Here is a 72,089-nt window from a genome sequence, read left to right on the forward strand (position 1 = left end):
AGGAAAAAAAAAAAAAGCCTATCTGTAGGGCAAAGATTATTTTCAGTCAAAGAAATGTAATCGTGCTACATTCATCAATGTGACTAATCTAAAGCATTATAAGACTTAAAGAAGTCTTCTATTTTAGTTACGGTGAGCATTTTGTTTCTTACCACAACTTTTGTAGCCTGGGCTGGTTCCCACTGTACAAGTATGACTCCACCACACAGCATAAAAACTGAAATCCACTGTAATTTGCTGAGTGTCCGGTTTAACATTAAAACAGTACATAAAGCAGTGCAGGGAATCTTTAATTGATAAGTCACCTAGAAACAAAACAATGAATTAATGAACTCATAACAGTCTCTGACACAAATATTTGATATTAACAGAATTATGGAGAAAAAATATAATGTGATAAAGGGTTAATAAAAATCTTTTCACTGTAAAAACTTTGTTTTTTTAAGATTCTACACTTCTCATTGTCATTTACCTCCACTTACCTGGTATACTGCTGCATCCAGATTGCTAAGAGCTAGGAAAGCCATATTGTTCTGAACAGCATACACTAATGATGGCACACTTAACTTCATCAGTTCCTTGGGGCTCCCCAAGACATTTTCTCTTAAAGATGCCTTGAATCTACCAGGACTACCAGTTTCTCTTTGGAAACAAAAGGGTGAGAAAGGGGTGAGAAAGAAAATTAAAGAGCATCTTTTTTTTTTTTTTAAGATTTTATTTTTAAATAATCTCTACACCCAACATGGGGCTCAAACTCACAACCCTGAGATCGAGTTGCATGCTCTACCAACTGAGCCAGCCAGGCACCCCAGCAGTGTCCTTTTGATAAGATTCCTTCACACACAGAATAGCCATATTATGTTAGGTCCATTGCTGTAATCTAGCAAATTTATTTTTTTATAATTTTCAACTAATTTTAGATTAAAAGAAACATACCAACAACTGTATAAAAGGAAAACAATTACAAGTTCGATTTGGGAAAATATGACAGTTAGGTTTACCATCATCAACCTCTACCTCTGGTCAAAGCTCCAGGAGTTTTTAAGCATATTAAATAATGATATAACAGGAAACCAGAATTGCTGATATTACCTATAAAAATGTAATCCATCCCACTTTAACTGCCATTATATCCAGTTCACCCTCATTATTTTAATCAGGTTGCGTATCTATTTTTAAAGGTGTTTTTTTTTTTAATTACAATAGATTTAAATTATAAACAAGAGAAAGGGTTTCATAGTTATGGAAGTTACTTGAGATAGGGATTGAGCAATTCAGGTCAATATTCTTTGTAAATTAGTTCCGTGCTTATGAAATAGACAATAAATCGAAGCATATTCTCATAAAGCTGAAGTACGTATCTATAAATTTGCAGGAAATAATTTACTAATACCAACAAAAGTAAACTATATTTGTAATGTACATGGATGCATATTGATTATACATGCTCTTAACTATTCTTATTTTTTCCTCAGGAGGAACTAGCTAATCTGGTTTATTTCCCCTCTTGAAAATTTCCTGAAAATAAAAAAAAAAAGTTTTATAATAAGCATCAACAGCAAAAAAGGGTCTTTATCAAAGGGTCCTAACTGCAATTCACAATATCCTTAAGAGACAGGACCGTAATATTTCTGTGAGAAGATATATCTGTTTCCACTCAAAGTTAATGACAGTCACAGTGAGCCTCTACTATGTTTGATTAACATAATCAACAGTCGTTAACTGAATTTTGTCATATTTAAATACTGCAAAAATAATTATATGTGTTCTGAAGGGGAGCAAAAAGTCCACAATGTCAAACTCATTACCTATGCCTATCCACTGTAGAACACTCCAGCCCCCAAGAAAATGCTTAAGTATGACAGGAAATTTGGCCTAGGTCATGGAAACAAAAGACATCCTTCTTAGTTATAGGTCTTCCTCTGTTGCCAAATTCAACATGCTCTACACCACAGTGGTAAATCTATATGCTGAAAAGGAATGCACACAACCTGGTAGGAGACTACAAACTCTTTCCAGAAGAAGGAAAGGATACCAAAAGATCACTACTGAAAAATTCTAGGTAGTAGTTTCTCAGGTATCTGAAGATTGGCCCTTTAAACATTTGACAGTCTTTTTAAAATGTTTAATGCAAATCTAAGATGTCCTATATACTTCCTCAACACCTTAAACTGCATTTTTTCAGAGAATGTTTTCCCTCAATTATAGAATTGAAGAACAAAATTAAAGAGAAACAAAATAAGAAGGAAGAACCACAGGAGTACAACTCCAAAGAGCTATCTTAACAGGATGATGTATTAGAAAACATACCTGAACATTTTCTTTAGTGTCCTATTTCCCACTAGGAAACACAAGACAGCAGAGATATAAGTCTTATAGACTATGAAATACAGGACACTGCTTTCACTGTACTGTTACTTTTAATGCCTTCTAAAATACTGACATATATTGCTATTATCTGCAGAGTGGTTCCCTAAAGAACTCCTAAGAGATACCTGTTTGTACCCATTTCCCACATTCCACTGCCATGTCCATTGATCTACACTGGATTCCCCAAGCTCTAGTAGGATGGCTATTATCCCTTCCCTAATCCCTTGCTCTGGGCAATGCCATTTTACCTCCACCCCTTAGAGATACACTAAGCCTTCAATGATATCAAGTGAATTACTGTCTATCCAGAAAAGAGGTGGTCTATCACTGACTCTTTGCCCTAGTGGAATATGGACTAGGTAAGTATCTCATTACTATTCCTAATAACCACCATGCCTGCACCAATAATCAAAATTGCTATGGTGCCCCGACACTTTTCTCCTTATCTCTTCTATTGCACTTTCAGCTTTCACATAAAAAGAAGAGCCTATGAGGCATCACTGGCCAATCTGAGTACTCCTTTCTTTCATTGCGACAAACCAGTAAATACAGAGAGTATCAGGATTGACCTTCAGGTCTTTGGCTCTCCTGGCTATATCCTTTGTGTTGGATGCTTAGGAGCTACTTATTCACTGCCAGGAAGGCTTCTAATGCAGATATTAGAGAAGCCAAGCTATATCAGAATGTTAACTACTGGAGAGTTCAAGTTTCACTGTAGTGCTTATAATTATAGCAATATTATATAATTATAATAAGATATTTTGAAGTTACAAAAAATAGAAAATGCTAAAATAACTTATAAAACAAAAGCTCAAAAATAGAAAATATCAAAGTAGAATAAAGGGGCGCCTGGGTGGCTCAGTCGGGTAAGCGTCTGCCTTCGGCTCAGGTCATGATCCCAGGGTCCTGGGATCGAGCCCCGTATCGCATCGGGCTCCCTGCTCAGCGGAGAGTCTGCTTCTCCCTCTCCCTCTGCTCCTCCCCTCCTGCTCTCTCTCTGTGTCTCTCTCTCTCTAATAAATAAATAAAATCCTAAAAAAGAAAGAATATGTGGGAATCTTAGCGCACAGAAAGTTTTAAAGCAAGTAAATGATTTCAGTATTAATCAAATTAAATCCTGCTTAATTTAACACATGTATTAAAAAGCTTGTATTTAGCTTTACTAAATGCTAAGGTTTAAAAAAATTACAATATCTTCTAGAAAACACTAGTAGTTATCTACTGTTCTACTATTAAAAATAATCAATTCTAAATATACTGCAGCCTTGAGTATACTATAAAAAGGAACACATAAAAACCGAAGGTGATTTTTTCTTCCATTTTCCTGCTCTGTTGTTTTCTTAGAAATCAAATCCTTTACTAAGTACCTTTTGTTAAAAGCAAATGTATTGGGGCGCCTGGGTGGCTCAGTCGGTTAAGCAACTGCCTTCCACTCAGGTCATGATCCCAGGGTCCTGAGATCAAGCTCCCTGCTCGGCAGGAGGCCTGCTTCTCCCTCTCTCTGCAGCTCCCCCTGCTTGTACTCTCTCAATCTCTCTCGAAAAAATAAAATCGAAAAAAAAAAAAAAACCCAAATGTACTAAATTCAGTTCTATAAATGACATTGCTAGATAAGAAAAAGAACATGTATAATCAAAAAGCACATACAAATTTTTTATAGTCTCCCATTAAATTTCTTATTTGAATAATCTGTTTTGATTTTTATCACTGTTATAGAATCTATGTGCAACCTTTTGTTACCTGAAGAAATTCTGAAGCTCCACATTGATTGCAGAGATTCCACTGCTGCCTCCCCCCCTAAAATTTCCTATCAACGGGCTGAAACCAATTCTTTCTGACCTATGTTTGGTCAAAAAGTAGGCCTCATTCTTCTAGCTCCTGATCTGACAAGAACTACTAGGAGGCATAAATTCCTTGGCTAGTTACCAAGGCACTGTGCAAAATGGAACACAGAAGTTACTCATGAGCTTAAAGTTAAATCTGGTTTATAAATTTCTTATCATCTGCAAAGTTACATATGATTACCTCACAATAAAGACTTTGAGGGCTAGATATAAAAACCAATAATGAGGTTGAGGACAAAAATACTCCTCATACAAGGTACATGACTTTTACTTCCTTCCTATGACCCTAAACCCATTACAACATGGGTACAAAGAGGTAGTCAAAAATGGAAACCCAATGTTACAGAATTTATTAGAAGAACAGTATTTCTGGGGGCGCCTGGGTGGCTCAGTCATTAAGCGTCTGCCTTAGGCTCAGGTCATGATCCCAGCGTCCTGGGATCAAGCCCCACATGGGGCTCCCTGCTCGGCGGGGAGCCTGCTTCTCCCTCTCCCACTCCCCCTGCTTGTGTTCCCTCTCTCGCTGTGTCTCTCTCTGTCAAATAAATAAAATCTTTTTAAAAAAATAAAAGTTTAAAAAAAAAACAACAGTATTTCTGGTCTTCTGGAAGAGTGACTGACAAACAGGAAAGTTTGAAAGGAAACAAAGAAAAGGAAGTTTGAAAGGTTAAGTAAATGTTTGGATCTAATGTTACATGTAGTAATAAGTTATGAAAAAATATAAACCAAGTTTTAGCAATAAAAAGAAAATGTAAACCCAGCAGGAGAAACAGAATAGGACTGGATAATCTATAAGTATTTGACAGCTACATTATTCTAAGTAACACTAGAAAATAATTAAAATAATAATTTTTCTGGAGTAAATTATTTTCTTCAATCTTATATAATGTATTTGTTTTATTACTATACACACCCAAAATACAGTACATTTACACATCCTGCTAGGTTTACTTAGTCTTTATAGACTGGTGAATAGCAAACAATAAAAGGCTGACTTTGTTCTAAGACAATGTGAAAGCTTTGCACTTCCATTTCTTCATCCCACAAGTGACAGATTTAAATAAAAACTGTCAGTTTTAATAGCTATGATAGCATTTAGTAAAGCATAAGGCTAACCAGTAATTTTCCTGTGAACTGTATTAACTAGTTTGAAAAACCAAAATATTTTAAATGTTAACTGTTTTATGTTTCAATCAGATTATAACTTAGAAATTAGTAATTTATAACTCAAAGATTTTTAAAAATCAACTTAATCACATATAGAACTTTTGCAACATCAAACTGCAAATCTGTCCCCTCTCCCAAAAAATAGGATTTAGTAATTTCCTCTTCAATTTAAAAGTGATCTGATGTAATCATACATATGCACAATAGTGTATATAAAAAGATGCCTTTGTTTAGAACCCAAATGCCCATCAACAGAGCCTAGTATATATAGTACATCCATATAATAGAACGCCATGCAGCTCTTAAAAAGAATGAGACAGATTTCTAAGTACTGACATGGAAAAATCTCTAAGATAAAACATTTAAGCCGGCGGTGGGGGGAAGTAAAGTGGAGCACAGCATATACCATGTATACATGCATAGCACACATAATTAAAACTCACCAATTAGAACATGTAAACTTTAAATCTTATCAAAGCAGCCATCCATTAATTCTTCCCTGCACTCCTTTTCTTGCAGCTCTAGCTCATTGAAATAAGTATAATTTCACATTCTGAAAATTACCGTAAATTATAAGTAAAATCAACAAGGATGGGAAAACCTAAAATTAATTACAAACAAAACCTGCCAGTTTTTTAAATGAATAACAAAATTACTCTAAAGGGGAAAAGGAGAACTAACCCAAGTATTCTAAGAAACAGTCTTTTTACTATATGCTCTATAACTAAAGGCAAAAAGAACTACGTACAAATACTGAATTTTAGTTAGTAGGTTTTTCACAGCTGTATGTTAGAAACTCTGAATCTACTTATGTACTCGAAGACTGAGCAAATAAATAAATATCTTAAGGATAATGGAAGCTAGACTTAACACCATTAGAGAAGGGAGCAAATATGGAAAGGGAAGTTTAAAATAAACTGTGGTTATTATTATTAGATCAGAATCATAGGTATCAAACAATACATAACTCATGTTATACACCCATATACATACAGAAGTACAGAAATAGATAGGTGTATATGTACACATGTACATAGATTTCCTGCCTCTGCTGAAAGGGCCAAGAAGAAATGATACCCCAGAAGCAATAGGCACACCTAGTATCTAATCATGGTTTCTAAATACCACTCTCAAAAAAAAAAAAAAAAAAAGGACCAAGGCTTCTTGGAGAAATGTATGATTTCAGGGTTGGGGCAGGTAAAGTATAAGATAAGACTTAAACATCTTCCTATGCTAAATAAACTGCTCAAAGATTGATGAAAATATGTAAAAAAGGAAGGAAGGAAGGAAGGAAACAGGGAAGAAGCTTGAAGAAGATCCCACTGCCCTAATCTGGGATAATTTTAGCATCAGAATGAATAATGATAATGGATTCCAGCCCATACAATGAATCCATGAATCTATGCTGTATGTGAGAGAGACAGAGAAAGAAAGGGAAAGCTTCTTAGAGTAGAAGGCCACCTAATAAAGGTACAAGGAGTGATGGAATTAAGAAGTTACCATTTGGCAACATCAATGGGTAATAAACTTAGTAAGTGAAAGTGATAGGAGAAACAGTATTTACTTAGCCACGAAATATCTCTCCATAAGATATTAATTACAAAGAGAAAATTGGTAAATTTATATGGAGAAAGCTAGCAGGCACTATCTTAATCCAATCAAAATTAAATTACCAGTGATGGGGCACACATTTTGACAGTGATTAACATTGTATTCTACAGTGTAGTTTCTTGCTTTCTAAAGAAGTTAGATATCTGCTCATTAGGTTTCAAAAATTCATTTTCACAATAGTGCCAAAAAGAAGCATTATTCTTTGGTTTTCCTAAGGCGGTTTTAACTTACAACATTATATATTATAGCAGAAGTATTTTCCACATTTAATGCCCAGTTTTCTTGGAGACCACACCAAGGTATGCATTTCTCTGCCTTCTGCTCACTTACCACAATCTGAAAGACGTGTTTTTACTTTTTTTCTGAAGAAATGTAAATGAAATCCATGGTTGTTGTTGCCCCGATATATATTGCTCTCCTCACCAAAGCAAGTCTATGTTTCCTTTAAAAAGTTAAATATCCTAAACACATCACACAGAAAAGTTTCAAGTGAATTTCACTTATAATTTATTTTTTACTATATTTAAAATAGGGCAAAGAAAAGATTTGAGATTAAAATTAAGCTGCTGCCTTCCAGTGTCAGCAAGCCAGCCATACCCTTCAGACTACAAAGGTTTTTACCATACTAACAATACCCATGCTTCAGGGAATGCAACCCCACTACTCCTACCCCAGGAAAGGAAAAAAGGAAGAGAAAGAACCAAAGAGAATGGGGTCTCTGCCATCTGACCTGGATTGCCAACATGACTTCTATCCAAGTAGGATTCTCTAGGTACAGAAACTCCCCACCACCTTAAATCCTGAGACACTGCCCATTCATTTAAAACATGAGTCTGGAACCTTGCTGATCCATTTGGTCAGGTCAAATTTATTAGACAGAGAATATATTAATTAGGCCCTTTCCAGTCTCAAAGTTCTGACACAAGAGATGAGTGACTAGACTTGAGATCTCCAAAGCTCACCAGGAACCATCCCCAGAGCTACAACTGCCTCTGCTTAAATTCTTAGGACCTAAATATTCTAACTTACCTAATTTGGGCACTTGAAGTTATGCTTACCTTCGTCTGCTTAATTTAACTCTTACAAAATTCTAGGACACTGCTTCAGACCAGACTGACTCTTGGTTTTTTTAAATAAGCTTTCCGTTTGTCTAAACATATTGCACCTATTATTGTATGTTCCTCTTTATGTAGGTTCTGTGGTTTCTGGTTATAGTGTCCAGAAAATAGGAATCTTTAAGATATATGGCGTTAAAGGACATTGAAAATGAGAATACTTTTATAAGATTACTCTCTTCTGACAATCTCTTCTAATCCCATGAGATTAAATACTTTATGTGATAAGGACATCCATATTTATTTCTCCAGCCCAGACCTCTCTTCTGTGTTCCAGACGCATCAACGCAACTGCCTTTTCTCCATAGCCCACTTGGATGTCTCAGAGGCACTAAAAATTTTATATTGTACCTACCCAAAATTAAATTATTGATATCCCCTTCCCTAAAATCTTTTATTCCTGTCTCAGAAAAAAATAACTCTATTTACCCAGTTTTTTAATATTAAGAAACATAGATATGATTCTTAACACCTCCCTTCCCTCACCTACTGTAGTTGATCCTCATTACTTGTGGGTTCTGTATGTGCGAATCTGCCTATTTGCTAAAGTGTATTTGCAACCCCAAAATCAATACTCTCCGCACTTTTACAATCATAGGCAGACATGCATAGAGAGGCCAAAAATTTGAGTTGCCTCATACACACATTCCCAGTTGAGGTCAAAAAAGACAATGCTCTGCCTTCTTGTTTCAGCTCTTATACTGTAAGCAAATGTAGTCTATTTAGTGCCACATTTTCCACATTTTGGGGCTTTCTAAAGTGGTGGTTTTGCTGTTTAAAATGGCCCCCAAGCATACTGTCCAAATCCAAGACGGCTGTAATATGCCTTAAGGAGAAAATACATGTTAGATAAGATTTCTTTAGGCATGAGTTATAGTGCTATTGGCTGTGAGTTCAATGCTAATGAATCAACATATATTAAATAAGGTGTCTTTAAACAGAAACACACATAAAACAAGGTTATCTATTGATCAGTTGATGAAAATATTGTGACCAGAGGCTCACAGGAACCTAACACTGTTTTTCCTCTAGGAGCACTAGATCAATATTCACTAATTCAGTGTCCATGGTGACCTCATAGAACATAACTACTGTGAAAAATACGAATCGACTGTGTACCCACCCCCATCACCAAGTCCTACAGATTCTCCTTCCAGAACATAACTCAGATCCATTAGCTTCTCTTCATCCTGTGTTGTTATAGTAGGCCATTATGTCTAGCCTCTAATAAGCTTCCTTACTTCCAACTCTTGGCACCCTCTAATCCATTCTCCTCAAAGATCAATGTGACTCTTAAAGCAAAATGGATTGCCATGGTTAGTCCCTGAATTAAACCATTCAATTATTTCCAAATGCACTTAAATCCAAAATTCTTCACAGGCCCATGGACTTATTCTTGAAACCTTGCAGACCTCTCCTGCTTCATCTTAGCACCACTCCCTTCTCACAACACTGCACACACACTGATTTCTGCTGTTGTTACTTAAGAGTCAAGAATTTTTCTGCTTCAGGGACTTCAAACACACTGTTCTCTCTGCCTCTCTATGCTCTTTTCCTACACAACTTCTACTCAGTCTTCAGGTCTAGGTTTAAATGTAACTATTTCAGAGAGAGAGCCTTCCAACCCAAATGGAGACCCTCTATTATACTTATTTACAGCATCCTCTACTTATCCTTCTTAACACCGCAAATTTATTACTCATTTGCCTAATATCTGGTTCTCCACTAGACTATCAGCTCCATTGGGACAGAACTATGCCTTTGTAGTTTGCAACTATACTTCTCACATCTGAAACAGTGTTGAGCACATAACTGGGGTTTGGTAAATGAATGAATAAATGAATGATCCTGACTGTCCCATTACATCAATATATTGAAATAGACATAAGCATGACTATGTTTAAAATGTTTGGAGGAAGGGAAACAGATTATTTGGATGTGGCAGTGATGTGTTTCTCTGTAAGTGAACCTTAATTATGAGCAAGACATTAAGAATTTCAAGAACTGGGACACCTAGGTGGCTCAGTCGTTAATTGCCTGACTTCGGCTCAGGTCATGATCTCAGGGTCCTGGGATCGAGGCCTGCATCGGGCTTCCTGCTCCGCGGGAAGCCTGCTTCTCCCTCTCCCACTCCCCCTGCTTGTGTTCCCTCTCTCGCTGTGTCTCTCGCTGTCAAATAAATAAAATCTTTAAAAAAAAAAAAAAAGAATTTCAAGAACTTTCCTGAGTCTCTGCCCCCATCTCTACATAGTATAAAATATGTACTTCTTTAACAATCAGCCAAGACCAAACATATTACCGAGCAAAGAGCATTACTGTAGAGACCATACTAAATAAACAAACAGCAAACTGGTCTATGAGGTTAGGCTCTGCACAGTTCAGATAAAATTAAAGTTCTGAAATAATATTTATGTCAACTCTATAAAATTATTGCACTTTATCATAAGGTAAAGAGTGGGAAGAAGCGAAGAGGCCTGTACTTCCTTTAATAATTTTTTTTCCATTTAAATAGTTCCAGGTTTTTTTCCTTTTCCTGTCCTCCAAAATTTCCAAATCAGAATTTGGTTAACACGTTGTCTAATTTTTACATTAACTTTATTTTCACAGTATGGGAGAAATTTTATTTTGTCATCAGGATCTAATTTTTTCTTTTTCTTCTCTGAAGAGAAGATTTTTAAGGAATAAACTTTTAGTTACTTCTAATGTAATTCTTTCACATTCTCCCAATGTCCTGAAATTGTTATCCTCTCTGAAATGATAAAGTATTGCTTCTACTTTGAAAACAAAATCTAATCTCTTACCACAAATACTTTCTGATATTTTAAGTTTCTCCATCACAGTAAAATAAAGCAGTAATATCCAACTTGTGTTTCTGACATACTACATAACATCCTATTTGCCTTTGACCCACTTTTTTTAAGTTACCAGTTTTAATAGGTATACAAAGAAATGAGAGCATGGAGAGTATCTAGAAAATCTTTTACTTCTTTGCAAACCTCACATAACTAAATCAAAAAGACAAATATAAAGTTACTGGGTCTTTCATTTGTGTAACTCTGAACTGTTCATTTCTAGTAGCCCAGAGTCTGGCCATGTATTTTATTCATCTTTTCCATATTCCAAACTGGAAACAGTTACTAACAGCTTATTAATATAAGCTAGTTGTCCCTTCAAGATCTAGAACCAACTTTCAACATTTTCACTGGGTATCTTTCCCAAATAGCCGTGTTTAGTTTCATTATCAAGTGTCTCATCACATATTGCTAAAGAAGCAACTGCAATGTCCTTTCATTTCATTTTGTAAGTATCAATCTGTGACTTCCTAGGTTGAAATAATTCTCCTCTTTCTTTCACTTTTTTACCATTCTAAGAAATGAGCATTCTAAGTAAATTCTTTGTTCCAAGAAATAAAATATTTTCTTGTTATGAAGCACAGGTATTTATTTTCTACCAATGTGTTTTGAATAAGCCCATGAAAATTTACCAACACATTCTCCATAACAATTATATTCACTTTAAAATTCAATAATTTCAAATGTATCTAGTTTCATGTTTTGTAAATTTTTTGCCAGTGCTTTTTCCACTTAGAAACTCTGTGTGCTTTAAATGATTCTTCTCGACCCCCAAATTCTTGTTAGCCATATAACGTCAAATGCCAACTACCAAAACTACGTATGTCACAATTCTTTACTTTTCTTGGTTGTCTCTGGTCTTGTGTGCTCTGCAGGTACAGGTTCGTAACAGAGCCTCTCCTGCAAGCCTTTACATTATGCTGGTGAGAGACACGGCAACTAATTATTGATGATGATGATGTCGATCAAGTACAGTTTTTGGTTTTCCACACGGTTGTTATTTCAGCACCATTATTTGACTTGTCTGGCGAATTCTTAGAAATTTTTGTGCTTTTATTTTTATGTAATTTCCAAAAAGGTTTCCACAAAATAAACTACAACTGACCATACCCATAACATGGAATAACTGAAGAAAAAGAAATACTACACACCAAGCTTTGCAGGGATGGAAAAGCATCAAAGTAAAACAAAGTCTATACAGGTGCGCTGGCAGAACACAGCTCAATGGCTGAGTTACACCAAAGGCTTCACTGCTTTTTTTTTGCACATTGGTTTTTAAAAATTCCTAACAGTTACCAAACAACTGAATCATGATTTGACCTTACAGTTCAAAATGGCTGATGTCATGCCTGACAGTCCTATTTCATTCTTGAGTCACAATTTTTTCTCCCCATGGAATTCGGAGGAAAAAAGAAGAGATGGGTTCCCTTATCCCTCTTCTTCCAATATCTCTCTGTTTGTCATAAAAGAAGCCAAGCCTTAAGATTTTATTAAACTCTTAGGTTGTTATGTAGAAGTTGTTGTAGAGTTTTCAACAGAGATTTTTGCCTTTGGAACATTGTCTTTTAAAGGTACAACAAGACCTCTCATTTATCTGACGTTATCCAGAATGAAGAATCCCTTAAGCAAAGCCAAATCTCCATAAAAAGGAATCTTGTTAAGAAACTGTGAAAGGTCTGAAATTTTACCCTACTTGCAACCTAACAAGTTAAGCTGCCACAGTATCTCAGCCCAAAAGATAATTTTTTTTTAAGATTTTATTTATTTGAGAACGTGCGAGCACCAGCAGGGGAGAGGGACAGTCTGAGAGGGAGAAGCAAACTCCCCGCTGAGAGATCCTGACCTGAGCAGAAGGCAGATGCTTAACTGACTGAGCCACCCAAGCGTGTGAAACTCAAATATATTAAAGCTTGCCACCATGTGGCCTCAAGTTATTTTTGTTCTTTTCTCCCTCCCCAAACCACTTTTAGAGTATTTTTTCACGTGATTATTTGTCATCATGCGTGTATTTACTGGTTTATTTTCCCTCTCTTCCTCTAAGCCTAAGCTCCAAGCTAGGAGAAACCTTATCTATTTCATTCATACCTGTATATTCAAAACCTTTTAAAAAACCATAAATCAATAAATATTTGTTAAATGAAATTTAAAAGTGTTTGTATGAACTTTGTTTCTACCTAAAAGCTTACCCACACGCCACTCCTCACTGGTGCCCCACTCTCACTAACTCTCATTTTGAAACCTGTATGAGTTCTCACCTGCCATATGACCCAAAAGGGTCCGCATCTCATCAATTTTTCCCCAATGCAATTTCCTACCGGATTTTATTTAATTCTCACAACCCTATATTATTTTCTGCAATTAAAAAATAAAGAAACTAAAGCTTAGAGAGGTTAAGAGATGTGTACAAAGTCATAATCTCACTGCATCAAGTTTTAAAATTATGTCTGTGTCACTCCAAAGCCCCTATTCCTAAACCTCTCTTACACTGTACCCTCAGCTAGAATGATTCTCATACAATGTTACCAGTTCAAAGCCCAGTGCCACCACATATTTATAAAGGTGTAACACTGAGGCACCTCAGATGCTGTACAGGTAAAGCAGGAGTAGAGTACTTATCTAAACAATGCATACAGAGTAAATTAGATGATTTATATGAAAAGCACTCAGCACAGTGCCTAGCACTTAACACACAAAAACACTCAAGAAACATTATTATTATCATAGATGCCTCTACAACAGAAGTCAGTCCTTCTTTTCCATGAGGGTTAAATGGTAAATAGTTTAGGCTTCATGAGTCACACAGTCTCTGCTGCAACAAAGAGAGGCAGCAAACAGGGTTTGGCCCCCAGGTCATAATTTGCCAACCCCTGGTTTAGAGCAGGGTTCTTCAACCTCAGCACTACTGATACGTGGGGCTGGATGATTCTCTGTTGCGGAGGGCTGTTCTGTCCGTTGTAGAAAGTTCAGCAGCATCCTCAGCCTCCACCCAGCAGATGCCAGTAGCATCAGCCAAGTGGACACAACCAAAAAAGATCTCCTGTGGAGCAAAACTGCCCCAAGTTGAGAAACACAGCTCTAGAACAATCAAACATATGAAGACATAGCTTGAATTTTCTAATAAAGAAAATATCTTAACTGCGTGGAAAATTAACAATTTAACACACTAAAAAACATTTATACTCACTTAGCTAAAATTCCCACACTTAGCAATAACTTTATAACTTCTGTAATACACACGGCTGTGGTTGAAAAGTAGAGTTCTCTGTCTGATGTCCTTGTGTATCTTAAAGCTATGGTATAAGCTGCGGCCACCAGGGTCATCACTGCCAAGCAGTATAACTTGAATAATAAACTGACATTTTCTGGAAAATATGTACAACAAAGATATTACTTAGTAGACAGCATTACGTTTATAGAAGTTAATCAATGTTATACCTCAAAATGCTTCCCAATTTCAACCACAAAATACTTCTTAAAACCCATGACATTTCAAAATTTCAAAACAAAACTTTCCAAATACATGAACACACACGTATACACACACAAAACACAGCTGATTTTAAATGTCAACCAGTTAAGCAAAGATTTTGTTCCTGAAGAATGCCTCAACTGCAAGATTATGTGGCAGACTGACACTAGTTCGGGATATAATAAATTATGTATTTAATATATCTTTATAATATAATGTTAGTATCATACATTTATAGGGGGCATATAAGACTTATGGCAAAGGCACAACCAATATTTACTGACAATAAGCCTAAATCTGTAAATTATTGCAACTATTTCAGATGATTTGAGTTCTGTAATTTTGAAGTTTTGCTCATCATTAATCTTGCTGTCCCCATCCTATGTTAGTTATCAAAACAGTTCTATTTTTTCCCCCTTATTTCCTGTGTGGCTACAAAAAGACTCTTAAGGTTGGGCTTACTTGAAATGGGAGAATGCCTAAGAGCATGATACGCAACCACAGACAATGCCCCTGGGCAGGGCTTTATGATAAACATGGGCTCCCCAACCAGGAAAATAACTTGGCACCCAGCAGAAAGATATCCTGTAAGTATTTTTTTTAACATTTATTCAGAGGTGAAGCCAAATGCTCTGTGGGAGAAGGGTGGAGAAGGAATCCGGGTGTCGCTCAACCTGTCCTAGCTACAGCTCTGAGGTCCAAAAATTTCAGCTCTGTTCTAACTTACATACCCCACTCAGCAAAACAAAGTGCTTCGGGGTTAATCAGAATCACTCTCATGAAATGGCAATTAGTCATCAAATATTATTACTCTAATGTGCCATCCCTGGGGGGAAAGCGGTGGATCTCGCCCTCCACCCAAAATATCAGAGTGTTCCTTCTAACCACATACAATATTCTCCAGGGAAGGAACTCTGTTAACGACTGCTTTCTCCATCTCGTTACGGTTTCTGCGCTGTTTTAATGCCCCAGTGATGTTTTCTGTGGCTGTTACAGGGACCAGCCGCTACTTGGGCTCCGCGCCCGGAGCATGCCCTTAAGCCTCTTGAGCATCCGTAGGGCAGAAGGCGCCGAAGAGACCGTAGCCGCGACGACCCCGGCCGGAATGGAGCACAGTCCTGCCTCCCGCCGGGTGATGCGGGTCCAGCCCGGGACCTGCGCTCCGGCCCCTCTCCGGGTCCACCGCAGCCCCGTACTGTCTGAATTTGGTTCCCACCCACTCACTGCAAGCTCGTCGGGGCAGGCGCGGTCTGGGGCTGCCAAGCGGCTCCGAGCGGAGTCCGCCAGGGGAAGACAGCCACAGGAGGCTGACTGCCCCGCGCCGCCCAGACAGGCGGCGGCACAGGCTCACGCCACAGAGCGGCTCCAAACAAACTCCTGATGCCCGACGCCTCGGCCTGGCCCCAGAGCCCCGCGGGCGCGGGCAAGAGCTGACGCTCGCGCGCCACCGCCCCCCGTGGACTCCCCAGTCCCGGCGGCCCCCGGCCTCACCTCTTGGGGCAGCCATGGTTCCCCGACAGCCCCGCGCGGAACTGACGCACGCCCCCTCCGCGCGCCGTCCTCGGGACACCCGAGACCGCCTCCTTGTGGTCATAGAGACGAAAATCACTCGGCCTAGAGCGCCTCGCCCGCCGACCGTCCGCCGACTTCCTGCCCAGCCTGGCACCAAGATTAGGCTCAGCAATCCAAGCTACCCCCGAAAATGGGAAGACCCGGATGGAGGAGAGGCCTTTACGGCCGAGTCCTTGCTGACAAGTGCGTAAAACTCGAGTCGAAGGCGTCATTCTGTAAACTACATCTCCCGGTCGGCTAAGGAAGCCGGGTCAAGGGAGCAGAGCGTTGCCTTCTGGGAATTGTAGTCCTCACCAAGGTGATTTGGTAGCAAATAGGACTTGAGTTAAGACTTCGTGATTTATGCCTGTCAGAGCTGTTGTAGAAACCCCCAGAACCCGCAGAGTAACAGAAACTACTTTCGGCAACTTTTGTAATTCCCACTTTGCTCATTACCTTGCATTGTTACCTCTTACTTAAACTTAATACGATTTATGTATTTTTCAGAAGTCTTGTGGCTGTGTCCTTATTGTCAGCATTGTCATTGATTATATTTACTTGGCCAGACATTCTAACTACATGATCTTCTCACAACAAAAGGGCTTCAAAAATATTAGACGTGTCAACAGCCATTTACTTCAATCGCTGTAATCTTCACTTTCACTAGAGGATATTAGTAAGCATAAGCGATGCTAGAAATAATTCATTGGCAAAATGAAAGCCTTTCCAGATAACGTGGATTGGTTAAAATATAAAGGTATCTCATCCCTTACAGGAACAGGGATACAAGAATCTGAGATACCCAGAAGCCTACACCTCCCGTAGCACCATCTTTCCCTAAATGACTTTTTAGAGGTTTGAGTGATTGTTATATGCCATTGTCTTATCACTAGATATATATATGTGTAGATAAATCTAGTCTACTAACATTATTGGAAAAATTTGCATGCCTTATTAGCATCACATTACTATTAGAAGAAGCTTTGTAGAGTCGGACATTTGATTAATCTCATTTTGGAACACTGTTGGACCTTCCCTCTACGGGGTTGTATGTGTGCTCACTGGTGCTTCTCACCTCTTCCTGTAATTGGTACAGTTCCTTATTGCATATGTTCCTATATATACACTTAAACAAAAAATTCACACATGTACTTGAAATTAATTTTAATAATGGAAAACATTCCATCATACATTCCTTCTTTTGTTTTACAACCACAGCTTTGTGCAGTTTATCTCTTCCCATTTTGGAGTATCATTATGGTCTCAACCTAATTAAATATAATTTTTCTCCTTTTGATGCTCAAGTTATCCCAATATGACCCTTGTAAACCTACTCCTTTCTTTACATCTGCACAAGATTTTTGAAGCATTCTTTATTTCTGGCAACAAGACGTTCCAGCCAATCTTGATATTTCCCTGTCCTAGGTCATGGAATCAACTACACTTCAAGGAACTATGGTTCTTTCTGGTAGAGAATAGTATCTCACACACACACACACACACACACACACACAGATTATAATTAGGGTGGTAGGTAAAATGCTGTTGGGCTGTTTTTTTGTGACATTTCTGGTTCACATAACATATGCTACTGAACCCTACTTTTCTTAATAAATTTTAATTGCCCCAAAGCATTGGCATGAACTTTGACTAGATTTTGATGCCTCTTGTCCTAACCTGTTCAGCCCAAGACCACTAGGGACAAACCTGTATTTAGAGAGAGTCAGATATATTGACCCATTCCAGTGAGGGAAATCTCACACCAGAGAAATTGTGTGGGATGTCTCTGGAAACAAAGAAAGAGTTATAAAATCTGGGAGATGGATAGACTTGGGTGAAATTTAAAGGAAGCAGTGTTTTGATTCGAATCAGGGCTGTTTATAAAGAAGTCAACATCAGATCTGGACTGAAGAATAGTCCAGGATCCTGTTTCTTGAAAACAACAAAGTTACCGGATGTGGACTGCTCTATTCAGGAGCCCCTGAAATGGAAGGCTTTGCTTCTAGGTTGGAAATTGAGGCTGCTTCTTTGTGTCAAAGTGACTTAAATCCTCCAAGCAAAAGCAGGCCATTTCATTCCTACTGATAACAATTTCAACAGCAAGGTTCCTAACCCCATATGCTTTCAGAGAACAAAATGTTTCATTGAGTTAGAAAGTAGACACTCAGAAGAGGGGGTGGTTATTATACTTTACTGAGCATACCCTTCAGATAAATATTATTTCCTATTAACTTTCCAGCTGGTGTTTCTGTTTGCTATCTCAGCCCAATGAATGGCCAAGCAGATATTTACATTCTTTACATGTGAGCTAAATTTTACTTTCTCATTCTGAATTATCCTAAGTCTTGGAGGAAAACCTGGTGACTTAATGTGCTGCTTTTGTGTACGCCTAGCCTTCTCTACAACCTGGTTATTGCTAGAAGCAGTCATCTTCAACATGTGAACCACAGGGTCATTTGCCTGATAATGAGCTAACCTGACTGTGTCTCCAACAACTACCACTATATCGCCATCTGAAACCCTAATGATATTCCCGATGGTCATTACCAAGCTGCAGTATTTGCCTTGAAATCCTGCTCACTTCTATCTCTGCTCAGGCATGAGAGCTACCCTAGTCTCAATGAATTATATACCAGGAAGCCCATTACTCTCTCCATTGGTACTAAAGTAAAAGTGTAAGCTGTGCAGGAAGCAAGCCAAAAGGCTTAAGGAAGCTATAGTCAAATTCAGGATGTAGCTATATAATAGATTATTAAAAGTGGTAAAAGTTCAAGTAAAGTAAATCATTAACCATAAAGAACATTTAGGCAAATGCAGACACCTAAACATAATTGTTGCCATGACAATTTAAGCATGTTTTTCTCATTCTGCTATTAAGAAAATTACATCCCAATTTGCTAGGTTAGTATTTTAAAACAATTCCTTCCTATGGTGTAATATTACTAAAGACAAGTTAAAAAGAATTGTTGCATTTTGTAATTGAGAAAGTTAAAAAATACAAGGAGACAATGTAAAATTCAGTGTCTAGACTCAAAGAGCAAAACATGAGTAACAATCATCAACATCTAAACATTTCTTATTGGAACTTAACTCTCCCTTGCCTCTGCTTCCTTTTTTAGCTACCATAATCTCATTTTTCTTTTCCTGCCAAGCAGTACTGATTTGTAGTCTGTACTTATTTCTACCATTTTCTGCCTACTGCGGTCTTCTCCTCAAGCCAACTCTATTAAAACGGAGCTCAGCAGTTGCCTACTCCATTGAACTTTTCTCATTTCTCATCCTCTTCTGTTTATTCATCAGACATTGACTGAAAGCCATAATGTGCCAAGCATTATTCGAGGCACTGACGGAGAGCTTGAAAACAGAAAGTGGGCAAAATGAAGATGGGAATGCAGTAGAATGAGACACCGGAGACTCCCTCCTTTCTTGGTTAACATTAACAAAGCACTTACCATATAAATGCTTTGCATGGGTTAACTCATTTAATCCTCTTGACAACCCAATGAGTTAGGAACTATTAGTATCCCAATTTTCATGATGAAAAAACTGCAGCAGAAAAATATTAAGTAACATTAATTACTTAATGCTAAAAACTTAAGCTAGTAAGTAGTAGACCTTGACTTTACTTCTTTGACCACAGAGATTCCTTATGTCTTTTTCTACTCCTCTGATTGCTCCTCGGTCTCATTTTGTCTCTTCCTCCTCATTCCATCCCCATTCCCTTGGGGTGACCTCCCAAATTATCTTTGTCCAGTTCAAATTCCAGTCACCTCTGCTTTATTTGTTATCTCTTAAACACAATTTTTCTAGTACTGAACGTGTTCTCTTTTTTGATCAACCAGCTCCTCTTCCCAATTATCCTCGGTCTCCTAGGGTAGACACCCTGAAGTCATACTGTGATTTTTCCTTCCTCTTCCTCAGATGTTCTATCCTGTTCATTAAATCTCACATTTGCCCTTCATGTCATCCATTACCACATACCCTAATTCTTGCAACACAGCTTCCTAGCCATCTCCCCAAACATAGCATCTCTCTCCCACAATTAATCTTCTGTTCAAGAATCTGCAATGGTTTCCTAATGTCTGACCTCAGACAGGCAACATATTCCTCTGCCTGGCTTTCAACGTTCTCCAAAAGCTATACCAACATGACTTATCCAACTTTATTTCCCACCACTTCTCAAAAAATAATCTCCTTTTTCCTCTGTTCCATTCTCTCTTCTTTTCCAATGACTACTCTGCTGCTGAGCTCCTTATCAATTCCTACCTTGACTATTAAAATAATCACTTGACCAATAGCCTGCCTCTAGTTTGTTCTTTCATTTATTCCCTTTTTATTCATTCATTCATCTAACAACATACTATACAAATGCCAGGGGTATAAAAATGGCTAGAACACAGTTCAAATCTCAAGGAATTCACAATCTAACAGGGAGAATACAGAGAACCACATGTATACCTATTGACTTTAAGTACTCTACTAAGGGTCTAACTAAAATCTAGTGAAAATCCAAAGGAAGAAGCAATTAATTCTCCCAAAGGTGATGGGGAAAACCTTTACTGAAAAGGTAAAACCTGATCAGTCCGAGGACAAACATAATCTCATGAGGGTGTCTGTGGAGTACATTCCAGGTGACAGTGAAAAGCAAGAGCAGAAGACGTTGGTATTAAAGACAATGACATATTTGAAGAGTTTGGTTCAACTTGCCTAATATGTATAGTGTAAGGAGATAGCAAGAGAGGAGCAGAAAATGAAACTGGAAGATAAATGGATATATTTCGAAGTCTTACATAATATGTGAAGGAGTTTTCCCATTATCCCCTAGGTAATAGAAATGAGACTTGGTAGGTGTTTAAGTGAAGGAAGTAAAAGTTGGGGGAAGGGGACAGGGTGACAATGATCAGATTTATATGTTAGAAACATTATGCCAATGAATCAGATAATAGGACTAAGTCCTAAACAATAGCAGTGGTGACGAAAACAGAAAGACTCAGACAATTCAAATCAATAGGGCTTGCTGACTTATTAAATGTAGGGGCTGTGAGGAAAAGGCGGTCAAAAAGTTTTTAATGTCTACTACTGAGTAGATGGTGAGGCCTTTGACCACAGAAAGAAATACAGAGGGAGACACAAGTCTGTCTAAGAAAATGAGTTTGGCCTGCAACCTGCTGAAACGGGCGTGACCATCTGACGCAGGGTCCAGCATGTGGTTGGGAATGTTTAGAGAGCACTAGGGCTTGGGTGGATGGTCAAGATCCCAGCAGAGGACCATTTGGTCTAGCTCCCTTTATTCTGGCTCCATTGTACTTACCAGGCAACTTTCTGATATTAAATTGAGCTTTTCAAACTGGGTTTGGTATTTTTATTATTTGGAAATTTTACTTCCAGCCTTAACTTGATAACCCCAAATTATGGCTCACCAGCCATTCTTTTCTGTGTTTAGAAGTCTTGCAGAATCGAATGAGGGTTGATAGAACAGATAAAATAAAAAACCTGATGTTGTAAAGTTCAGTGTTAGCTCTCACCATCCCACCTCCTTCAAGGCCAGATCCTTGCCCCCCGCCCCAGGCCTTGCCTCAACAGCCAGCCCGCCTATCTTTAACATCATTTTTAAACTACAGCTATGAAAATCATGAACACTGAGAAGTAGGTCTGTTTGAAGTTTACCTTTATGATATATGTGGAAAATGGATTTTGAAACATATTCATATTATAAATAACATTTAACCTACATAGAAAACAAATTATATAAACACCTTAATAAAAGTCACCAAGGCAGGAAAAAATACACTAAATATAAATGATCCCCTCGTCACTAAAGCATGTTTAACAGTCTCTCCACCTGGGAGTCTTTATTATCCAGGAGTTGGTATTAAAATTATGTAAGACAGTAATAAAATTATAGCTCTAAAATTCAGCTATCAGTAATTCACATGGGCCCTAAACGCAACTGCCAATGGGGTCAGGCAAATAAGGCAAGGCAGCAGGAACGGGGACCGGAAGTGCCTGGCCTATGAAAGAGCACAGCTACTATTCACAGGAATACTAGCCAAGTACTGCCAAATATTCTGATTTTTTTCAAGGGGCCAGAAATCCAGATTTTATGTAAAATTTCCCAGATTTTTAAAATTCACGTGGACCTCTGCTCTAATTATTCCAAATTAGCGAGGTCTTATTATACATCAATTTAATCTATGTTAACATTTAATAGCTAATGAGGCTGAAAATACTGACTAGCCTTTAAAATTTTAACATTAAATGTGATTTTAGAAATAAATAAGCTTCTATCTCAGTCACAGTCTTATAAATATATTAATATCTAAAGAGCATCATAATTTCAGCCTTTAATGCTGCCAAACCTTTTCTGACAAATAAAAGCTGAGTGGACAGAGTTTTACTTTTCAATTTTAATAGAATGCAAAATGTGTTACAGAAACAACTTTTAGTTTTTTGTAGCAGGCTGACAGCGAATATACATGAGAATCCAGAAAACATTCACACAACCGATGAATATGCCAGACCCACAAAATTAACTAATTTTAAAGGATGCAAAGATACTTGTCAATATTTGCCACTGCTCATAACTTGGTGAGATCTACTTTAAAAATTCAGTCTCTAACTAGGTCTCATCAACAGCTCTAGTTAAGTTCACCTTGACCCCAGAGGTGACTTTACCCTGTCCCCCACGGAGACCAGCTATGTAAATCTGAGGCCTGGGCACGCGGCTGCTGCCTTCTCTCTTAGACTGCGTGCCAGCATCCTTGGGTGGGTACACCTGTGAACAATTTTCTCTTCTCATGTGACTGAGATCAGTTTGTACTGAGTGAGTAGCTTTCTGACGCAAATTGGCCTAAAAAGAAAGAGAATACACAGGAATTAACCCATCTCTAAAGAACAAATGATATCAGCCTGATCTTTTTTCAATCCACAAAGAAATTAGCCCTACAACATAGCATTTTTCTACAAAACATTAAAACATTAGAAAAACTAGAACATAATAAATATCCTTGGGCTAAGAAGTAGGAAAATACATAAAAGGTTGAAAACGGATCCAAAGAAAGAACATACACATTCAAACTTAACAGTGAGCTCAATTATTTATTAATATAATCTTCTAATTCCTTCATTATTATACTTTGAGATTTAATACCACTTGGATTTTCCCACCATACTTGTTTTATTGTTTTAAAAGACAAAAATTTAAGATATTCTTTGTCTTTTTTAAATGGACTTCACGCAAGACTTTTTTTTTTTTTTTAAGATTTTATTTATTTATTTGAGAGAGAGAGAATGAGAGAGAGAGTACATGAGGGTGGGGAGGGTCAGAAGGAGAAGCAGACTCCCTGCTGAGCAGGGAGCCTGATGTGGGACTCGATCCTGGGACTCCAGGATCATGACCTGAGCCGAAGGCAGTCGCTTTAACCAACTGAGCCACCCAGGCGCCCCTTCACCCAAGACTTTTAATATAAAAAGTTCTGATGTCTTCAGGTTATATTTTACAGTATTCTACATCTTGCTTGCTCTTTTTATGGATTACTAGTAAACATGAAGTTAAACAGATTACTCAGGCTGGGAAGCAAAGAGGAGTTTTATAAAAAGGAGACTAGGATTTACTGAAGTGATGAGGAAGTCCAAGAAAAAAACTCAGAAGCATTAGAGCCTGTGTGTTAAAAAGTAGAGACCTGGAATGAGAGGAAACATTCCAGATTTTGAGACACTGTGGGTGAGTGAGAACTGAAACTACTTCCCCCACACTGAGTTTATTGTCTACATTAATATGACTTCATTATTCTGTTGTCCTCATTAGCAGGATTTTACCATTCCGAGAGACCCCTGTGAAGACAAATAGCTTGAGTGTTCACTACAGAACATCCTGAAAGACGCACCTTCAGTAGTAAGCATCAACACAGAGATTAAGCCCTAACATTCTTTGCACCCTGCCCCATAAATCTTTACCTTCTAGTCCCATCAGTGCTAGGCTGCTCTTTCATGATCTTTACCCAATCCAATTCAAGCCTTCCTCCCATCCCCTGACCTACCCTTGGCACTGAAAGACCTGCCTTCCACCATACTTCGTGTTCTCAATAAATTCTGACCTTGCTGCTCCCCCTCAAGACACTGCCAAAGCTCTGCTGGGGTGGTGGTTCCTCCTACAGCTTTAAGCAATACACTCAGTTTTGTCCTCTCAGCAGGTTGTACTGGTAATATATCGGGAGCTGGCATTCAACATGATGCAATTCTAGAGGATAATAGGTCTCTGGTGGGAATCAGAATGAAGTGGAGGTTGAGGAATGAGAAGAGGGGGTCAGTCAATATGCAGTGCAGCCCCACCAAATACCCCAATCTCTTTATATTTCCAGTCCAGACCTATGTTGGCACCTCTACCTCTCATATCCTATCCAGCCATCATTCTCCTCTTCTCCTTTGCCTATTTATACCTCAGACCAACTTAAAATGTCACTGAAGTCAACTTTTATTTCACTTCTGTTATACCACTTACCAAGAGGTACTGAAATATTTTTAGTGTATCAATGTCACTTGCTAGACGATTAGCTTCTAAAAACAAAGTAGTGATACCTACGTTACCTAGTATATATCCGATGGGCTCGAGTGAGTTTAGTAGATAACAGAAAAGAACATGGGGATGGAGTGGAGCTTCATGAATTACAGAAGAGTGACTGACTGGAATGGAACAGAAGGATCTGGAAGATACACCAGGAAACTAATCCTTTCTCATCCCAGGAAATCAAGGGACTGAAAAGCTGCCACCAGAAAGGGTGGCAAGAAAAATGTCAAGGTTGGTGAAAAGCCTATAAAACACTGAATATACAAACGGACAAAGACTAGACCTTATATGAAAATAGAACTCTGACCCACGACCTCTGTAGCCATAGTTATCAGCCCAGAACAGGCAGGACTTCGCCAGATTCCCTACTTTTTTTTGCTGCCCCCACATTTAAACTAAGGACCAACCAGAGAAAGCCGACGATGTCCACCAAACCAATCACATAAGATCCCCCACTTTGAGTTAGCCCACCTCCAGCTTCCCCATGTCAACAACCTCTAATCAGAGAATGCCCGAAACCTTCCCCTTTTTTTCACTATCAAGCTCTCCCACTTCTCCTGCCTGCTTTGGAGTTTCTGCCAACTGCAAGTGATGGTGGTTGACTCCCTTGCTATAGCCAACTTTGAATAAATAGCCTCTGTTCCCATTTGGGTAGCCTTTGTTTATTTCCATACCTGATTTCAGTTGAAGAGATGGACAAAATATACTAAGAAAAGGCTACAGATATAAAAGAGTTTGTTTCCTTCATACTCTAAATACTTGTTGTTTAAAATGACGAGGTACTGTAAAAAGAGTGAGTGGGAGGAATTCCGCTGAGTCAGACACGGATAGGAGTTTCAAGCCATGCTTTAGGAGCGGGCACCTCTTATGATTAAAGTGACTGAAAATCAGAAGGACAAGAGAGCTCAGTGCCTGTAGAGAAGATGCTGACAACAAGAGGGAACACTATCTGAGATATAACAGAGGTAATATTCTGCTCCTCAAAAAAAAAAAAAACCCAAAAAAGAAAAGGGTATACTTTCAAAGATTAGAGGAAGCTGAGAGTGCTTTAAATACTAGAACCTCATAGATTAGCACAATAGATGGATATAGAAAGAGAGAGCGAGCAACTACCATTGTTCTAGTTACTGGATGGTATAATTTGAGAATAGTTTCATCCTTCTGTACATGCTTAAAATTAGAAGACAATCTTACAAGGTAAAGCTGGCAAATTAATATGCAAAGAACTCTGTATACAACTCATTAGTTTATATAAATAATTTAAATTACTAACTCTATGAGTAACAATACATTAAAGTTCCTCAACCTAGGGGCACCTGGGTGGCTCAGTCGGTTAAGCGGCTGCCTTTGGCTCAGGTCAAGATCCCAGGGTCCTGGGATCGAGCCCGTGTTGGGCTCCCCGCTCAGTGAGAGCCTGCTTCTCCCTCTCCCTCTGCCTACCGCTCTGCCTACTTGTGTGCTCTCTCTGTCTCTCTGTCAAATAATAAAATCTTTAAAAAAAATAAATAGATAAAAATAAAGTTCCCCAACCTATACCTCTCAGCCTTAGCGCCGTCTTCTTGGAAACCCCCTCACTAAGGGAGCCAAGTGGAGGAAGAAGCGATATGGAGGCTGAAGCGAAAAAGATGAGGCAGAGGTTCAAGCAAACAGCTAGGTTGTACACCCATGGAAGCCACAGGAGCAGACATAAGGAAAGCCAGAGGCCGGGGACGCTGGTACAAACTCTTAGACTGCATGCCGACTTTCTGGAACTTGATTCAATGGATCTAGAACATCCATTGCCACCTGATCGCAACAACACCTTTGAGAGACCCACCTTGCTCATACCAAAACTGTCCCTTTTGGTCCTAGCCCTGGACCTGTGACTTGAGGGACTAATTCTGTTTTCGTATATGGCTGAATGTAACATATATACAATAAATCATCTCTTCTGCTGTCTTAACTAAAGAAAAAAAAATCCCCAACCTATAAATAATTTTAGAAAATATTGTTACAAACCAATTTTATAGCTTTTCTTCTTAATTCCCATTCATTCCACTCATATGATCTCACAATTGTTGGTGGCAATATGTGCGTATCCGTCTGTGTGCTACTTTCAGACTTTGTAATTGGTTTTATTTGTTTGTCAACATCCTTCATCTAAACAAATCAAGTTTTGTAATTAGTAATTATTAAAAAAACTAAGCATTATTTAGGGATAACTAAAAATATTTAGCTAAACTAACAAAAAGATTAGAAAAACAAGAATTTTTGAACGTGGAATATACTCATAAAGACAGCAGAGAAAGTAAGCTTGTAGTTGTGAGCTAAATGAGATAACTTTCCTGGGCATTATGCCTTTCTTTGTACCTGACTTTGTGAACTTAATATGGGAGGCATACATTGGAAGAGGAAAACCTAACATCACTCATTCGTAATTCAAATGCCCCTCTCACATTGGTAGCATAAGCAAATACTTTGTTGAAAACTGACAGAAGTTTAAAATAGCCATTAAATATTAAATATAAATCACATTTGTTTAAAGTATCAAAACATCTTCAGGATATATCTTTTTTTAATGATAGTTGATGATGTGATTTTTAAAGTTTATTTATTTATAATCTCTACACCCAATGTGGGGCTCGAACTCACGACCCAGAGAAGAGAGTCACATGCTCTACCAGCTAAGCCAGCCAGGAGCCCCTAGGATATATCTTAAACCCAAACTATGCATACACAGCATATAATCCAAGGTGGTTTGTTTTAGTTGGATATTTTGAGTTTCTGCTGTGTCACTCACAAACTCACTATTAAAATATTAAATATTAACTCCAGGCTAAACAAGGTATGATTACGTGGTATATGAAATTGCTGGAGGGGGTGGTAGAGGTCTAAGGAACTCAGATCATAGTGAAGAGAAGGGAGAGAAGATTAGCTTCTTTTTTTTTTTTATTCTAGTATAACTAACAGGGTTATATTAGTTTCAGGTGTACAATACAGTGACTCAACAATTCTAAACATTACTCAGTGCTCCTCATGGTAAGTGTACTCTTGATCCCCTCACCTATTTCACCCATCCCCCCACACCTACCTCTCCTCTGACTACCACAAGTTTGTTCTCTATATTTAAGAGTCTGTCCCTTTTTCTCTTTGTCCATTTGTTTTTGTCTCTTAAACTCCACACATGAATGAAATCATATGGATTTGTCTTTCTCTGACTGACTTATTTCACTTAGCATTATACCCTCTTGAGCCAACCATTTTGTTGCAAATGGCAAGATTTCATTCTTTTTTATGGCTGAGTAATATTCCTATAATATATATATTGCCCCATCTCCTTTAACCATTCAAGATTAACTTACTCCAAGGGGCGCCTGGATGGCTTAGTTGGTTAAGCATCTGCCTTCAGCTCGGGTCATGATCTCAGGGTCCTGGGATCAAGCCCTGCATCCAGCTCCCTGCTCATCGGGAAGTCTGCCTCTCCCTCCCCATCTGCCTTTTCACCCTGCTCATGCTCTCTCTCTCACTCTCTCAAATAAATAAATAAAATCTTTAAAAAAAAATAAGATCTTTTAAAAAAAAAACTTCTTACTCCAAATCAAGCAATAGATAATCACTGATTGCCCTACCATTTAACATAAGATATCATTTTTGTCTTCAAAACGATGTTATGATATAGTTGGATAGATAAAACATGCTGCAAGATGATTAGCAATATTATACAATTCAAGTAAATGACTAGTAAATAATTATAAGGACCACAGCTTTGAAATATGAAGGTCACTGAAGAAGAGCTGGGAATTAAATATACAGAAAGGGAAAAACAAGAACAAATAAATGGGGGGAAATTGTTCTTTAATGGAAAACTATGCATTATCTACATATAGCACACCTTTCTGATGATCTGATTCTAGCCTTTCACTGTCTTTGAGGTATCTTACAACTCCGTAAGTTATATATAAGTGGCAGCAAGGCCAAAAAATTCTTGTCTATAGACAGGCAAATTCATAATGCCTTCAAGGTTTTTTATGGAACTTGACAATGTAATTCTCAAATTTATAACGGAAAGTCAAGAGTCAAGCATAGCCAAGTGTCTTTAGAGAGGCAAGTGTGGGAGAACTTAGTCTATAGGCATCAAAACTTATTATAAGGCTCTAGTAAGATGAACAGAGAGCCTAAAAATTAAGCCTGTGCACAGAAGACACTGCAGATTCGGGGAAAGGACAGAGCACTGAACAAGTGGTCTGGGACAATTCACTACTCAAAAGGAAAAAAAGTTAAAATTAGATCTTCACCTCCCCCTAGACACAAAAATCAAATCCAAGTCAATTAAAGACTTGGGTGTGAAAGGTAAATCCATATTTGTTGTAAAACAATGTAGGAGAATATTTTTATGATCTAAGATACTTGAGGATTTCTTAAACAAGACACAAAAGTTGAAGACATGAAAGAAAAAAGAACAATAAACTACATATTAAATTGAAAAACTTTCATTTGTGAAAAGACACCACAAAAGAATAAAAAATATAAAACTGGGAGAGCCTAGAAACAAACCCATTCCGTAGGAGAATTGTTAATTCAATGGAGGTGTCATCGTACTGAGTGTCATCATATTGAAAACCATGTATTATTATTATCATTACCAGTCACTGCTAGGATCACCTACAGTTTTAGAAGTAGGCAGAGTAAAAAATGTAACTAAAACCATTATGTTTTATTAAGACATAATTAATAAAACTACTAATTATTTTTTTAAAAAAGCTAATAAAGGGTACTTCTTATGGATGGGACAACCCAATATAATAAACATAAACAATTACTTGATTATTTCATTTGATTATTTTAATGCAATTCCAGTTAAAATCTCAGGAAGATTTTGGGGGAAACTTGGCAAATTTATTAAGAAAATTACATGGATATATAAAGATTCATGCATGACTATCTAAGACAATTTTCAAAAAGGAAAAGGGAAAGGAAAGAGCTTGCCCTATCAGGTAATAAAATATACCAAAAAGCAACAGTAATGAAAGCAATATGGTACCAGTGCCGAGACAGACACACAGACCTGTTACCTTACAGCTCTAAGTTATCACCTGTGTTATCTGTGCTAAGTTCCTTTAATTTTAGATAAGGAAATACTATAGTTTCAATTATTTATCTAAATGTAGTATTTCTCTTCCAGAGTTTTCCAGTCTAATTCATCAACTTGACTCCTTTGTTTGTTTTCATTATTCTTTATGGATTTCATTAGTGTCCCTCTTCAAGGGTGAATCTCTTTCTGAGAGCATTAAAGGCCCTCTTCGGATCCTGTCTCTGCCTGGACTTAGGAACCATTCTACAACAAAGTCTGACTTTTTAATTAAGTATTCTTTTAAAAGTCATAAATTCTTGGGTGCCTGGGTGGCTCAGTCGTTAAGCGTCTGCCTTCGGCTCAGGTCATGATCCCAGGGTCCTGGGATCGAGTCCCACATCAGGCTCCCTCCTCGGCAGGAAGCCTGCTCTCCCTCTCCCTCTCCCACTCCCGCTGCTTGTGTTCCTGCTCTCGCTATCTCTGTCTCTGTCAAATAAATAAATAAAATATTAAAAAAAAAAAAAAAGTCATAAATTCTTAAAATATTGACTCTGCTTACCTGAGAATATGGAATGAGGGTTTCAAACTGTTGATGAAGCTCCAGGAGCTGAATTAATTCTGTATTTTTTTTGGCCTTTTCTCTAATTAAATCAATATAATTTTCAGGATTTTCTGCAAATAAATATGCAGCATCTCTGGTATTGAAAGTGTAATACTTTTCTTTATATTTCAAAATCCCAATTGCTGGATTTCCTGAAAATTAAGAAAAGGAAATGAATTAGGCATGAAATATTAAGTGATTCTATGTTTGTAATACATCCATAAAACCATCCCCTATCTACTGCATACTTAACATATGACTTACATTTTTCATTTTGCTAAAATGGTACAATTTGCAATTTTCTTTTTAAAGATTTTATTTGTTTATTCATGAGAGAGAGAGAGAGAGGCAGAGGCAGAGGGAGAAGCAGGCTCCCTGCAGAGCAGGGAGCCTGATGCAGGACTCGATCCCAGGACCCTGAGATCATGACCTGAGCCGAAGGCAGACGCTTAGCTGACTGAGCCACCCAGGCATCCCACAATTTGCAATTTTAAATTATACATTTTATTAAATTATATTTTATATGAAATTCATATTAAATTAATTTTAAAGTATGGTTTATATAAAAACTTACTCTCCAGATATAAGGTGTTTGAAAATCTTTTATGAGAATCACTTAGTCGTCTGATGGTTTTTTCAAATCTCCTTTAACTAAACTAACTACTACAAGTATTGTTTTTAAAAATAATTCTATAAAAACTACAAAGATGGGACATCTTTTCCAAAATACAGGTTTCTCCTTCTTTTTTTTTTAAGATTTTTTTATTTTTAAGTAATCTCTACATCCAACGTGGGGCTTGAACTCAAAACCCCAAGATCGAGAGTCGCATGTTCCACCGATCGAGCCAGCCAGGCACCCCCAATACAAGCTTCTATGTTAGAAAGTATTTCCCACTGTGAATAGATACTACATAAAATATGGATTATTAAATATCCACATAGTTGGTGAGAAACAGTAATACTGTCTTACTTATTTTTTCACTTGTTCAACAAAACTTATTGGCCTTATTCCTGGCACTAAGGATATAAAAGAAAACAAATTTCCTGCTCTCAGTAAATCAACAAATATACCATAGGCCAGAGAGTACTGCAGAAAATATAAAGCCAGCTAAACACATAGTAAAAGGAAGAGGGTGAGGTTGATATTTTAAATTGGGTGATCTAGGAAGTTTGAACAAAATGAAGGAGCAAGGTATGTAGCTTTATGTGGGACAGAGTTTTCCAAGTAGAGGGAATAGCAAGGCAAAGGCTCTGAGGTGAAAATATGTTTGGAATGCTCCAGAACAGAAAGAAGGCCCGTGAGCCTGGAGTAGTGAGCAAGGGAGATTGGTCGGCAATGGAGTCAGTGACACCACCACCTTCTTTCTAATAAAAAAGTAATACCCAACTATGAAATATAACAAAAGAAATAACAAAGAACAAAGAAAAGGAAGAGGTTAATGGTGTAAGGTAAATTAGAAATAATTTTGTCAGGGATGCCTGGCTGGCTCAGTCGTTAAGCATCTGTCTTTGGCTCGGGTCATGATCCCAGGGTCCTGGGACGCAGTCCCACATCGGGCTCCCTGCTCAGCGGGGAGTCTGCTTCTCCCTCTGCCCCTCCCCCTGCTCGTGTTTTCTCTCTCTCTCTCTCTCAAATAAATAAATAAATAATTTTGTCAAACTCTTCTCATTCTAGCCCTAGCTGACTTTTTATTTCCAATTCATAGGGCACTTCTAGATAATAATTTCTGGTTTACTCTATTTTGGGGCAGCTCTCGTAATATATACATCATAGAGAGATTTTACTTGATAAAATACTGGCCATTTCCTTAGATCTGACTTATCCAGAAATCCTGATTTATGTTAATGGACTATAACCATAAAGTGACAGCATATTGTTTAATAAACATAACCAGCCAAATTAGTGTTGCTCTTTCAAGTCATTACTTTGGAAGATGATATATTTTAGTAATGTCATGTGAATTTCTAGAATCCTTCATTGGACATATGAGTCATCCATCTTTTTATGATACTGTGGCATCCATATTTCATTATATACACATTCCATCACTTATCATTTGCAGCATAATTTCTTGGTTATGTCAGTCTACCAGATTATTCTGTGAGTACTTCAAAGATGAAGATGGTCTGGATTATCTTTGTGGCTCCTTTCCTAGTTCATCATCAGATCCCATAAAATTTTAAAAAATGAATAAGTAAAAAAAAAAAAAAGTGAATAAGTGACAACAATAGCACTTTATTCAAAGAAAAAATGGGAAGTCAAAGTAAGGTTGTTCCCAACAATATACCTGGAAGGAGAAGACCATCTGTTGTAGCAAATGTGTAAGCACAAAATCCCCGATACTGAATTAACAATTTATCAAAATTTGCTGTTGTTTCTGGGAAAAGCCATTCTTGTTTTCTGAAATCCACCAGATGTACTCTATCTTCTAAAATGAAAGAGGAAGACAAGAAAAACTTTAATCAATGAGAAGAGTAAACAACCCAAGGAAATGAGCAGAAAAGACTGGCTGCTATGTGACTAAAATAGAGACAGATCAGCTTCATTCAAGACAGTAGAGCTCTTCGTAATATACTAGGTGGCCAAATACTTTGAATGTGATGCTCATACACTAGGACTATTGCTTCTTGAAACAGCAGAGAATGTTCTGAGCAGAAAGATTAAAGAAAATATCTCTCAGTAACTTACTTTTGATAACAAGGTGTACAATTTTTGTTCTTTACACTTTAAAAATTCTTCCTAATCGTGGTTGGTTTACTTATTTACATGTGATAAACACATTGTCTAAATTTTCTTCTCCAAACAAAAACACGTATTTATAAAACATCGATCCCCAAGGGGCTTAGCTTTTGCAATCCTTATACTAAGCTTCTGGGCAGGGCTCTGTATCAGAAGAGCAGCTACCACAGGTGCCCCTGTGGCCACAGCTAGAAATAAATGCAAATGCTGGGAAAAATAAACCTTCCTTCTTTTTTCCTGATATGCCTGAAAGCCTCAAAACAGTGATGAGATGTGGCAAGTGTTAATTAAATTCTTTTAGAAGAGTATTAGGTCTCCCAATTCACTGGGATCAGTAATGGGATACTGTCCTATTGAATATAAAGTTGTGGCATATGGAGGGAAATGACATGTTAACTCTAAGAAGTAAATTGTTCTGCCAACATGGTTGAGTTTAGTATCTACTGTTGAAGTGACTTTAACTTTTCAGTTTCACGTAGTATCTGTGTATATACGCTGTTGTAATAAAATAAAAGGAGTAGGAAAAACTTGAACTGGAAGGATGCCTTTGAGTCTCTCTAATTTAGTTTTCAGAGGCTTTTTTATTCTAATAGTTTAAGAATGGAAACAGCACTTCATTTTTATTTTCTACTTTTACAAAATTAGAATTTGAAAAGGACATTTAAAGAGTAAATTATCTAATTTCAATTTCTGGAAAAACCTTTTTAGGCAACAACTCCTAGACTCTATTTTGGCATTTCTCATTAACTTCAAGTTGTCTGTAACTAAGACAGAAGACACCAAAAAAGTAAAAAGCAGTCTGTTGATAAAGACAGCCTTTCCATAAGAATCAATGTGTCTCTTAAAGGGTCTAAAATAAGCTCAAATTTACAGGGATAAAATTCATTGATTTATAAATTTCAGCCTGACTCTGAGGAAGATATAGGGCAAACAGCATTCCAAAGAAATAGAGCTTTACTTGCAACAAATATGGCAATGATTAATATCCTTTTCTACTATGAATCAATCAATAATAAAATCATTAAGACTACAATAGAAACACATAGGAAAGGAACATCATTGTCAACTAAAACACTGACAATAACATTAAGAATGTCCATTGCGGGATAGTAAGGTACTCAGTGGATATATTTTCTGTTTTCTGCATTTTCTATGACAAACATTAGTACTCTTTTAATCAAGAAAGATGCTTAATACCTTATCAGGAAGATAGTGCATAAAAATTTTACCTTTTTTTTCTTAAGTAAACTCTACACCCAACGTGAGGCTTGAACTCATGACCCTGAGATTCAGGGACCCATGCTCCTTGGACTGAGGCTGCCAAGTGCCCCAAGCATGAAAATTTTAAAAGAAACGAGTGACTTTATTCTAGAGGCAATTTGAAGAGGAAGAGGAAGTCAAAGATGATTTCTATTACCCAGGTGTTCCTTCACCCTACACACATCAGTTTTCACAGTCAGCCCATCAAGAAGATTCTGTATGACTTTCTCAGGAAAGAGTAGTTCATGAGCACCCAGGAATGGTTCAAGATGAGTTGTTAAATTACTGAGGACACTAATCAAAACAGTTTCATCCTGGAAGCTAGTCCACAGGTTGGAAAGTGCGATGAAGATGGGCTGAGGAAGAGAAAGCAATGTTCAAAATACAACTGTCTAATAAAATTATAAATCACTGTACTCTTAACAAATTTGTGTTTGTAAAGAAATTAATTCTTCCAGAAGACAAGTCAAAGTCTCCTGAGGTTAAACAATAAAATCTACATAGCAACTGGACTCATAAGTTATGAGAAAAAAACTTGCATTTTATTTCAAAGCATTTTATCTGGGAGCGATTGTCATAAAGTTAATTTACCCAAAAAAGCCAAACACTTATGGATGCTTGACCTCAAAAGGTCAAGGGGAAATAGCTTCCTTTTTAAAAAAAGCTAAATATGACTCATTACTCTTAGATTTATCTGGCTCAATCATGATTCAAAAGAACCTGGAAAATCTAGAGATACATCTTAGGGCATATCTTGTGAGCAGAAAGTTAAAGATTTTAGGTCAGTGAGATAAAGTTTTTTATTCATATTAAAGGTCACTGACTTACAGAACAAACATTAAAAAAATTAATCAGGCCCCACTAATAAGTGAAACAGCTTAGCCTTTTGTTTCTTGGTTTTTAAAACCAAATATTAGGAATGGTTACAGAAAATTCTCAGAGCCTCAAAATGCTCTATAAAATACTGCATGTGCATCTTATACCTCCTTAGGGCTACCAGATTTGCCATAAGGTGGTGCAGATAATCAGAAAGTCAGTATACATATAGGCCCGGTAAACACAGTGATTATCCTCTGCCTCTTCATAAAGGTCACAAGTTACACCACCTCTTTGCTGAAGGCAATTTTTAACCAGCCCCTGTGAATATGTTTTCAATGTTGCCTTATGGATTCATTCTGCTGCCACAATCTTTACTGAAATTATGGCTACCATAATATAGATCTGCATCTCCTTTAGTAGCAATGGCCTGCAAGGGTGATTCCTTCATCTGACTTACACTACTACTACAAAATAACTGTAAAGAACAGGATCAACTTGTATAGAACAAATATTCTATTTTTAGTAATTAAATATAATTATAATTACTTCTGATTCAGTTGTATAGGACTCAAAGGTATATTCACCCTTAAGCAAGGTCAAAGTTGATAGCAAATACTTACAAAGACTTGTGACGTTGGGACAGCTGTCTTTGATTTTACAATCATTTTTAATTGTTCCAGTTGGGCTCCTAACTGCTTTATCATCATTTCTACTTCTTGAGCACAGGTAATTATATCTGACTGTGAGGACAATATAATTTACATTAATATTTTTATAATTTCACTATAAAAATCATGTGTTTTAAGCCCTACCTGCTCCCTATATCCCCTGAAGGTAAGCACAATGAGAGCAGAAATTCTCTTGTTCCTGGTATACCCAAACCAAGAACAGTATTGGCATATGGAGGGTGCTCCAGAAATATTTGTTGGATGGATGAACCTTTTGAAATACAATGGCTATAATTTTTCCCAAAGGAATTCTTTTTCTCAAGGTATTCTTCGATATGCCGTATAATTGCATTCCTGAGAAGTGGATCCTCTGACACAGCTTTGTTCAGCTGTTATTTCCCCACTTCTCCATAATAAAATTAATGAGATGTTCCTCTGAAAACTATTCTGATACCAGGATTTTTACAAATTACATCCAAGAATGCAGAAAAATCTTAAAAAGCACATCACTGAAAGAAAAACAATATATTTCTGATATGACACTAGTAATCTGAAAATAAGGTGTTAATAAGCATCATATTAAATACTTCTAAGTGTAAAAAAAGGGTAGAGTATAAATAGGAAAACCAAGATATTGAAAGGTGAAAAAATTGCCCAAGGACACAGTTTAATAAAGGATGGAATCATGGTTCCGTCCCAGACCGCTGGAAGCCAGAGCCCAGCTCTTACCCATGATACTGTACTGCCTGAGATGCGACCGGAAATGGCAGTGGTTTGGGCTTATCAGTACAGTGCAAAAGAGTGACAGTTACTTGAAGAGAAAAAAAATGCATCTGAGTCTTCAGATACTTGTAGTCAAACCACATGCTTTACTAGACTATTTTTAAATGACAAATAATTACTTCATAAAAATACCAAATTTTACTGTATTTCAACTAACGAAATTTTTTATTCACAAATGTAACATGCATCCTGTTTTAAATGTACCCATACTATTCTTTAAGCATCTCCCTTCCCCTTGCTTCATGCTCCATGTAATTCTGCCTATCCCATCTAATAAGTCTCTCATCTACCCCATAGAGTTTTCCCCCTTCTTTGTTAGTTTTATTTTAGAAATCAAATATGAAAATGGCATCCTTAAAGTCTCTTTAGATTTGTGCAACAGCAACAAGAAATAGAAATAAACCTGCATATGCTCTTCAAAGTAAAATTTACATTCAACACATAACTTCTTTAAGCCTATAACTGAAGATACTCTAGACTTTCTCCCTGGAGCTATGTTTTCAGGGACTCACAGAGGAGGCACACAGAACTTTTTTTGATTTTTCCTGATAATGACCTAAAACAATCACTCTTGTTTACATTTATCTAAAAGAACTCGTTCACAACTAGGTGGAAGTTTTAGTTGTAAAGTTGGTCCTCACAAATAAATAGATACTCTGTGTTCATGGAGTAGAAGAATTAATATTGTTAAAATGTCCATACTACCCAAATCAATATACAGATTCAGTGAAATCCCTGTCAAAATTCCAATGGTATTTTTCCAAGAAATAGAATAACAATCCTAAAATTTGTATGGAGCCATAAAAGACCCCCAAGTAGCCAAGTAATCTTGAGAAAGAAGAACAAAGCTGGAGGCATCATGCTTCCTAATTTCAAACTATATTACAAAGCTGTAATAATCAAAACAGTGTGATAGTGGCATAAAAACAGACACACAGATCAAGAGAACAGAACGGAGAACCCAGAAATAAATCCATCATACATGTTCAACTAATTTATGGCAAAGAAAGCAAGAATATACAATGGACAGTCTCTTGAATAAATAGTATTGGCAAAACTGGACAGCAACATGCAAAAGAAGGAAACTAAACCCCTACCTTAAGCCATACAGAAAACCAACTCATACTGGATTAAGGACTTGAATGTAAAACCCAAAACCATGAATTTCTAGAAGAAACATAGGACAGTAAGCTTCTTGAAATCAGGCTTGGTGATGATTTTTTGGATTTGACACCAAAAATAAAGGCAACAGGAGCAAAAATAAACAAGTGGGTCTATAATCAAACAAAAAAGGTCTATGGCAAAGAAAACCATCAACAAAATGATAAGGCAACCTGCTGAATGGGGGAAAATATTTGCAAATCATATATCTGATAAGAGGTTAATATCCAAAATATACAAAGAACTCATACAAATAAATAGCAAAAAAAAAAAAACAAAAAAAAAAAACCAAAAACAAACAAGAAACCCAAACAATCCAATTAACAAATGGACAAAAGATCTGAATAACATTTTTCCAAAGAAGACATACAAATAGCCAACAGGTACACAAAAAAGTGCTCGACGTCACTTACCATTAGGGAAAGGCAAATTAAAACCACAATGAGATACCACCTTACACCTGTTAGTATCAAGAAGACGAGAGAACAAATGTTGGCAAAAATGGGGAGAAAAGTAAACCCTCGCGCACTGTTGGTGGGAAAAGTAAATTGGTGCAGCCACTATGAAAAACAGTATGAAGATTCCTCAAAAAATTAAAAATAGAACTATCATATGATCTAGCAATTCCACTTCTGGGTATATATCCAAAGGACATAAAAACAGTAACCAGAAAAGATAAATGTACCCCCATATTCTTTGCAGCATTATGTACAACAGTCAAGACAAGGAAGCAACCTAAGTGACCACTGATGGATGAACAGATAAAGAAAATATGGCATAGGGACCCCTGGGTGGCTCAATCGGTTACGCGTCTGCCTTCGGCTCAGGTCATGATCCCAGGGTCCTGGGATCGAGCCCCATATCGGGCTCTCCGCTCAGCGGGAGGCCTGCTTCTCCCTCTGCCTGCCACTCCCCCTGCTTGTGCTCTCTCTCTCTCTTCCTCCCTCCCTCTGTCAAATAAATAAATAAAATCTTGAAAAAAAAAAAAAAAGAAAATATGGCATATATACACAATTAATATTATTCGGCCATAAAAAAAGAAGGAAACCCTGCCACTTGTGACAACATGGACAGACCTTGAGGGTGTTATGCTAAGTGAAATATGTCAGAGAAAGACAAATATTGTATGATCTTACTTATATGTGGGATCTAAAAAAACTAAAAATAAGAAAAAAAACCCAATCTCATAAATACAGAGAACAGACTGGTAGTTGCCATGGGCATGAGGTGGGGGTGGGGATGAAATGGGGGACAGGGGTCAAAAGGTACAAACTTCCAGTTATAAGGTAAGTCCTGGGGATATAATGTAACAGCATGGTGACTATAGTTAAAAATACTGCATCGTATATTTCAAAGTTGCTAAAAGAGTAAATCTTAAAAGTTCTCATCACACACACAAAATTTTGTAACTGTATAGTGAAGGATGATTTTGCAATATACACATATACTTAATCAATACGTTGTACAACTGAAACCAATATAATGTTATGTGTCAATGATATCTCAATTAAAAAGTCAGTTTCACTTAAGAATATCTTTGATGATGCAGTAAAAGTATTAATTTTATTAAATCTTGATCCCTAAGTACAAGCTTACACACAGAGAAGCTACGCTATTTCCTCAAGGACACAGATTTAGTAAGTGGCAAAGTCAGGATGAGTACCCACGCGTTCTGGTTGCAGAGCCCACGCTCATCACTGATACCCTCGACTTACTGTCCTTCTAGCTGAGAATGAGAACTCCAATGAGACTCTCAGACTGGAAGTTAGCTGAATATGCTCCGTGGGTGAAAGCCCTGAGAAGATGTGATATAATGAACGACATTCTCTACAACATCCTTATGTTATGAGTGACCGTCTCCAAAGGTTCCTTCTTTTGATATCCCTTCCCAACACAGATGACAAAGTGAATGTGAGACTCTTACTCCTGTGGACCTGCATGCACTTCAAGATAAATTGATTGTAAAATCCTCTTAGTATCTGACTAGTTATACAAGGCTGATGGCCACAACTCAGTGTTAGAGGAACATCTACCCAAAAGGATGATTTGGTTTAGAACAGCTGATCTAGAGTCCTCATTTCTGAGGGCAATTACATAGTAGGACAGATGTGAGGACCACCTCCTAGGTTGTTGCAATGAAGTCATGTCATCTGGATTTTTATCTTCCTATTCTTTACAGTGAAGATAAGGAGACAGATCAAGTGCATCCTGAAGTAGTAACAAGTCATTAATTAAGATACAAGTTAAAAACACATCCTGCTCCATCCTTCAAGACGTTAGTATTCACTGATATAAAAGACGGTCCACTGACCCTGAGTCTCACAGTTACTGGAAGGTAGAGGTTGTGTAAAGGTAAACAGTGACCACTGGGATGAATGTGTTATTTAACTTGATGAGAGAAGTTGCTTTCACAATGTAGATATACATCAAATCCTCACATTGTACACTTTGAATATCTTACAGTGTTGTCAATTGTACCTCAATAAAGCTAAAAAAAACCCAAAAAAACAAAACAAAACAAAAAAAACATTGACTGGTAGGAACACAGCTTGCTGCCAAGATGTAGTTAACAAACTGTGTCCCCTAGAACCCTAGGGTGGAATGGGGATGTTCCTTGGTGAAAAGGTCCTTCAATCCTTTCATCTAGATACCTGTTTTGTATTTTTGGGATTCTGAGTGAGTTTCCATCTGAAAGTAAGTGCTCTGCCACTTCTAAAAAAAGTTTAAAATCACCACTTTACCAAATTTTCCAACTATTTGGGGATACTGTTTAGCTTGTTCATTAAATCGAAAAATATTAGCAATAAAAATTTTTTCAACTAACTTTTACAACAACAAATAATTACATAAAAATTATTTAGGTGCTAACTATCTGCCCAAAAATACATTAGATACTTGCTCTGTGTGAAAACAATACAGTGTTACTCACACACACATACACACCACTGCTTAACCACAGCATGCTAACGATCATTTTGCTGGGCACCAAAGGGAATCAACAACTAGAAATCAATTCCTATCAATATTTTCCATTAAAATAAAAATCCAACTTCCCTATTTCTATTTCTGTTCCCAGCCCTACAGATGCAATATAAACTGAGCAGTTATGAAGTTTGCCTCCTTTAGCAATGACCTGATTCTGCCTTTTGTGGAGCCCCGTAACATGTAAAGTGGTTGCCACATAACAAAAAAGCCAAATCTTATGACATTCGCTCACCAAAATGATCTGAAGGAAGACCTCGTACTGCCGCACATTGTACAGTGCTTCTTTTAACATATACGGCTGAAGCTCTGTACGCAGGAGCGGGTTGTTGGCTGCCTTCTCAAGGATGGCCGTGTAGCGGTAGGCCTGGTCCTGGGCAGTCCGAAGTTGGGAATCAATGTGCTGCGTGGTGGCTGGGATTGCTTCGTGCAGAATGGCTGGCACTGGTTTTAAAAGGATATCGAGAGACATGAAAGAATCTACGAAAAGCCTAGAAAGTAATAACTCGAGCATTACATTGAGTTCATCTTTTTCTCAACCAAATGAGTAATAACAAGACGTAACATATGTCATGTGTTTCTTCTCACACCATGAAGGAAAGAATGGGGGGAGGGGAACACCTGTCCGAACAAAAGATACTGTCAGAATGATAACCAAAAGGTAGCAGGTCAGTTTTTCCCACTAAAATATAGAAGAATCTAAACAATAGGGCACCTGGGTGGCTCAGATGGGTTAGGCATCTGCTTTCGGCTCGGGTCATGATCCCAGGGTCCTGGGATTGAGCCCCACATCGGGCTCCCTGCTCAGCGGGGAGCCTGCTTCTCCCTCTCCCTCGGCCTCTCTCCCTGCTCATGCTCTCTCTCTCTCTCTCTCTCTCTGTATCTCTGTGTCTCAAATGAATAAATAAAATCTTTAAAAAAAAAAAAAGAAAGAAAGAAAGAATAGATAGGCTTTGGTATTATGTGCTACTGGCCATGGGCCTCTAGAAAAGGCATATTTTGTGAAAAGGAAAAAAAAAAAAGAAACCAATGAGGATACTGAAAAATAACAGAACAGTCTAGCAAGATAGGAAATTTTATAAAGAATGGGAATTTGACTTTCTAGAACTTTCTAAAACTTTCTAGTTTTTCTATTTTAAAAACTGACCCTATTATACTAGATAAGTGATCTAGTAACAGATGCTAACACCTTATCAGTGGGCCTACATAAGGAAGTCCCTTCTCCTGAGCCCCTGATCAAATATTTCATGAGTGCTTTCAAACTCAGAGATGATGAATGCATTAAGTACAGAACAGCACAGTAAATGCTCCTGGATTTGCAGATTTGCAAATATCTCCTCTTGGACCTTTCCATTCCATTGGTTGCATCAACCACTCTTCTCTTCTCAGGGTGATTTTTATTTTTAGATCACTGAGTTTTACTCCCTTTTGGTTATCTGACTTGGAAATAAAGAACACAGAGCCCAACGAACTGGAGAGGCCGGCCTTCAGGCAGACCCCTCATTCCTTCCACTGATTCACTCTCCCACACTAGCTTCGTGTACTATAATGCTGCAAGTCTTGCCCCAGCAAAATGAACAATTACTATCCATTATGAACAGTAATTGTACCTAAGGCAGAGTCAAAACTGCATACCTTAGGGGCACCTGGGTGGCTCAGTCAGTGAAGTGTCCAACTCTTGACCTCAGTTCAGGTCATGATCTCAGGGTCATGAGGCTGAACCCCACGTCGCGCTCTGTGCTGAGTGTGGAGCCTGCTTAGGATTCTCTCCCTCTCCCATTGCCCCCCTCCCCCAGCTCACATGCACTCTCTCTCCCTCTCTAAAAAAAAAAAAAAAATTAATTTAATTTAATTTAATTTAATCTAAAGACCCAGCATACCTTAAATCTAAGAATGCCGGTGAAATACTGTGCATTATTTTCCTCACTGTGTGGGTTAGATTTTAAACCCCCATAACCTGCAGACTTCACCTAATGATGTACCTACAGTCATCAATGCCTTCTCCTCCCTTTCCACAGTCTCGATTAAATAAGCGAATCCCAGTAACGATCATGGTGAGTTCTTTCAGTTGGCGTTCTTTGTCCTTCTTAGAAAGTGTTAGAAACGTCCCAAGCTCAGCCTGAGGAAAAATACTCTGCAGGGCAGCTAAAACAAACCACAAAAAGGACAACAAAATGGTAGAATACAGATATCAGAACTTAAATCACAGGTTTCTTTCAGCACAAAGTTTAGAGGCCTGTCTTGATAGAGCTACTTACATGATTCTTTAAATTTCTGATACCTAGTTACAGAATACATTGCAAAATTTATCACATATCAAAGCTGGGCTACTGAAAATAATGCCATTGCTTTGTGTCTCTTTTCAGTAATTAAGCACCGTCAGTAATGTTTTGACAATGGGCATTAAAACAAGCTTTCTAATTAGGATTCTGAGTAGAAAAATCGCTGTTTTAAAATAATTGTGGAGGAGGGCACCTGGGTGGCTCAGTTGGTTAAGCTACTGCCTTCGGCTCAGGTCATGATCCCACAGTCCTGGGATCGCGTCCCACATCGGGCTCCCGGCTCAGCGGGGGGCCTGCTTCTCCCTCTGACCCTCTCCCCTCTCATGCTGTTTCTCTCTCTCTCTCAAATAAATAAATAAATAAATAAAATCTTTAAAAAAATAATAATTGTGGAGGAAAGCCATTAAAGGCTAGAAATTTTGCCTATTCCTTACCTTAAATTAATAAAGTGGGCAAAGAATTCCTGAGGATAAAACAGTGTCCTTTTCCATCATCTGTTTTAGATGACAGACGCAACTCCTTTCATGACTATGAAATCTCCCTTTCCGGCGGTCCCCATCCCCCAGCCGGCCTGGTACTCTTAATCACACTGCCGGTGTTTCTCTCATAAGGAGAGATGGGTCCCTGGATAGGTACAGCTTTAAGAAAATTAACAACACACACCTTCCAGAGCTGCTGCTTGGGTTTTAGAGCTGATACACAGTGTAAAAGGAGTCTGGCTAAGTTTTAAGCTCTTATTTATTCTGATTTTTTTTTTCTTTCAGATAAAAAGGGAACCTCGGTCTTCAATACTTTGAATTTAACCTCTTTTATAAGATACAATGTTCACATCTTTTCACATGTGGAATGGAAATTATATAGGTTTTTTTACCTGTTGCCTCTCTGACAATCTTGATATCAGTAGGAGATCCCAGCCCAGAGCGTAGTAAGATGTAGCTGACAATCTTACGGTAGAGGCTTTCCAGTTCTTCTCTAGCACGTGCTCTGTTATCTGTGATTTCTCTCATAATGGAGCCTAACCTAGACTCCAAGACTCGGTGATGTTCTTCAAGAAATTCCTCTAAAATTGGCAAAGGACAATATTCCATATATTTGATTTAGAATCCTCACATAAGAAAGTATGACCAGAGAAAAAAAATGGCTTGGGTATGGCAATTCTATTGCACAAAAACGAGTATTTTCTTAAGGTGTACTAATCAAAATAAAAAACACACAGTGGCCAGCACGTAACCTCAAGGCAAAAATCTAGTAGGAAAGATTTATTGCAGTGCTTCAAATGGCATACTTTGTCAAAATACCTAAGACTTTCAACAGACAATCCAAACAGTAATATCCAAAAGGGTTAAAACCTCCTAATTAAGCAGAAAGTATAGAGGGCAATTTATAATATATATATTATAAACATATACAGTAAAAATATACATACTATACATGTATTTACACATAACATCCCATGTAAGCACAGGTGGTATGTTACATGCAAGCACATACAGTAGAAATACACATGTATGTAGTGTAAATCTTCCTGTTCAATTATGTGTATTTTTATTTTAGTTCTAGATAAATTTCCTTTGAATAGCATTACTGATAATACGATGTTGCATCAAGAACTGTTTCCCTTTCCCCTCTTCCTGTGATACGAAGAGGTCTGGGCTTAATTGTGGCAGGCGCCACAATCCACCAGCAGTACAATTCTTGCAACTAGCTCAGTAAGACACCCCATTTTACTATTTCAAGGGCAATAATTCACGTATCAACCATGCACCGTTCACACCTATACTCTTACCACAAAAGCAACTGAGAACTTTATGCAAACTTTAAAAATCTAAAAAACAGTTTCATCAATTCCATGATTATTTATCACTTTAACATCTCATTAGCATTATGCAAAAAAGCAAGATACATAATGTATATATGGAGCATAAGTGAAAGTTCAATACATAGAGGGAAAAAAAGACAACAAAAATCACCAAATGGTTAGTAATGATTCCATTACAGTGCGGCAAAGGCAGTCTAGTCTTTAGAGAATTTATTTTCCTTTTCCTCTTGTTGCCAGTGTGTCTTTGATGTATGTATTAAACTATTTACCTAAGGAAATATGTCCTAAACTTAAATTTCCCATCATTCATTTCATTTTGGTATAGTTATCTAATTTAGGTAAGCATTATAAGATAATAATATAAACCAAAAACAAACCAAAAAAATCAGCAAGTTAGAAACTTTTAACTCAGTGGGCTGGTTGTTTTAATTTCTAATTATTGTGTATTATTAGTGATAGAACATTTAAAACACGATAGATTGTTCATCGTCAACCAAATAAAGCCCTTGTTACCTGAAATACAATAGGAATCTTTCAAAAAGGGTATCAAAAAAGTACATATATGTTACCTCGACTTGTATAATTCATATCAAAGTAGACTTGCATCTTAATGGTGTCCAGGGATGGATTTTTACTATCCAACAGCCGAGACACACAAAGCTAGAAAAGAATACCCATGAATGTTTCTAGTTATATTTTCTGGAATACTCAGAAGCATTTTTTAAAGGTATTTTCAAAAAAATTAAGAGAATCATCTAAGCAATGGTTTCTGATGTTTATCCACCAATAACCTCTTCTATTATTATTTTGCTCCTTGAGGACTTCATGCTTCATAGTTTACCCAACGACAACAGGAAGTAATAAGTTATTTCCCTGAGATCAATAATATCACCATACTCAGGGGGCTAACAGCCCAGCTGAAGGCAAGAAACTTGACACCTTGGCTAGTCTATGCAGTCTGAATGTGGGTAAGTGCTCCATGAAGGTTACGCTCCTGTCCAGAGCTCACCTAGAGCTCCTCATTACGATTTGTTTGAGCCTTGAACAACACTTCTTTGCTGATTTGGGGGGTTACTTGCATTTTATGAAAAGCTGTTCCTCTGCTCACAACATTTCTCTAGCTTTGCCTTCTATTTCAGAATGTCTTCCTCTGGTCTTTTTCTCCCACTTTCCTCCCACATAGATGGCTCATTCCACTTCTCTGCCTTGTCCCTTTAGATTAGATGAACAACCTGAATTTTTCTTTTCTCTCCTCTCCTCTCCTCTCTTCCCTGTCTCACCCCTTAGGCTTTATAGCTACAGCCGGCAGGCACATCAGCACCAACAGCCTCCATGCCCCTCCCTGAGCACCAACCCTGCTCTTCCAGAACGGGGGGGGGGGGGGGGGGGGGGGGGGAAGGAATGCAAGAGTGAGGCCTGGCCGCTGTGCCCTTATGGATGCAGCCTGCATACCTGCATCTGTCCAGGTGTAAGAGTACTGTTCTCAACACAGACTTTACAAATACAAAAATGAGCTCATCTACATGATTTTTTTTAAAAGATTTTATTTATTTATTTGAGAGAGAGAATGAGCGAGAGAGAGAGCACAAGCTGGGGGGAGAGGCAGAGGCAGAGGGAGAAGCAGACTCCCCACTGATCAGGGAGCCCGATGCAGGACTCGATCTTAGGACCCTGGGATCATGACCTGAGCCGAAGCAGATGCTTAACCGACTGAGCTACCCAGGTGCCCCTCATCCACATGATTTTTAATTAAGAAAAAAGAAAACAGCCTGTGTCCTATGAAGCAGGATGTACATTGATAATTTAGGTACCTGTCATATTAAAAGTATATTGAGTTTAATTCTTTCCAACTTAGTTGAGTTAGAGGAAAAAAGAAAAACTCTTCTTGAGCCCTGAAAAAGAGAAAAATTTATTTTCTGCCTCTCCTTGATTCTCCTTCAGAGCTTTCCAGTAAAATTTCTGACTGACCATCAGAGTCATTTTGCAAAGTCTTATTGCTAAGAACAGGTTTCCCACCACATTTAAAATCAGCACAGAAAGACCTAGCTCTAGGCTGCCCCGGAGAATCACGGCGCTTCTACTGCCGAAGTATCCTAATAACAGATTCCCCAGCTCCAGGTTTCCAAAGCTCTTCCTGATCCCTCTGGCATCTGCAATATAGACCTGTGCTCCACTATATGAATTGCTGGATGTGAGAGAAGATGGGGATGATGAAAATTTTCTCTGCCATTTGTTTGAGCCCAGAGGACACCCATATACAAGTCTGGGAAAGCTTGCTGCAAGTCCTTTGTGTGAAGGAAGGAATTAAAATCATTAAGCCGGGGAGAAAAAAAAAAATGTTGAATTTTTAAGAAATACATCTAGGAATATTTAGAAAATAAATATGTAAGCAACTACATCCAGTGAGTCAAACTCAAAACATGTGAAAAAATGGGGCGCCTGGGTGGTTCAGTTAGTTAAGCGCCTGACTTCGGCTCAGGTCCTGATCCCAGGGTCCTGGAATCGAGTCCCGTGTTGGGCATTGTCCCTCTGCCCTTCCCCCTCCTCATGCTCTCTCTCAAATAAATAAATAAAATCTTCAAAAAAAAATGTGAAAAAACTAGTGATGTCTAAAATTCCTGCCTTCTGGGCCGCCTGAGTGGCTCAGTCGGTTGAGCATCTGCCTTTGGCTTGGGTCGTGATCCCAGAGTCCTGGAATTGAGTCCCACATCAGGTCCTTGCTCCACAGGGAGCGTGCTTCTCCCTCTGCCTCTCTCTGTCTCTCCTGAATAAATAAAATCTTTTAAAAGATAAAAATAAAAATAAAATTCCTGCCTTCTTTGGTTCTTAAAACTGGTTTTCAGGCACATATCCTTGATTTCTAACTATGAATTATTTGCTGTGGTTTCAATGTTTCCTTTAGAATTGAAAAACACAAATGACATTGAATCAATAATTATCTGAATCTTAATTTAGTGCTATGTAATTTTATAGTATATGACAAGTCAGTTAATGTTCTCAATGTAACACGAGATTCATAACAAGATGTCTCTAAACTACTGTGGCAGACATTGTTACCTGCCAGGATCCATACCTCATCCTTCCTTACTAAAAGCCCCAATCTGGACTGGGGAAAAGATTTGTTCAGCTGAAAAAAGAAAAAGAAATCAATGTCCCAGGCTCGCTTGTGGTATCATTCTGGTCAATAAATGTAAGCAGATGAGAAAAATTCTGAGAAAGCTATTACTTTCTGAATAGAAAGTGACAGACCCAATTGACACACACATTTTGCCTTTTGTTCTTTCCCCTCATACCTGCAGAGAGATGGAGTAGCTATCTTGTAACCATGAGATGAAAGAAGGTGACCCAGGAAGCCAAGAAAAACAATGTATCTCTAGACTTTATGAGAAACAATAAATCTCACATTTGCCTGCACCACTAGCTGGTAGGGTTTTGTATCACTATGCTCAAGCCAATAATGGCTCATACAAATATTGTATTCAGAATTGCAAATAAATAATTTAAAATTTGAGAATTGTTGTATAATCACCTTAACGAGTTTCTGTACATCACTTTTCATGAGGGGTCTATCCATGTTAAAGCCATTACTTGGGTCCAAGACAACAGCTTTCACCTGAGAGTAGGAAAGAACCTATTAATTTTATTTCACATAATTATGAAACCAGTTTGTTTCCATTTTTTAAACTGCGTCCTGATTACTCAGGGGTCAATTATTCAGCTGATTTTCTTATTACCCAATTCATCAGCACCTTCATTAGAGGTTGAAGAAAGGAAGCAATAACCATCAAATTTGAATATGGGGTTTGAAAAATTATACGGAGAAATAAATTGAAAGCAGCAACTAGATTTTAAATTGGGAAACTATTTGAATATTTTATCATATTTTTATTATGTATTGTTAAACCAAAAGCAAGAATAGAGAGACCAAGGCAATGAGTAATTTTTACAACAGTAGACAAAAATACATGTTGCAACTCTGACACAGAACATTATCGATGCTTCTAAAACAAATCAAGATCTTCTCAATCAGTCTCTATAAATCCAGAATGACATGCTTCATAGAAAAAATATTTTTTGCTAAGCTGTCCAATGGTCTCAATATGTTTTCAACTGAATAACATTTAGAAAAGTTTCACAAAATTTTAACAGGGAAATGGGCACCACTTAAAGCTACTTTTTAATAAAGCAGTAATTCAAAAAATATTCATTCTTACCATAAAAGCAGCCAGAGTTTCAGAAACAATCTCTCCATGGCCTGCACATTCTTGTCCTATTTCTCGAATGATATTCTTTATAACACTTTCTGCCTGTGTGGGAGGCATTCTGGCTAAATAAAACAATGATTGTTTTTTTAAAAAAATGTACTTATATGTGATTTTTTTCCTCTTTAGATTTCTCATTATATTTGTAAAGAGTCATACTATTATTTATTAACTTATTAGTATTTATTAGCATCTATAAAAATAAAAAACTGTTCTATATAAAAATGAAGGACTTTGTTGATGACCGAAAGAGCAACGAGGACTTCAAATTGGGCTTGAAATGTTTCCTATTTTGTGAAAATGACATAAAGTAGAGCCATTCTTAAAACAGAGCTGGAACAGGTATTTCAGGGAACTGCCTAACATGTCCTCTTTTCTAAATCTTTGAACTAAGCCAAACTATGAACTTTTTGACTAGCGATTACTTAAACTGACCAATGACTGATGTACAAAACTAGCCCTGCTTGTCAGCACCAGTGAGCTCCTCTTAAAAACAACTTACCTAAACTTTTTTCTTCCATAAAAACCCTGAGTCCACCTCCTTTAATTGGCACACTATTTGGGTTTCTACCTAAATCTGTACATCCCCAATTGCAATCCTTTTATCGCAAATAACCGCTTTGCCCCTTGAAGTGGTTTCTTGTTTTTAGGTTAACAATTTAAATGATAGTGGTCACCAAAAGTATATTTATATCATGAATGTTTTTTTAAACGTGCTGACTAAACAGTATTGGGGAGGTAGATTTAATGAGAAACCCCGGCCCTATCTGTGCAGGTGGCAGAGGACGGTTCTTAGGAGGAAATGCTTATTCCACCACATTCACTAAGTGATCTTTCAAAATTATATGGGACTCTTGGAAAACAATTCTTGCTCGGATCATCTAAATTTTCTTTCCTGCACATCCAAGTTGGAGTTTGGACTTTTGACTAAAAACATAAAAGCAAAATAATAATAATAATGATAATAATAATAAAGCATATTACATGAAATATGAAAATTTTGAAAGATGAGCTAGGTATTAATTCCATTTACTACAAATCAGTAAATACGTTTTAATGATACTGAGTTTCCCATCTTTCTAAGCATCAGTAACTGAGCACAGGAAGTCGTGTAACAAAGGCAATCGGGGTAGATAAAGCTAACTCTCAGCATTATTAAAGTTCAGATAATGTAGCACTTGGCATTTTGTCCAGTAAGAAGCAAACTGCCTGGGATCCGTGGTGACCTGATCATATTCTAGCTGAGACCCTGGGCATTTTGTTCCCCTCTCTGTGAGCCGGTTTCCTCTGAAAAATTTGATATGACTACCACCATCTCCCCAGAGTTGTCCCAAGACCTAAGTGAGTTCTATATACCTAGTGGTTAAAACAGTGCGTGGCAAAAAGCGCTTAAAACAGCAGCTTGCAACAAGTACTCCGTGTTAGCTGCGCGTGTGCGCGTGTGCGTGTGCGCGCGTTCGCGAGCGCGCCAGGCACCGCGCAGGGGGTCGCTACTGACTCCCCTCGGTACCCTTCCCCGCCCCACTTCTCCCCCTCTCCGGATTTCTGGCCTTTGGGGTGCGAGCGGCGCCCAGCAGAAGCCCGAAGGCTCGGACGCCCGGTCAGAGCGAGTTCGAGGTCTGATCGGCAGAGCTGGGCGCCTCCGACCGGAAACGACCTCTGTTTCCGCCGGGTCTGGGCGCTGCCAGAGGAATTCTGACCGACGGTTAAGTCTCAACCGAGGCTGCACGGGGTCTCCAGCCGCAGGGGCTCTACCTTCTCCCCACGCTCCCTCCTCTCGCGGTACACCTCGGGCTGAAGGGCGCAGAGCCCCAAGTGGGCTCACCTTGGCTTGGAGAGCTAGAGCCCAGTCTATCCGATTCTTCCCCTCTGCCCCCGCTTTGCCCTGCCTTGGGGCAAGCTGCGGGTATTCCGCGTGGGCCCAGTAACCATGGAGATAGAACGCTGGGGACGGAATGGGTGGGGCCGGCATGGGCGGGGCCAAATGGGGGGCGTGGCCGGGCCCAAACTCCGGAGGATGGGCAAGAATTTTTAAAAACAGAAACAAACAAACAAACAAAAGGAAGGTCCCAAACCCCAGGTAGAGAAAGGTAGGTTCACTACACGTTAGTGGTTAAGAGTGTCAAACACAAGATTTCTTAATGATATTTACTTGTGAAAAAATTAATAAAGAGAAACCTCACTAAAAGCAGACTTGGGAGGCTAGAAAGGGAGCCTGGAAGAGGGAGCCCCTATCACTCCACCATTAAATTATAGGAAGAATTGTCAATTACAGACCCCAATAAAAGAATCCTCAAAAGGAAAGAATCATCAATTACAGGCCTGAACAGGGAAAGACATACATTGTAGCCTATAAGAAATTGACTACCCCTGCAACTCAGCCAATGAGAAACCCATATCCGCCTAAACTCTTGCTTTTCTCCAATGGACTTTTATTGAAAACAACCCCTCCCAACTTCCTCTTTCTTCTCAATAAAATAGTGTTCCATTCCTTTGTTGGTTTTGCCTATGGTTTTGTGTAACTCTCTTGTCCCAAATTGCAGTTCTCTGTTATTCCTGAAAAAAACCATTTTGCTGGTAAACTAACTGGCAACTTTATTTTTAAGGTTCACACCTGCTAGTGTGGGAACCTATATGGCCTTTAAAAGGGAGCAAGGGGGAGGCACGAGCCAGTTTGGAGAGGATGGAAAAATCGAGAGATTGCATGTTGTATGGAGCTTATATAAAAGTATCTAGTTTTAAAAAACAAAAGCAAGGGGCGCCGGGGTGGCTCAGTTGGCTCAGTGTGTGCTTTCCGCTGGGGTCGTGCTCCTGAGGTCCTGAGGTGGTCTGCATTGGGCTCGCTGCTCTCCCCCGTGCTTCTCCCTCTCCTTGTGCCTGCGGCTCCCCCTGCTGGTCCTCTCCGGAGGGGGCACGCTCTTTCTCTCAAATAAAAAATAAAATCTTAAAAAAAAAAAAAAACTATTAAAAAAAAAGCAAAAAGGATCACAGTTTAATTTCATGTCCTGTTCAAAGGAAGTCTGTAACAGGGTGGTGTAAGATGACAGAAGAGAAAACATGATAAGGACCACACCTTGACTGGAGTTGAGATAATGGGGTTTTGTTCCTTAACAGTAAGTGGACCTGCACAGTTCAAACACATGTTGTTCAAAGGTCAACTGTACAGAATATACTTTGCTTAAAGACATTCTCAGATTACTAGGAAATGAGTAAACACAAAAATGCAGAAGTCATAGTATAAAAGGATCTTAACTTATTTTTCCCCTTCTGGAAAATTTTCCTACAATGTGGATGAAGCTTGTGCAAAAATAGATGTGTAGAGTAGCAAGATAAATAGCGAAACATTGGAAATTTAAACACCTGAAATTTAAGGAATGTTGATAAAGGGAAATATTAGACATATTAAAAATAATGTGAACAAAAACCTTAAGTGTTTGTCTTATGTTTTTAAGAGCTAAATGCAAAATGTATATACAGCATGACCTCAATTATATTCATACATATGCATATATAATATATATATAAAGTGTATAAAAATTTACCAGTATTGGATCTGAGTAAGGGTAAGTTATTATTCATTTTATTTTATTTATTATTTGAGTATGGCTAAGTTATTATTTTCATTTCTTTATACTTTTCTAGTATTTCTAGATTTTCTTTTTTTTAAGATTTTATTTATTTATTAGAGAGAGATAGAGATAGCACAAGCAGGGGGAGAGGCAGAGGGAGAGGGAGAAGCAGGCTCCCCGCTGAGGAGGGAGCCTGATGCGGGACTCTATCCCAGGGCCCTGGGATCATGACCTGAGCCGAAGGCAGAATCGGAACCAACTGAGCCACCCAGGCGCCCCTAGTATTTCTAGATTTTCTGTAATGAGTATATATTGTCTATAAGACAAAATGAAGAAAAAAAAATAATGGGGAGAGGGGCTAGCTATTTGTAGAGACTGAGCCCAATTTGGAAACTGTAAATACACAAGGTAAAACAACCAAAAGGAAAGTGGAGCAGCAAAATTTTAACAGTGGTGATATCTAGGCAATGAGATCATGGAGGTTTTCTTCTTTATACTTTAAGATATCTACCAAAATGTCTTTCATGAGCATATATTACTTATAAATTAGAATATTAAATATTTTTAATATGCTAAGAATAATGTCATCATGTTAAGTATTATTTTAGATGAATAGGCAAATCCTGGCACAAATATTTCCTGAATGTGTCTGATGCTGCTAATTGCCCATTTAATATCAATTTTCTTTTCTTTCTTACTAAACCTGATTGTGTGATTGTGTTGTGAATGACAATGTTCTGTGCTGAAAAAAAAAGAAAAATGTATCTCACCCCCTCTTTCAGCTAGGGGTGGTGGCATGTGATATGGTCCTGGTCAGTGAAATATAGGTGGATCACTGGATAGGGTGTCAGAGAAAGCCCTTTCATTGTATGTCTGTCTTTTTCCCTTTTCCTGCTTGAAATGAGAATGTACTGACTGAAATTCCAGCCTTATTGTGAACATGAAGATGAGGACCACACCTTAAGCAGGGCGGAACAAAAATCAACAAAGGAGCCTGGGTCCCTGGTGATATTATAGAGCATCCGTATCAGTCTTCTCGACTAACTACCTCTGGACTTCCCATTACATCAGAGAAAATAAACCTCTACCTCATTAAGCCATTGTTATTTAGGTTTTCTGCTACATTCAGCCAAATTCAAACCCTAACTGCTACCTACAATAGATGTGCCTTTGGAAATATTATTTAGCCTTTTGTGCTACACTGAATTAGTGGTTCTAATTCCTCACTCCCCCTGGCATGCACACCCTTACTACGGACTTGTATCCTTCCTCCCCCTTTGACTTTGAGCTTAGCTATAGGACTTGCTTTGCCCAATGGGATATGTGGAAGTGACAAGTGTGCCAAGTTCAGAGCCATGGCCTTAAGGGACCCCACATTTCTTCTTTCCCTCTTGAACCTGTGCCATTGCCATTAGAAGAACGTACCCTGGCTAGCTCTTCGGTCCCAGGAGAAGAATGAGGGGCAAATGGAGCAAAATTGCCTGAACCAATCTTTCAGTGAGATATATAGGTATCCAATTTGGGCCTGACCTAGATCAGCCCAACTCTAGACAACCTATAGATGTGTGATAATAAATTAGTATTGTCTTCAACCACTAAGATTTTTGGTTGTTTATTATACACTATTATAGTGGTAATAGTTCATCTGTAAACCTTTCAACAGTCCAAATTTTTCATTATAAAAGAGATAATAATAGCATCTACCTCACAGAGTTGAGCATAAAATGAGGTAATACTTATAAAGCATTTAGCATATGTCTGATATAAGTAAAAGGATCATTAAGTTTTAGATATTATTATTATTATTACCTTTATCACTGCTTTTATTGAAAAAATCAAGTATGAAAATATATTTCATACTTCCATGACTCATTGAACTTCTAGTCGTTATAGAACTAATTTTTCCTAGTTTTAACATAGCAGCAACTTAAAAAGAAACATGGGAGACCTAGAGTACTTCCAGAGAACCTTGTCAGAAAAAAAAAAAGTAGGAATTGGATATATTTACCTTGAGAAAAAGACAGCATGAGAACTGTTATCAGTTTTGTTTAAAAAGAAGGGACTTTAAGTATCAGAACACCAGAGCACAAACCTACATTCAGTAGTGGATTTAACTTAACATAAATAAATAGAGCTGACCAATTATGATGGAAGTAATAATAGAGGAAGTAAGCTCCATTTTATTAAATGTTTTTATCTCAAGAGATTGAGATTAAAGGAATTACCTTCAAGAATGTTGTAGAGTTAAAAACCCACAACTAACATCACACTCAATGGGGAAAAAAATGAGAGTTTTCCCCTAAGATCAGGAACAAGACAAGGATGTCCACTCTCATCACTTTTGTTCAAAATAGTACTGGAAGACTCTATTTATTTATGTTAAGTTAAATCCACTACTGAATGTAGATCAATGGATAGATCATTCAGACAGAAAATCAGTAAGGAAACAGTGGCTTTGGGGCACCTGGGTGGCTCAGTCGGTTAAGCGTCTGCCTTCAGCTCAGGTCATGATCCCGGGGTCCTGGGATCGAGTCCCGCATCGGGCTCCCAGCTAGGCGGGGAGCCTGCTTCTCCCTCTGCCTCTCTCTCTCTCTCTCTCTCTCTCTGAGTCTCATGAATAAATAAAGAAAACATTAAAAAAAATAAGTGAGTCACAAGTATGCAGGTATACAAAGTATAGGCTAGGAAATACAGCCAATAATATTATAATAACTTTATATGATGACAAATGATGACAGATGATAACTGCACTTCCCATGGTAAGCATTTCATGAGGTATATCAATGTCTGGTCATTATGTTGTACACATGAAACTAATATTGCATGTCAACTATACTTCAAACAAACAAAATTATTTTTAAAAATGTACTTTTCTTTATGATTATCAACTATCTCTAAAGGTAACAAACGTGGGCAAAAGCATTAATTCTTTGTTTCCCCTCTTTTTCTCCATCACGTGAATCAGCCAGTAGAGAAACAACAAACTTTAGGATCAGATTTTCACCCCCTAAATCAAAGAGAAATTGAAACTTTTACTGCAGATACCCAAACAGGGGGTCTTGTTCTTTCATGTATTACAAAGGAATCAAAATTATAAAAACACAAAATGAATAAAAAATAAATCAGTGATTTCTATTATAATCAAATTAAAGCGTCTATTAAAAAGTGGAGGCAATAGTGATGCTTTCTTAAAATTATTTTTCCCTTAAACCAAGTAAATTTCATACTCATAGTCCTAATCAGGAAAACAGGATCCAAAGCATAAAAACCTTTGCTAATATAGACTCTGTGGCAGTGATTCTTCACTGGAGAGTGAGAGGTAGTATACTTTGGGAGTCCCTGGTGATGAACTCTGATATGCCCCACTTACCTGTTTTGTGTATGTGGACAATGTGACTGTGAGTGTCTCCCTGTCTTTTACCCACCCACTCCAATACCCATCTCCTCAATCTTTAACTAACAACCAACTCTTCATTAATGTCTTTCAAATCATTTCAATTCTCTCCATTCCCACTTCTCCTGAATTCAAGCAACTATCTCTTCTTGTCTGGATGGCTGCAACAGTCAACTAACTGAGCTCCCTGACTCTATTTGGAGCTCCCTCCAAATCTTTGCCTATACTACAATGATATTTCAAAAATATAAATCTGATTGTGTCGTTCCCCTGCTTAAAATCTCATGAGGGCTTCTGAGTGGCCTTGGGGTGAAGTCCAAACTCCTTGGCATGGCATATAAGGGTCTTTATGATCTGATCTCAGCTCTTCTCATCCAACCTCAGCTCTTGCAACTGCCTCCTTCCTCTGCCCAGACCACACTTTTTCCATTCTCTGGGCATGAGGTTGGATTACTCGCTGGCCTCCTTTGCATATTGGTTACTCCCTCTATCTGAATGTCCCTTTTCCTCTTCGCCTGGCTAATTTCTCCATGTTTTCAGAAGTCATCTCTCCTATGAAGCTTTCTCTGTCCTGTCAATATTGAGTTTAGGGTCCTAAACCTTAACCTCTATCTAATTTCAAAACATTTTCACCACCCCCCAAAGAAAGTTCCATATCCCTTAAGCAATCACTCTGTACCCGCCCCCCCCCACACACACACAGTACTTACATGTGACAGAGCTCTCAATACCCTAGGCAAGTCTATTTTCTTGTCTGTTTCCTCTACTAGACCATTGGCTCCTTGAAGGCAGAGAACACCTTTTGTGGAATCTCTAGGACCTAAGAACAGAGTCTGGGATGAAACAGTCTACACCAGACTATTTGGGTTAGGGAGGTAAGTATAGCGTGGGTGAGTGAAAAAAAGAGAAATTTTAGAAGTCTCTAATGTCTTCACTGAAGGGTTGGAATGATTTCAGAAGGAAATGACAATTCTAGAAGGAAAGGAAGAAGCATTTAAATTATAGGTCTTCAGAAGAACTTCCTCTGACTCACCTTTGGCTGTCCTGCTTTAGGATCCTCTACCTATCTGCAAGCACCCCTTTATGCATCCCCAAGAAGAGAGATTGCTCTCAGCCTTCTCCCCTTCCTTCCATGCCTCAAACTAGAGCCGGGCAGTTTCCAATGGTGTCGGGGCTTCAGAAGGTGGGTGGTCAGTTAACTGACCCCTAAGCTCACAAGGCTTCTTGGGAGACCAGGTACTGGAGGTGGTTATAGGGGACCGGGATTTGGTTCCAGATTGAATTTCATCTTTGTGATTCTCTCCCACTATGGGGAGCACTATGGCACGGCTCCCAAGGGTGAACATTAATTTGGTACAGTCTAAGCCCTTATTAAAGGAAGAATATTTTCCCAATTGTCAAGGAGCTCACCTTGCTTGGTAGACCATAAGTCCTCATTTTTGTGAGGAGGGATTTTTTGGACCCCCTTCCAGGTTTGATGAAATTATAAAAGAGCTGCATTCCACTTTCAGCAGCTGTCTTCTTATGACCAAATAAAGGGCAAAGATCCATCAGATATTTCACCTCATTTGTCCTCTGATGGGGAGGACTGGCCTGCCAGTTCCTTCTGGCACGGTACAAGTAGTCATATATCACCTAGATTTCTCATTCCACAGCAAGCTCATTATCTTTAACACTCTAACACTATCTCTTCTCTCCAAACCAGTCCCACTCTCTGCATTCTTTTTTGGGATGAATTGTCTTTGACTTAATAGCAGGCCCAGTGATTTAAGCAGCCCCAAACCTGCTTTGGGTAACCCTGCTTCTCTCTCCCCCTAGTGCTTCACACCCAGATCTGTCCTAAGCCTATCCATTCTACCTTTTTTAGCACATCTCATATCCATTCCCTTCCCTAACTACTATGTTCTACTGAGGCCTGTTACTGGAATCTCTTAAAGGTTTCCTCTGCTTCCAGCCTGCTCCACTCCCGAAGGCAAACCTGATCATATACCATCCCTACGTATATCCCTTTGAAGACTTCCCATTGCCTACAGGAGAAAATTCACCTCCCCTTGCATGGGATGCAAGTTCCTCCTTGATCTGGCCTCTATCACTAGACCTGCACTGTCCAATACGGTAGCCACAAACCACATGAATCTATTTACGTTTGTTTTAAAGATTCTATTTATTTATTTGAGAGAGAGCAAGAGAGAGCACGAGCTGGGGGAGAGGCAGATGGAGAAGGAGAGGCAGACTCCCCGCTGACCCAGGGATCATGACCTGAGCCGAAGGCAGACGCTTAACCAACTAAGCCACTCAAGTGCCCCAGGAAGATAGACCTTTTTAAAAGAGCAGTATTAGGTTTACAGAAAAATTAAGCGCAGAGTTCTCATTTATCCCCTCACCCTACCCCCCAGTTTCCTCTACATCTTGCATTAGTGTGGTGCATTTGTTACAACTGATGAGCCCATATTGATACAAGGTTAATAACTGAAGTCCATAGTTTACATTAGGGTTCACTGTGTTGTATATTGTTTTTAACAAATATATAATGGTAGCTATCCACCATTATAGTATCACATAGAATAGTTTCACTTCTCTTAAACTCCCAAGTGCTCCACCTATTCATTCTTCTCTTCCTCTTCCCCCAGTTCCTTCCCACTCCCCCAATCCTTAGCAACCACTGACCTTTCTCTGTCTCCCTAGTTTTAGTTTTATAGGAATGTCTTATAGTATGCAGGTTTTTCAGACAGGCTTCTTTCATTTAACAATATGCATTTAAGTTTCCTCCATGTCTTTTCCTGGCTTGATAGCTTGATTTCTTTTTAGTATTTAATAAAATTTCATTGCTTGCATGTGTCACAGTTTATTTATTCATCCATTGAAGGGCATCTTGGTTGTTTCCAAGTGTTGGCAATTGTGAGTAAAGCTGCCATAAACACTTGGGTACAGGTTTTTGTGTGGACATAAGTTTTCCATTCCTTTAGATAAATACTAAAGGGTGCAATTACTGAGTCATATTAAAAGAGTATGTTTAATATTCTAAAAAACTGCCAAACTGTCTTCCAAGGTGGATATCTCATTTTGCATTTTCACCAGCAACAGTGAGAGTTCTGGGTGCTCCAAATCCTTACCTGCATTTGATATTGTCAATATTTTGGATTTTTGCCATTCTAATAGGTGTGTAGTAGTATCTCATTGCTTTAATTTTGCAACTCCCTAATGACATATAATGTTAAACATCTTTTCAAATGCTGCTTGTTATCTGTGTATCTGTTTTGGTGAGGAGTCTGTTCATATTTTTTGCCCATTTAAAAGATCAAGTTGTTTGTTTTCTTGCTGTTGGGTTTCAAGAGTTCTTCGGATATTTTGAGAAATAATCCTTTATCAGATACGTGTTTTGCCAAGATTCTCTGTCTCTGGCTTGTCTTTTCATTCTCTCAACCAGTTCTTTTGCATAACAGAGTTTTTAATTTTATTTTATTTTTATTTTTTTAAAGATTTTATTTATTTATTTGACAGAGAGAGAGATAGCGAGAGCAGGAACGCAAGCAGGGGGAGTGGGAGAGGGAGAAGCAGGCTTCCCGCCGAGCAGGGAGCCCGATGTGGTTAAGCGTCTGCATTTGGCTCAGGTCAAACTGATGTGGAAAACTGTGGGAAACTGTGCCAAGCTGACCAGGATGGAGTGGGGTTTACCAAGTGTGGATTTCAGGAGGTCTCTGGGTGGAAAAGAGAGTAGTACTTTACTTCTGCTACTGAGTGAGAGGCAGCTGAGGTCTGTGGAGTCTAAGTACCAATACAATCAAGGTAATGAACATATATATCATCAGCCCCTTGCCCCCAAAGTTCCCTCCTGTCCCAGGGTAATCTCTTCCTTTCATTCCTCCCTTGTGCTCCCATCTCAGGCATCCACTGATCTGCTTTTTGTCTCAATAGATTAGTTTGTGGGGCGCCTGGGTGGCTCAGTTGGTTAAGCGTCTGCATTTGGCTCAGGTCATGATCCCAGGGTCCTGGGATCCAGCCCTGCTTCAGGCTCCCTGCTCAGCGGGGAGTCTGCTTCTCCCTCTACCCTTTCCCCCTGCTCATGATCTCCCTCTCTCTCTCTCTCAAATAAATAAATAAATAAATCTTTAAAAAAATAGATTAGTTTACATTTTCTAGATTTTTAAATAAATGGAATCACACAACATGTATTTTTTGCTTGTGTGACTTCTTTCAGGTAGCATAATTGTTTTGAGATTCATCCATGCTGTGTATATCAGTAGCTCATTCCCATTTATTACTGATTAGTATTTCATTGTATGGATATACCACGATTTTCTTATCACTAGTAAATCCAAGTTTTTAATGTGGTAAAAATAAGTTATTTGGTTCAGTAGAACAAATAAGAAACTCTTTAACATTACAGAAATTCCCCAAACAAGGACATGAAGAATAAATTATGAGAAAAGCCTGTTTTGATCAAAGGTAGGATCAAATCTTTGTGATGAGAACAAAGTCTGAAAGAGATAAAGAAAGCAGAGGAGGGTGAGGAATTTGGAAAGCAAGAATAAAATATGAACTGAGAAATCTATCATAAGACATTGGTAGCAGGTATAACAGGGAATTTCAAAACATTTAAATTTAATGAAGTTAATTTATCAATCTTTTTCTCTATGGTTAACACACTTTGTGTTCTGTTTAAGAAAGCTTTGCCTACTCCCAAGTCATGAAGATATATTAAGTTGCCTTTTAGAAGCCTTATTATTTTGCCTTTCACATTTAGATCCACACAATACTATGAATTGATGTTCATCTTTGGTGTGAAGTAGAAGCCAATGTTCTTTTTTTTTCTTTCCCATATGGATATCCAGTTGATCTAGCACCATTTATTAAAAAAGGGCATTCTTTCCTCATCACATTTCAGTGTCTCCTTTGTCACAAGTCAAGTATGTGTAAGTGTGTTGTTATTGGCCTGTTTGGATTGTGTGTTCCAATCTTTTATCCATCTTTGCATCAATACCATGCTGTATTAATTACTGTAGCTCTATAATAAATCTTGGTAACAACAAAGTATCCATTGTTCTTCTTTAAGATTATATCGGTTATTTTTAGCTCTTTGTCCTTCCATATAAAACTTAAAATCATTTTATTAAGTTTCACAAAAATACTCGTCAGATTTTTGCTGGTTTCTACAGATCAATTAGAATCTATAGATGAATTTTTAACATCTTTATAATATTGGGTGTTTCAATCCATGAGCGTGGTGTATCTTTCCATTTACTTAGTTCTTTAATTTCTCTCAATAATATTTTGTCATTTCCTGTATATATGTTTGGTCTATCTTTTGTTAATTTGAGGACCATTGGAAAAGTACTGGCGCTCAAGCCCCCTCCCAGAGATTCTGAATCAACTGGCCTGGTACACGTTCCGGGCACTGATATTTTTCCAAGATGCCCAGGTGTTACAGTGTGCAGCCACAGTTGGGAAACACCGCTTTGGAAACCTCTCTCAAGGCTGACATTAATCTATCATCAGTATTCTTGAGGTGTTGTCATTCACCCAATTAAAAACTGTTTACATATATTATCATCCAGTCTTGGCCCTTTATCTCTGGAACCTATCAATGTTATCTTGTTTGGAAAGAATCTTTGCAGGTGTAATTAAGTTAAGGATCTTGAGATGAGATTACCCTGGTTTATCCAGGTGGGCCCTAAACACCATTCCAAGTATCCTTATAAGAGAGAGGCAAAGGAAGATAATAGACACACACTGAAGACACTGTGAAAAGAGAGAGAGGTAGCTACAAGCCAAGGGATGCCAACAATCTCTAGAAGCTGGAACAGGCAAGGAACAGATTTTCCTCTAGAGCTTCCAGAGCGAGTGTGGCCTGATGATAACTTTATTTTTAGACTTCTGACCTCTCATAGCTGTGAGAGAATAAATTTCTGTTGTTTTAAATCACTTCATTCGTGTTAATTTGTTACTGTAGCTCTAGGAAATTAATACATGGCCTTTTCAGATAATATCTGCTCATCTAAGCCTACAAGTTGAGTATGCCCCGAAAAGAAACATACAAACAGATTAAGGCTTTGTACACAAACAGCTGTGTGATCTTGGAAAAGTTACTTAAACTCCACGAGTCTTACGTTTCTAATCTGTGCAATAGTGCCTACCCACCATACGGTTCTTGTGATGATTAAATTATTTGATGTACAGAAAGCCCTCGGGAGAGACCCTGGAACAAGGTTAGAAATTGACGTGCTAACAGTGGGGCGCCTGGGTGGCTCATTCAGTTAAACGTCCCACTCTTGATTTTGGCTCAGGTCATGATCTCAGGGTGGTGAGATCGAACCCCACCTCGGGCTCTGTGCTCAGCGGGGAGTCTGCTTGAGGATTCTCTCTCCCTCGCCCTCTGCCCCTCCCCCCACTCGTATTTGCATGCTCTCTCACAAATAAATAAATACATCTTAAAAAAAAGGGAAGTGCTAACAGTTATTGTAGGAAAAAAAATCTCATAAAGAGAGAAAGAATATATATAGCAGGCAGAGTGGCTAGGTGTTTTTTGTTTGTTTTGTTTTTGTTTTTTAAGGAAAAATATCTTTTTCTAAGGCAGAGTTTTAATCAGAGGTGCCTAGGGAGCTTCTAAGGCTGTGTGGACCTGATACTATATTCAAAGTATTATGTCCATGGGCACTTTTTTCTGAGGGGTCGTGGTTTGATCAGATCCTCAAGGAGTTTTATGATTCCATAAAGGCTAAGAAGGATTGAAGAGACTGAGAAGGTGAGAACAGAGTGTGCGGTGGTGAGGACACGCCTGCTCACAACACTCCAGCCTCATATTCTCCATCTTCTCATTGAAACAAACTTCACAATTATCATGTTGGGCAGGGAGGCCAAGCAGCTCAACGCAGTAGTGGAACCAAGGGGTGGCTCAGGACAAGCACTTTAGATTCCTTACTTCCCCAGTAAATACATCGAAGTAGACAGAGCAGTGGGCTATGTCAATATAGCTTCTAGACAGGTCCTCAGCTCCTTCCAGTATGTTGCTGCCCCAGCCTAGCTTACATAGAACATTCCAGGTGCAGACATTGGAATAAATAAGATCGTCGACAGCGTATGTGCAGGGAAGGGAGGCTTAAGACTGGCCTATGGAGGCAAAGGTGGAACTGATGGACCAGGTTTCTTGTTTCCGCGTTTTAGAAAACCATAGAAAGCGGAGGAGTTGGAAGCCGAGGAGTCCTAACCTCCCAACACAGCAATCCTGTTATTTTAAATCTTCCATGACCCAGATTTGCTCCATTCGCCTACTTCCTCCAGCAGTACCCTGAGCAGAGGACACTAGCAAAGGTCAAACTGATGTGGAGAAACGGTATGGGAAACTGTGCCAAGCTGACCAGGATGGAGTGGGGTTTACCAAGTGTGGATTTCAGGAGGTCTCTGGGTGGAAAAGAGAGTAGTACTTTACTTCTGCTACTGAGTGAGAGGCAGCTGAGGTCTGTGGAGTCTAAGTACCAAGAAATGGTGAAATGAAAGTTCCCGTGTGTGACCAGTGCTGTCACTAAAATCGTACTCTAATGTTGGAATGGCTGGAAGCCCAAATCTGTGCTGTCTACAGCGGGTGTAAGTGAGGCACTGTTAAGGCTGAATAGCAACCTCTCTGAGGGAACGAAGGGAGTATGTCCTGCCAAGGGTGTGACTTTCATTCCCAGAAGGAACAATACTCGGGTTGTTGTCCTCAGAGGTAAGCATAGCTCCTAGGAAGGAAGCTCCTCCTGCCGCTTTAATATCATCTTTCATACAAAAAAATCAATGCAAAGGATTACATCCAAATTCAGCCTCCATGATATGCAATATGTGGCAACCACACGAAGGACTGAAATGATTCCTAGGTAGACCACAGTGCTTCTTTTCTTCCCTGTATGTGAGGGAGCCATCTGCTGTCAGAATAGGATCCTCCAGCTACAGATTCTTCCATTTTCCCCCTCCGACTACGTAACCGCATTAACCTAGCTCCAGACCAACAATTCTGTAAAATTCTAGAAACTGACATGAGATCACTGTCAGGGAGAAGCCACACAGTCCTGTCTCTTCTGCAAGTCTGAAAATATTCAGTAAGCACTTAAATCCATTTATGACACATTGCAATTCTCAAAGGGGGTTCTGTCATGCTGGAATTAATAAGAAAGTCTGTAATAACAAATGTCCCTGCCAATTTCCTTCTTAGTGTTTTTGGCAATACTATTCCTTTCTCAACTTGTCTTTGCCTGTCCCCATCCTGCCCAACCCACAACCTCAGCTCCAGTCTTATTTCCTTCGTGAAGATGCTGTCATTGTTCCAGCACACAATGGCCTCTCCTGGGACCTCTGCTCTGTCCCCGGGGCCCCACTCTTGCCCACACTTCATCATCCACACACTGCTGCACGGTAGCATACACTAACAACCAGCATTTACCATATGTCTGCACTGTGGTAAGCACTTTTATTATTGACTTATTTAGTTCTTATAATAACCCTATGAGGTGGTTACTATTATAATCTCCATTTTGCAGAAGAGCAAATTGAGGTCTAGCAAGGCTAAAAAAAACCCTGCCCAACATCATCAAGGCTATTAACGCAGTGTAGCCACCATTAAACCCACATTGGCTTTTCAGATGTGTTCGTAAGCACCCAGAGGACAAGAACTATGTTGTAAAATTCTTTGGGAGTTCTCACAGTGCCTAGCTTAGCGCTAGGATCCTACGGGCTGATGTCCAGAGTTTTACTACAGTTTACTAATTTTACAGGGAGTCAGAAGACCCAGGAAAGAAGATCATTTTGTCCCATTAGTCAGGCTGATAAAAAACTAGTCTGGCAAGGTACTCTAGTAACAACAGGAAACTTGCACTGAGGATGCAGTATAAGCCAGGCACTGGGGCAGATATGTTTATATATTAACCTATTTCATCCTTGTATACATCATTTCAGAGAGGTACAATTATATATATTTGATCATTGAGGAAACTGAAGCACAGAGAGGTCAAGTAACTTGCTTGAGGTCACAGAAACTCCTGCCTACGCCTACTCTACACGCTATCATCTCACACTTACTATGGAAGAATGCTTATCTGCAAAGGAGTTAAGAAATTGTGAAGACTATACAATGAGGAAGATGGCCTTCCCCATATTGTCCCAACTCCCAGGTTGCAGGAACGGTGCAGGAGGGAGGATCTCCGCAGACGCTGCACAGTCCCCTGGGGATCTCACTGGTTACCGCTGCCAGGCTGAGCTGGCCTCAGGGGGGCACTGCTCCCCTTTTAACACCTTGGCTTCTACACGTTTCCTTTTAAAACAGCGATCCTAACTAACGCAAGGCTGGAACATTTCAATCAGAATTTACCAAAGCCCAGGGTAATAAAACAAAGAAAGAAAGAGCATAACAAAGAACATAATCTGCTTACAAGATGTGGCCGACTCTCCAAGGCATGAACAAAATGGACCTTTGACCTGCCTTCCTGCTGAGGCTCCATTCTGGTGTTTACCACACAAAAGCACTCACCTGGCACCTTTCCCCTAAGTCCAACCCTTAGAGGGCTGGGTCTGGGAGAAGTAAGACTTTTCTGTGCATTAGCACAGAATTCAGATTCCTGTTTCCGGTATGAGGACCTGCTCCGTCCACAGATGATGGACACTGGCATTGAGCGCTCTCTTGGGGAGATGCCTTCTGTTTAGCCACTCCCTCCAAGGAGACCTGTTTTATTTTTTAATTTTTTAATTTTTAAATTTTTATCTATTTATTTTTTGAGACCTGTTCTTAAGCCTCATCAGGACATCCTAAATCTAACGTCTGTATAAGATATTTACATGTACAGTAGTAGGTTGCCACAAATCAACTCCTTTCTTCAGGGTATCAAACAATGAAAAGAATTCTCACACCAGAATGCTTGAGAGATTAAAGAAGCCAACAGGACGAATGCCCTACAGCCAGGAGCACATCTGACAAAACAGTACACATGTGCACAGGAGTTTGCATGTGCATGGATTAGGGGGTGTTTGTTTCCAGATACTATGGGCATTTGTTTCTAGATACTGTGATTTGAGGTGCTAATGACTGGGAGATCATCAAGAAGACTACACATGGAGATAAAATCGAGGACAGGACATTCACAATCACTTCTCCTGATGCTGCCTCCAAACCTGTTTGCCCGCTGTTGCCAGGAGCCTGACTACCTTGAGGAGAACCCCAGGCCCATAATTGTAGATGCTCAAAAAGCTACCCGTTAATTTTATTAAACACCTGTTTAATGCTTGTGTTTTAAAAAACCAACTCTTTCTGAATTTAGCAACATTGCTTTCTTTACCTAGAAATTTTTTTCTGGGCTTGCCTTTGGGATCGATTTGATCTTAGCTTCTAAGGCATCCACCCCATCTAGTCCCAGGATATATGGACCCCTACATGCTCCAGCAGGTCCTTCTAACATGGTGCATGTCAGAAGTATAAGGCGCTGCAGAGTCCGTGGTTATTGATGAGAACAGATGAAACAGTTTCTTCTACTCAAAGATATTTCTTTCCAGTCATTTACAAATAATATTATCAATCATGTCTAACTTATAGATGCACCTGTTTTCTAGGAAGATCTTCTGTGGACATAGAAGGCCAAATTCATCCCCCCCTGCAGGCCAAATTCATCCCCCTGCCTGTTTTTGAATGGCTTGCAAGCTAATAATAATTTTTATATTCTTAGGTAGTTGGAAAAAAACAAAGAACAATAATATTTTGTGACATGTGGAAGTGATATGAAAGTCAGATTTCCGTGTCCGTAATAAAGTTGGACTGGAACGCAGCCGCGCTCATCCTCCGTGTGCTCACGGCCGACCTCGCTCTACCGCGGCGGAGCTGAGAAGCCACAGCAGACACGGTGTGGCCTGAAAAGCCGAAAATATTTTGTATCTGGTCCTTTACAGAAAAAGTTCAGCAACCCCTGACATTGTCTAACAGACTGTCTGTCTTTGATTCATAAATTCAATCTCCATTCTTTTTCAAATCATCGTAGTGATTTTACAGATAAGGAAATAAGAGGCCCAAAGAGGTTATAGATAGTTTGAGTGATACAGAGCCTGAACTAAAACACTTGGCCAAATCACTGAAGCTCTCTAAACCTTCGTTATATCACTTACCAAAAACAGTGCTGACCTCACACAGTCATGGTGGAAGGGAAAGGGATTAACGCCAGCCAGGGGTTTAGGGCAGTGTCTGGCGGAAGTGCTGACTACATGTAGCTATTTTTATTAGCTAATAATGTCATTATTACTATTAAAACTCAGATCTTCTGATTTAACCCAGTACCCTTTTCACTGTAATAAACTGTACTCCCCCCAAAGAAAAAACAGGAATAGGTTCTATAATCACTGATTGTTTTACCAAGACTTGAGATAGTTTCCACCCACTCTCCAGACAACTGATCCACTCATATCCTTAAGTTTCTACCAGTGTGACATCATAATGGCCACAGACAGTCTTTGGGGAGATGGATATCACTTACTCAGGAAGGCCTTACAACCATTTCTCCTCTTCTGATCTGTCCAGTGAGAATAAGGATGTGCCTTCTACATAACTGGAAAGCTCATAGGAGGTAATAGACAGGAAGACACTTTGAGAACTGAAATGTCTTTGCAATAAAATCATACATCTATGAAACCTTTTGCAAAAGTAGGTGATTCCTAAGATTGCTATCCGTTCATAGGCTATTGAGAGTCTGGTCATCAGGTGAACTATGACCTAAATCGAACCCCTAGGTACTCTCTATTCCTTGATTTGGAGAGGAGCAAGAAATACCCAGCTCAGAAAATAAATAAATTTTTAAAAAAAGAAAGAAAGAAAGAAAGAAAGCCAGCCAGCTCAGAAGCTTGGAGGGAGTGCCAGTGATGGAAGAAGAGAAGTTGTCAGCAGAGGTAAGCGAACAGGTGAGGGCTCTTCTGAAGTCCCTGCCGGCCGTGTACCTCACCACTACCCACCCGTGTCTCTCTCTATGGACCTTGTCTACCTCCATCCAGCTGCCTTCCTTTCTCCCCCATCTTCCTTTTTCCTTCTGTCTTCCCTGTTCCCTTCTTCCATCTCCCTCCCTGCATGCCATCCTGTCTCTCCTCCTCTCTTACTTTGTCCTCAAGAATATTGTTAGTTTTTATACAATAAAATACTTCTATTCCATGTCCTTAATGTTGTATTATTCTTCAGCTCATGTAAATTATTGTTTCATGTTACTTGAAAGAGATAAATAGGACTTTATTCCACTGACCAAGATGAGCACTGAGTGATGTATAGAATCACTATGTTGTACACCTGAAACTAACATAACACTGTATGGGAACTACACTGGAATTTTAAAAATAAACAAAAAATAGGACTTTATTGTTTGCAAAGCTCTTTCACATGCATTATTTTGTTAATCTTTGGGTCTTCTCAAAACCCCACTAGAAAACAATCTCCAAATTTAAAAAACACATAAGATAGCAAAAAGCTTTCATCTATTTTTTTTTTTTTTCTAAATAGGAAAGTGTCTCTTGACTGAGCAAAAGAGCTTCCTGCATCATGAACTTGGAGCATCACTTGGTTGATTTAGCTCTTTATTTTCTGATTTTACTGTGGATATCTTTCTCTGATCCATTTTGAAGATATTCATGATTATGTTATTGACTAGCAAGTAAATTCCTAATTCTGTAGCATGGTATTGGAGGGCCTCCATGATTACCCGTGACCACTCTTTCCAGTCTCATTCCTCATGACCCCCTCTCTGTGTACCACATAGTTTACATTTTCCTGACTGTGCCTTTCCTCATGAATTTCTCTCTGCCTAGATTACCCTATATTCTTCCCACCAAATCTGCCAATGGAGACTGAACTAGTCCTTCGAGGCCCTGATCACACCTAGCCGTTACATGTCTCTCAACTACAGCCCTTTGTTAATGCCCTCAGTGAAGCACTCCCTAGATCTGGCATTGCTGTGTAATTATTATTGTTTATCAAGCCATCATCTCCCACTACTCTCTGATAGATCTCTGTAATCCCTGTAAATTTATCACAATGACCGCATACAATAGGTTTTCCACAAATGCTTAGTGAATGACCAAACCTACCACCTCCAGCCTAAATTCTCAATAAAAGATAGGAAAAAATTCAACCTTTAAAGGTTTTCATTATATTTTGGGGTCAAATCACTTTCCTCATTTAGTACAAGATTTCACCTTAGCATTTTTGACATGAAGCTCGATATGCCACTGCTAGGTGTTTTTCCACCTAAAATCATAGTTCTGAGAAAAATGAAAAACATCTGTCATAGGCCATTATTCAAGCACTGCAATCACATAGGACTAGGCAAGCATGACTATGAATCTGATGCTGACCTTTAGGATGGATTTAGGTTTTGCAAAACTATTACATGACCTCCAGGCTAGCTTTACTTTTAGACTCCAGTAATCCAGAAAACACTCCGAATTATTTATTTCTCTGCAATGGGTCATAAAATGTGACATTAGCATCCTGGAAAAAATTATATTTGAATCCATTTATAATTGAAAGAGAATATGTTTGATGATATTTTTTGGAAGCACCTCCTCTACAAAGAAAGTAGGAATAGGTTATATAATCATTTATTTTAAAATGTTAATGGTGTTTTATTAAGACTCAAGACATCTGATCCACTAATGTCCTCAAGTTTCTGCCAAGGTGACATCATAATGACCACAGATGGTCCTTTGGGAGATGGATATCACTTAGTCAGGAAGACAATACAGTATATTTTCAGCTCAGATTTCTTAGCAACATAAGGTATTAATTTTGTTAAAATCAAAAGCCATTCCTCTAAAAGCTACTGGTTTTTTTTCCCTTTTCAAGTTCAGCAATTCCCCCCCACACCCAGACTTGTTCATGTTTCCTTTTAAAGGTTTATATAACCTATCCTCATGACTTTCTATAAACAGATAATCCCTTTTTTCTGTTATAAGGCTTTTTATGTTTATGGGTTTTTTTGTTTTTTTTTTTAAAGTAAGTTTTACACCCAACGTGGGGCTCGAACTCACTAACTTGAGATCAAGAGTCTCATGCTCTACCGACTGAGCCAGCCATGGGTTCCAAGGCTTTTTACGTTTAAATAGAAACAAATGAAATACTAAATTGAGTTTAGGTAAAATAGGAGCCAGGAAAGCAAGCTAGGTGGCTTGGCCCTGGGATTATGGAGGGAAATATGTGCAGATGTGTCCATGATGGAAGAGAACGGCCTTGTCACTTTTCCTGTCTTCTCAACCTCTTCCCCTTAGGAAAAGCTCAGTGCCCCCTGACAGCATGCCTAGCGACTGCTGGAGCATGAATGCAAGCATTCCTAAAATGGACCCTAGTGCTATCCTTTGAGATGGGGCTAAGTATTCAATAATATTCCTCAAGCTGAGTTCCTGGTTCCCCCGAAGGGATAAATCATAGGTTAAATCTTTAGAAATATGGCTCGTGAGTAAAAGCTAGTTGATTTGTTATTGATTAAAAACCATGCCAGAGGGCTTCCATCTCCTCCTCATTTGTAGACTCTCAAAAACACCCATAAGCCCTCCCTAACTCTCAACTCTTGCTGTGCTTCTGGCACAAGTAAATAGCTAAGTGCACATTTAGGTTTTATCATAGTCGGTGGGACATTTTGTGTGAAAACGATATATCTGAAGCAATTTAGAAACTCAGTTTGCCAGAGAGTTAAAACATTAAACTATTCCTTCTAGGTGCTCCATATCATCACTTACTGTTTTTACCAAGGAAGTAGATTTAGGTTTGCAAGGCTGGTCATTTTCTCAGAGGTATTCCGCCTATAATTCCTGTAGTTATACACCAGGTAACGTGGTCTGATAGAGAACACAGGTTCACAGGTTTTTTATTCTTAATAAAATTCTTAAACTTCCTCAGTTCCTGACGACGTTATTTAATAATTTTTTCATGGCATCCCTACGCCAAAAGAAGTGCCTAACTACTCTGGACCTAGGCCAAAACCAGCACCTAATAGCTTGTGTGGAGCTGACAAATGTCATTGTGTTTCTCTTGAAATTTAAAAATACCCTGCTTCACCCCTGTGAGTTTGCTACAGTGCCCGAGGGCGACTTGGGACACAGTTGGAGAATGCAGTCTTAGTGTTTTAGGGCATTTAACAAATAATCCAATTCCAATTCTTATACGGTTTCCTTATGAAAAAAATAAATAAAAACTGCTATGATTTTACTTCTCTCTGGATAATAAAATGGTGATGTGTCAACATGGATAGATCTCAAAAACATAATGTGAGGTGAAAATGGCATAATGTGAGGCGAAAAAGTGTCAGAGGAATGTATACAAAATAAGAGCCCATCTACTGAAAGTTTCTCTCTTACTTACGAATACAAAAGTGTAGTAAAATGAGGACCCTTAAAGGCGTGCACTCAGGAGAGTGGTCGTCTCTGAGGAGGGGAGAAAATGGGACTGAAAAGAGAATAAAGAAGACCCACATTTTATCTGTACTCTTTTATATGTGTCATTAGAATATGTAAAGCAAAGATGACCTTGCTATGGACTGAATGTGCTCCCCTGAATTCGAATGTTGAGAGTCTAATCCCCAGTGTGGTGGTATTATGGGTTGGGGCTTTGGCAGGTAGTAGGGTCATGAGGATGGAGCCCTCCTGGATGCAATTGGTGCCCTTATAAAAAGAGACACAGACTTTGCTTCCTCCCTCTGCTCCCTGCCATGTGAGGACACAGTGAGCAAGACTGCCATCTGTAAACCAGGAAGCGGGCTCTCACCAGACACTGGATCTGCTGCTGCCTTGATCCTGGGCCTCCCAGCCTCCAGAACTGTGAGAAATAGAGGTTTGTTGTTTAAGCCACCCCATCTATGGCAATTTGCTATTGAGCTGATGAAGACAACGACCAAATGTTAACACTTGTTAATTCTGGGGAGTGGACTATCTATAGGTGTTTCTTCTGATTCTCTGTACTTTTCTATATTAAAACAAAACAAACACACAGAAACCAGAAAGTATTGAGCAAGAAATAAAAGAATAGATTAGGCATTATTTTTTTTTTGTATGATCAACTCTTATCTTCAGCTATTTCATTTGGTTTTGGATCATAAAATAATTCTGAATCTTTTCTGAGGGTCAGAATAGCCATATGATACCTACTTACTCTATTGTATTCAAAAACCACAGCAGCT

General features: G+C 38.6%; 2 protein-coding genes across 5 annotated transcripts in view; both read right to left on the minus strand.

Annotated features, from left to right (window-relative positions):
• Nucleotides 1-16,171, minus strand: part of SLC35A1 (solute carrier family 35 member A1) — a 25,636-nt gene extending 9,465 nt beyond the window's left edge. For both annotated transcript variants that reach the window (XM_032409316.1, XM_032409315.1), the window contains exons 1-4: nucleotides 15,920-16,171; nucleotides 14,144-14,321; nucleotides 483-642; nucleotides 153-305 (exon numbers count right to left, since the gene is read on the minus strand). In XM_032409316.1, the coding sequence (XP_032265207.1) occupies nucleotides 153-305; nucleotides 483-642; nucleotides 14,144-14,321; nucleotides 15,920-16,022 (594 nt within the window). In that variant the 5' untranslated portion in view covers nucleotides 16,023-16,171. The remainder of the gene's footprint in view (nucleotides 1-152; nucleotides 306-482; nucleotides 643-14,143; nucleotides 14,322-15,919) is intronic.
• Nucleotides 16,172-22,322: 6,151 nt separating this feature from the next.
• CFAP206 (cilia and flagella associated protein 206) lies at nucleotides 22,323-50,870 on the minus strand. Of its 3 annotated transcripts, none has more exons than XM_032410131.1 (13): nucleotides 50,798-50,870; nucleotides 48,925-49,037; nucleotides 48,240-48,323; nucleotides 45,280-45,370; nucleotides 43,763-43,951; nucleotides 42,596-42,754; nucleotides 40,845-41,053; nucleotides 35,636-35,755; nucleotides 34,354-34,552; nucleotides 32,485-32,625; nucleotides 30,155-30,348; nucleotides 26,544-26,684; nucleotides 22,323-22,829 (listed from the first exon to the last, which is right to left on the minus strand). In XM_032410131.1, exons 2-13 carry the CDS (start codon nucleotides 49,030-49,032, stop codon nucleotides 22,599-22,601), a joined length of 1,866 nt encoding a protein of 621 aa, XP_032266022.1. In that variant the 5' UTR covers nucleotides 49,033-49,037; nucleotides 50,798-50,870; the 3' UTR covers nucleotides 22,323-22,598. The 3 variants fall into 3 exon arrangements, with proteins under 3 accessions (XP_032266022.1, XP_032266023.1, XP_032266024.1); XM_032410132.1 differs by having other exon boundaries at nucleotides 48,925-49,033; nucleotides 50,798-50,837; XM_032410133.1 differs by lacking the exon at nucleotides 43,763-43,951.
• Between the last annotated feature and the right edge of the window lie 21,219 nt (nucleotides 50,871-72,089).

This window comes from Phoca vitulina, unplaced genomic scaffold (genome assembly GCF_004348235.1).
Source record: "Phoca vitulina isolate PV1807 unplaced genomic scaffold, GSC_HSeal_1.0 scaffold11, whole genome shotgun sequence".
Taxonomy (NCBI): domain Eukaryota; kingdom Metazoa; phylum Chordata; class Mammalia; order Carnivora; family Phocidae; genus Phoca; species Phoca vitulina.

Excerpts from the sequence above, each read along its gene's own strand:
- CFAP206 (XM_032410131.1), bottom strand. The coding sequence starts at position 49,032 with ATGCCTCCCACACAGGCAGAAAGTGTTATAAAGAATATCATTCGAGAA. Across the intron at positions 32,626-34,353 it reads TAGGGTGAAGGAACACCTGG|AAGATAGAGTACATCTGGTG; the intron begins GTAATAGAAATC and ends CTTTCATTTTAG. Across the intron at positions 26,685-30,154 it reads CCCTCATTCCATATTCTCAG|ATGAAGGATGTTGACAAACA; the intron begins GTAAGCAGAGTC and ends TGATTTGTTTAG.